This window comes from Engystomops pustulosus, chromosome 5, assembly GCF_040894005.1.
Source record: "Engystomops pustulosus chromosome 5, aEngPut4.maternal, whole genome shotgun sequence".
Classification (NCBI taxonomy): Eukaryota; Metazoa; Chordata; class Amphibia; order Anura; family Leptodactylidae; genus Engystomops; species Engystomops pustulosus.
The window spans coordinates 179,323,582-179,395,670 of NC_092415.1; the positions used below are offsets into that span (position 1 = coordinate 179,323,582).

Sequence of the window (72,089 nt, forward strand, 5' to 3'; positions counted from 1 at the left end):
AGCGACGATGCAGAAACATATCTTGTGTAATTCTCAGTGGTTTTGCTCAAAAAACATTTATAAAATTCAGGACCATGGGAAAGGAGGCTGTCTGTACTGTCCAGACATGACTAATCATCTTGAGGTGGATGACTCATATACAGCAACTTGGGGATAGTGCCGCGATTGATTACATCTGCCTGCCAGGGACAACACAGTGGTTATGCTGGGCAGGACAAGGCTGGTGCAGTGCATAATTAGGGTGAGGAGAGCACCCGGGCAGCACTCCGGGTGCTGCAGATGTCCCGAGCTGCAGTCTGTCTGTCCCTGTAAGTTTACAGGGGCGCATAGCCGACACCATCTCATCATCTCCCAGTGCCCTACAATGCTGAGAGATAGGGACGTTTGACAGTGGCCAGCCACACGGATCAGACGGACCCCGGCACGGGACATCAGCAGCTGGAGGATGTGCCCCTGCACTGCCCCGAGTTATTTATTGTTCCCGGATAACCCCTTTAAACTAATCTTAACAAAATGTATTAAAATTGTGTTGATGTTTGCATTTTGTTAGCGTGATGTTAACACACGCAATGATGCTGTGTTCACAATTGCGGATTGTAAACATAAAAATATTAACAGCCATGTAATTAGGCAAATCTCCTCTCTGCAAAATGCTATGTAAATGCCACGTGTGAACGGAGCCTGAGATCTAACGCCCTCCCCAGCACAATACAAAAAAGATAAGACAATACAAACAGAGAGGGATAGTCACCTAATAAGAGTCAGAAACAGGAGGGAAATGCAATACAAAAATGGCCAGGCAAATGGACAGTCATAGATACAGGCGAAGGGGTGAAAGATATCTGCCGCATTAGGGGCTGTGAAAATTGCAGCCACTTCACCGTCCCCATAGAAGTCTATGACACCCAGTCATGATGTGATGAGCACAGTTTCTCACCACAGCGTGACAGACCCAGGCAGCAAAACATAAGGCAGATTGTATCTTTGGATGGATCTGTTCTGTGGCCCCTATGCTTCCATAGTAGAGGGGAGGAGTGCAACTCTCTTCTCCACCCATGTGCTTAGCCCAGGTTAGGGCACTGTGACGCACACGGTCATTTGCATGGAGCCTAAAGTAGGAAAATAATAATAATAATTCTTTAGTTATATAGCGCACACAGATTATGTAGCGCTGCACATAGCTTGCCAAATTGGTCCCTGTACCCAATAGGGCTAACAATCTAAACAACCTACCAGTATGTTTTGGAGTTTGGGAGGAAACCGGAGGACACGGAGGAAGCCCACGCAAACACGGAGAGAACATACAAACTCTTTGCAGATGTTGACCTGGGATTGACCTGGGTGCTCAGACACCATGCTGAGTGGGTAGCACTTCTGCCATGCAGCCACAAAACCTAATATGAGAAGCATGGCCCCAGTCCGGAAGGCAACCAGCACCCAATGTATTGCATTTAAACAATGTAAGCCACAAGGTGCTGATTACCGATTGCATGTATTTCCATGGAAACGAATACAAGGGGAAAGATCTTTTGCACAGTGTAATAGTCTGTAAAGCTACAGCATGGGGGGGGGCTCTGGTAACAACCCCCAGAGCCATTCTGGCTCATTAGCATCATTTTAAAAGATGCTTCTAGAAGGAAGATGCCATGGATACGGTGCCTGGATCAATGAGTAAGTGTCCCTGGTTTATTCATGCTTGATTTTAATGGCAATTTCCTCAGCATCTGAGGCTTATGGGCTTCTGTGGTTGATGCTTTGTACAAATTAGTGATGGCTCATTTGCGTGAATGTCGTGAGCCGATGGCTCACTAAACCCCGCCCCCCAAACGGCTCACCACGCCCCCTTTAACCCAAAAATATTGGTTAAAAGTATTATATATTTAATAGAGAGCCGTTCAGGAGCCAGAAGAGCCGGCTCTTCTTAGTGACCAGAGCCTAATGAGCCAGCTCACTAAGAAGAGCCGGAATTCCCATCAATAGTACAAATGACTAGTACCCCCATAGATAATATTGGAAGAAGGGTTTCTTCTACTATTATTAATAACTGAAAAAGGGAAACTAACATCTGCTATAAAAAAAATATCTGTTGGGATTTGTAAAGTTCCAGGAATAAGCTCCAAAGTAGAAATGAAACTAACTAGATCACGTAACTCTTGAAAACTACACCCAGTTGAGTTGTTGACCAGCTTTCATGAAACATAAGGACAAATTATCTACAAAGTAGCAAACATCAGAATTATCAGTACTGCCTCCTTTCCTGGAGACATCCTGTACTTGGCGCAGGACGTGTGGGGTGATCATGTCAGGCATCACCTGGATTTGCCCCTACAAGTAGCTGATGTTGTAATGTATATCCTCCGCCAATTCCACATCACCTGAGCAGACACACCTTCACTTCTTGTGTTATCTCCAATCCCGATGACCTGGTGTAACCTCGTTGGTATTTGCTAAACGCTCGCAGCAGAACAGGATCTAGAAACGCTCCATGCATTGCAGGACTCACGTGTTCTCAACCTGTTAGCATGTGCAAGACCAAAACACATGTCTGTTGTTTGCCTAGAGGCGAGGGATATGGAGGGCGGCGAGGAATTCCGGAGTTGCAGGCAGAGGCGTTATTTTTTTGGGGCATAGCACCATGTTTTATATGGCTACACCATGTGCACCATGTTTATTATAGGACGGTACCACAATATAGCTTCTTTTCCGACACTCACAGCTTTTATTTTTTTGCCACTCATTTTGGGCACAATTACTCAATCCCTACACTTTTCCGGCATTTCAGTTTTTAGCACATTTTCTGCCAGAAAATTAGACCAACAAAAAGCAAACTATAAACCCCTTTGTGAATGTGGATTGACATTTCTGGAGATCAATTTCTCATCTTATGGTGCGCCAAATACATTAAGACCGTGCACCACAATATATAATCACAGTGCAAACACTGGTAAAATCGGAAACCAGGGAAAAAAACGCCAAGACTGATAAATGGCCCCCCCACCCATTGTTACAGTACTATCCCCTACCCACACTACAGAAGACACATCTGGCCGCAAATGAGGAAGCATGTTTAAGGTAAGTGTGCTGCCACATGTCGCGTTCTTGGACCGTTTTAAAGCATGCCTTTTCAGTCCGTTTAAAAACAATCCAAGAACGTGACATGTGGCAGCAGCCTAAGATAAATCAGACAAGCCCAAAACCTTACAAAAGGTCCCAAAAAACAAGACACACGTTTCCAGATTTAAGTGTACGGTCACACATACGGCAAGCGCAGGGGGCCATACCTCGGCCCGATGTCATTAGTGTTTCCAGTGAAATGCATGCGATCGTTTACCAATCGCATGCATTTCACTGCAAACACAAATTCCCTTGAAGGTCCTCCAAAGGTCTTGAAACCGTAGATTGAAACCAGGCAGAAGGGACACATCCTCCATTCCCCAAGAAACTTGATTCTAGTATCTAGTTCCAGACTTGTAGGGTATATAATATTCATACAGCCCAGGGCACATGGCAGTCTAAGGCCGCGCTCACACGTTCCGCTCGCGTTGCGTTCATAGCGCGATGCTAGCTCATAGGGGGTGGACATCGGCCCGATCGCATATGCGTTTCCAGGAAACCGCATGCGATCAATAACCAGGCCCCGGTGTCTTGCATTTAAACAAGGCATTGTAATGAAATTGCACATTAATCTGTCATGAACAATTGGATTAAGTTGACAAATCTGAAGTGAGTTAGGTGAAGTCAAAAGTTGCAAAAAAAAACCTAAATATAAGACAAATCTGCAAAATGTGTTGTAACTACAATGATAGACACTGCTCAAAAAAATAAAGGGAACACTCAAATAACACATCCTAGATCTGAATGAATGAAATATTCTCATTGATACTTCAGTATAAAGTTGAAGATGTTGACAACAAAATCACAAAGAAAATCATCAATGGAAATCGAATTTATTAACCAATGGAGGCCTGGATTTTGAATCACCCAAAATTAAAGTGGAAAAACACACTATAGGCTGATCCAACTTTGATGTAGGGTGCGTCCACACGGTCAGTTTTTCAGATACAGTTTTTGCTGCCCAAACAATGAGTGGAGTAAAAATAGAGGAGGAGTAGCACTTCTTATCGATAAGTCCTCACCCATTATGATCCACACCTGCTTTTGGCTTCAAAAAATGCATCTGAAAAACTGAACGTGTGGCTGCACTCATAATGTCGGTAAAACAAGACAAAATGAGGCTCAGTATTGTGTGTGACCTCCCTATAGTGCCTTGCCATGCTCCTGATGAAACTCAGTATTGTGTGTGGCCTCCGTGTGCCTGTATGACCTCCGAACAACTCTTCGGCATATTCCTGATGAGGTTGTGGTTGGTCTCCTGAGGGATCTCCTCCCAGACTTAGAATAAAGCATCCACAAACTCCTGGACAGTCTACCGAGCAACGTGATATTGGTGGATGGAGCGAGATATGATGTCCAAGATGTGCTCAATCGGATTCAGGTCTGGGGAACGAGCGGCCAGTCCATGGCTTCAATGTCTTCATCTTGCAGGAACTGCTGACACACTCCAGCCACATAAGGTCTAGCATTGTCCTGCATTAGAAGGAACCCAGGGCCAACCGCACCAGCACCAGCATATGGTCTCACACGGGGTTTGAGGATCTCATCTTGGTACCGAATGGCAGTCAGGTTACCTCTGCCGAGTACATGGAGGGCTGTGAGGCCTACAAAGAAATGCCACACCACACCATTACTGATGCTCTCCATGCGTCTCCAGACTCTGTCATGTCTGTCACATGTGCTCAGTGTGAACCTGCTTTCATCTGTAAAAAGCACAGGGCGCCAGAAGCGATTTTGCCAATCCTGCCAAAGGTCCTACACGGCGTCCTGTCCTATGTTCATTTGGCGGAATGAAAAGTCGCAAAACGGCATTTGTACCACAACTGCGCCAGCACAAAGCCAAACAGAGGGGAAAAAACCTGATGTTGTCGTCCCCCCATCCTACTGCAGGTGCTGCTGTCTGAGGCAAAAGGCTCAACTTGCCTCAAGACTGGCGCACCGCTGCACTCAGCTAGTGCCACAGACTCATACTGGACCTACCACTCCATTTATTTAGAGGTACAACAGATCCCCACCGATCCTCAAAAACCACCAGAAGTCTCTGGCAAGGGGGTAAGGCTAAGTTCACACCCAGAGACTCCATAGACATCTGTGTTACAGATTTCATTAAAATCATTTTTCCCCCATTTGTTAATGACCCCATGATAGTCAGTGACACCTCATGCTCTCATGTTACAAAGCAGAACAATGGAGTGTGAACTAAGCCTTAATCCTTCTCCTGACTGAGAACACATGCACGCTCAGCCATGAGTCAGGGTGCAGGAAGGACTCTTCATTGTCAAAGGTGTCAGCCATTTCCGAATGGTGCTGTGTGCAGGTTTATTTACACTGAATTCAGGGGAAATGTTTCTCCTATGGGACAAGGCTTTAGGAAGGGTTATTTATTCATTCATGACTATTTTGGGAGGCAGCCCGGTCAGTGGCCACCGGGTCATTGCCCCCTGGGCGGGAAGGGCTGTCAGGACTTGGCGGGAACAGACATGCACCCCGCGCGCTCCCGCCCGGGCGCGCCCCCGCCGCCGCTTGTTTTGGTTTCTTCCCCAGCGCCGGGAAGGTGTGTGTGGTGTGTCGGTGACGTCATATGGGCAGCCCGCCGCTGATTGGCTGCCGGCGCCTCACCAGACACGCATGTTGTTTTGGGTGAGGACAGCTGCAGCCTCCTCCCCCTCCCGGTGCTTGTCCTCTGTGTGGGCGGAGGGAGCGGGGCAGAGGAGGACAGCGGCCAGAGCTGCAGGGGCGGGAGCAGGACGCGCACGTATCCCGGGGCCGCCGTATTTATAGCCGACACACGGACACACAACACAAGGGCGAAAGTGTATCCCAGAGACTGGTGAATCCCGGCTCCTGCCTGACCACCGGAGTGTTACCCTGATAATAGGTGAGAGGGGCACGTGATGTGGATGCGGGCACCGACCCCAATGCTGGTAGCAGCTGGTGAGGATGGCAGTAGTCATGGCAGTGACTGCCAGTAGGAGAAGTGGATGCAAGTTATTGGTGCCAGTACTGATGGTGCTATGTGATAGTGGTGCCAGTACTGATGGTGCTATGTGATAGTGGTGCCAGTACTGATGGTGCTATGTGATAGTGGTGCCAGTACTGATGGTGATAGTGGTGCCAGTACTGATGGTGATAGTGGTGCCAGTACTGATGGTGCTATGTGATAGTGGTGCCGGTACTGATGGTGCTATGTGATAGTGGTGCCGGTACTGATGGTGCTATGTGATAGTGGTGCCGGTACTGATGGTGCTATGTGATAGTGGTGCCGGTACTGATGGTGCTATGTGATAGTGGTGCCGGTACTGATGGTGCTATGTGATAGTGGTGCCAGTACTGATGGTGCTATGTGAAAGTGGTGCCAGTAGTGGTGGGCACTGACCCCAGTAGTGCTGGTATGTGATAGTGGTGGCAGCATTGATGCCAGTAGTGGTGGGCACTGGCCTCAGTAACGGTAACAGCTGGTGATGATGCCGGTACTGATGGGCACTGACCCCTGTGGTATGTGATAGTGGTGGCAGCATTGATGGCAGTAGTGGTAGCAGCTGGTAAGCAATCCAGTACTGATGGGTACAGACCTATGCCAGTAGTAGTAGGCACTTGCCTAGATAGTGGAGGTGGCTGATGCGGGCACTGATCTTAGTAGTGGTAGCAGCTGGTAAGGATGTAGTAATTATGTCTACTGATCATTAGTAATGCCAATAGTAATGGGCATTAGGGCAAATTTACTTCCCCTGGTGGAAGTTACTGCAGTTTAGTGTTTACACAAGCCCCCAGGAGCAGTGGTGGCATGTCACAATGCCAATCCTTGTGTTTTCTGCACATACTGCTAGCAGTATAGACTGGCACCCTGAGTTGGTGGAAGAAGTAGTAGTCTGGCACCCCAGTAGCCGGGAAATAGCCCTAAACACAAGGATTATACTTTGCTGTTTTATAATACAACTTGTTAGCTATAACCCGGGCTAAGTGGCTGCAAACTAGTGATGGGCACCATATGGCAGTGGCATAACGGGCCATGTCCTAATAATTGGCTTATAGATGAATAGTAGCAGAATGTCTGGCATGTATAAACCCTCTAAGATTGGCACAGGGCAGGCTAATACGGTCTATATGAGTGATCACCAGCTGGCAGTGCCAGGGGGCATTAGGATGCCTACTCTCAGGGCTGAAGGGTGTGTAGGTGTAGAGTGATCTGATGGGGGTCACTGACCAGTTGATTATACAGTATGACACGTCCTCCTCCACGTCAGGCCTGTAGTGACCAGCAATGAGCCATCAGTCATCTCTGGGGCTGACGTCACATGACTCACACAGTGTTTATAGTTTTAATCACCTGTAATTATTAATTTGGAGGTCATAGGAGTTAATATTTTTTTTTTTTCCCCCTCAATCTTCCGCAGATAACTATCCGTAAACAAATGCCAAGACTCGAGGAGCACTGCTGGAGTTGCTCTTGCGCCAGAAGCATAGACAAGGAAAGCAAAAAGTTAAGCACTTGGCTAACCCGAAGAGCAGGCGCAGCCATGTCCTCCCTCAACTCTCTCCTGGGTCTGGCCTACGGCACCTTAGCCAGCAACCAAGGCCGCAGCCTGATCCGGAGGAGCTTGGTCCTCTTCACTGTTGGTGCTTTTCTTGCCTTGGTGCTAAATCTTCTCCAGATCCAGAGGAATGTGACCTTATTTCCTGATGAAGTCATCGCTACCATCTTCTCCTCGGCTTGGTGGGTCCCACCATGTTGTGGTACAGCAGCTGGTAAGTACCAGGCCCAGATTAGGATCTTAATTATGGTCAACTTCTGCAAGCTATACTTTGTTGTATCACATAGTGTAGCCTCTGTGAGGATCCCCCCCCCCCCATGTACAGTCCAGTTTTCCTGTGACTGGTTCCCTCCATATATTAGGTATGTAGACCGTCTTCTATAAGAGGACCCCTTCTTCATACCCTGCGGTCTTCTCAAAGAGAATCGGATTAATTGGGGGCACCAATCAGCCCAATAATGTTCCCAAATGATTACATTCTCTATAATGTGGTCTTTTGATTTTTGACAATTTTTTTCTCTATGGGAACTTGTAACCAATATAATTTTGTGTACTATTATAGATTAAAGGGGTTGTCTGGAGACTGAAAATGATGGCTGTTTTCTTCCATAAACAGCGCCACCTCTGACCATGGCTGGTGGTGGAATTGCAGCTCAGCTGTATAGAGATGAATGGAGCTTAGTTTCAATACCACAAGCTGCCCAATGTCAGGAGAGGAACTGGTTTTGGAATAAAGCAGGAATATTTTGCCACCATAGAATAATCCCTATATATGACATATCCGCAGGGTATGGCTTTCCCATGCTGCTGAATGGAGAGTGGCCGCACTTATTTGGCACAATCTCCATAAGGCCCCTTTAACATGGACGTTGTGGGGACATATAGGATATACGTGTCACTGGGGAAAACGATGGAGCATGATCTATCTTTTCCCTGTTTACTGCCGGGCCTTGCTATGGAAAGGGGACGGATGAGCAGCGCTAATTCCTCCACCTCTCCAGCGCTCGCCTGGGCGTGCATACATCCATGTGAAAGAGGCCTCTAGCCCAGCTGCAGGTAGGAGGTCCGCAAACCTCTGTTCCCAAGATAGGTGCGGGTCCAACCTGTGGTATATGTAATAAATAGTTTAAATGGGAATCCCCTTTATAGATTTGTGTGAAAAGATTCAGTAGAAGTTGTAATTTATTGCTGTACATCTCTGCTCATTCTGGGCACAGGAGTCCAGTGGGCGGTGCTATTCTGTATTTCACTGCCAACTGGACGCCTACATTCAGAATGAGCAGATATCTGCATTAATTAAGTTCAATTAAATCTTTACCCACAAATCTGTTACTATACCATATCCCCCCCACCCCCGAAATCTTTGTTACCTGCTGATCAGACACAATGTATAATATGACAGCTAAACCTTTCCGATCAGAAATTACGAACTGGGAAACTTTGTATATCTGGGCTGAGGGTGAGAAGGTCACTTGGATCAGAAGGTTTCTCGCAAGAAGATTATCCAGTAAGTCAGTGATCTTCCAGCTAATCTTCCACCTTGATGCCTCTAAAAATCCTTATGTTACAGCTTGGGTTTGACTTGCTGTCACTGTAATAGATGGATGTAGGTAGGGTTCTCATGGCAGGTGATGGCTGATAACATGCACACTCGGCCATTTCTTATATGTGTAGCCTTAGTGCTTTAGCTACTCTAGCAGAATCTCTACTTGTGGGCTGTAGAAGTGTTTTGCTTCCTCTATATGGATGTGCTTGTGATCTCCATGTCTTGCCTATCCAAATGTCCTGTGCCTTTAAATTTCTGTCCTATTCCTAGTCACGTGACTGCTGTATTGTGAATGCAGTGTTGTTACATTGTCTCGCCGCCGCTTCCATCTGTTTCAGCGATGTAACTTGGTGGAATGGGCTGAGAATGAACATCTTGTCCTAAATGTGGATTAGCATAGCGCGTTCCCTCCCCGCACACGTCGTCTTGGCATAGTCCGGATAGCACAGGAAATGTTGTAAGCTCCTGCGGCTGTGATTGGCCGCCTACTAAACTGGTGAGCAGCCTGCCCGGGCCCTCATTGGCGCTCACTGCTAACATGCCACTGCTCCAGACGAAAATAAGGAAGTGATCAGCGCGCGGCAAGGAGTCTGCCAAGAAGCATCATAAATCATCATCACTCAGGTGGCAGATCTCCAGACTTGTACAGCCCTGGCAGCAGCAGTATATGACCTGCTATACAATCCTCTAAAGCAGTGATGGCTAACCTATGGCACTGGTGCCAGAGGTGGCACTCGGAGCCCTTTCTGTGGGCACTCAGGCCATCACCAGAGATGACTCTATGTATCTTCCTACAGTCCCAGACAGCTCAGGACTTGCTGTGCAAAGGGGTATTTTAAAGTGACAGCTGTACCTTAAATTTCTGTGTTGGCACTTTGCGATGAATAAGCGGGTCTTTGTTGTAGTTTGGGCACTCGGGCTCTAAAACGTTTGCCATCACTGATCTAAAGCATCTTATGTGTCTGACTGCTCTCAGCTACTTTCACTCTTATGATTTTTATTATTCTTTATATAGCACCTTCACATTCTGTTGTGCTGTACAAAGCGATGTATAAAACATTGCTGTGTCTCCATAAGATGACGAGCCTGACTATAGTGTAGCAGTATGGAAAATGAGAGGACTGGAAGGGGGAGCGAGAACTTCATTAGCAAGAATGCAACCCCATCCACTCTTATATGTGCAGGTCATGTGGAGGGTGTGTCCATACAGGTTATAGGCCCATGCATGTAGGTAATGGGGGTGCATAGATTATGGGGATGCGTGCATACAGGTTATAGGGTCATACATGCAGGGAATGGAGGCGCATAGGTTATGGGGAATGTGTGCATATGGGTTATAGGGTCATGCGTGTAGGTAACGGGGGTGCATTAGATCAGGGCGTACGTTTGTGCATGCAGGTTATGTGAGGGGCTGCATGAGAAGAGACTTACAAATACTGCTCATCTCTGCTATTTTCAGTCTAATAAATGCAGTATTTTACACGTTAATCATACATATTTCAAGACCTGAAACTGATATTGCACATGAATAACTTTGCTACTTTTCTTGTGCATTTATAACACTTTTAAAGCCAATGAGATTCCATCCAATTGCTTCTCTTTAAAAAAAAAAAAAAAAAGCTCATAATGGCGACAAATATTCTGTGCATCTTCTAGATTTCTCCACCAATTTTGGCAGTTTTGGCCTCTCCTTTATGGTTTTTCTCATGACATGAGCCCTGGGCCAGTCAGTGACTAAAGTGGCCACCACTGTGCCTATGGATGGGCTCAGTGATCATGTCCTTTATGACAGGCCAGGGGATTGGGGATGGAAGGATGATGAATATATAATATATTTGCTGTGGTGAACCTCCAGTACAGACACTAATGGCCTTTGACTCTCACATGGCGATGGCAGCATGTATACCCTTACATATTGCACCCAAGCGAGTTTTCGTTTTCTGGGACAATGATAATGTCTAATATACATTGTTGTGTTACATCTGATGTCTTACACATGTGCTTGTCTTTTCCAGCTGTGGTCGGCCTTCTCTATCCCTGCATTGACAGCCATCTTGGAGAACCACACAAGTTCAAGAGGGAATGGGCCAGCGTCATGAGATGCATCGCAGTGTTTGTGGGCATCAACCATGCCAGTGCTGTATCCTTACATCAATGTATTACTACAAGTACATCTAAACTCTTCAAAACCTGTAAATGTAATCTTTAGTCTTTACGGTGTTCTTTATGTTCCTTAACCCAAACTTTTAATCAGAAATTAGACTTTGCTAATAACGTTCAGCTGTCCCTGACGCTCGCAGCCTTGTCATTGGGCCTGTGGTGGACCTTTGACCGATCCCGCAGCGGCCTGGGACTTGGAATAACAATCGCATTTCTTGCAACACTCATCACGCAATTCCTTGTCTACAATGGTGTCTACCAGTAAGTCACATTTATTTCTGTAAATACTTGGAATCTTCATGAAAAATTAAGTATATACGTTTTTTTTCTCCCTTGAAATCTATGAATAAATTCACAACTGGGTGGAGCGAGGGGCCCTTCACACACTGACCCTGTGCAGTGTAGCTTCTCCCCTGTGACAAGGTTATTGGCAGCACACATTTGTGCACACAATGTTAGTGGAAAAGATGCTCCAAGGAAAATCTACCACCAATTTCAAGAATTGTAAACCAAGCATACTGATATGTGCCCCCTCTGGCAGGATCTGTTCTTCTTTTAGCTAATTTCTTAGTTTTTAAAGCCTTTTTATGAAAAAAAAAACAATGCTAATGAACCGGAGGGGCACTTCGGTTCAATTAAAAGCTATGTAGTTCAAAGCCCCTCAAGCTCATTTGCATAATTGTTAAAGCCTTTTTTGATTAAGTATAAGGAGCTAAAAGAACAGCTGATCTTTCCAGAGGGGATGGGGGGGTGGGGCACACCAGCATGCAAGCGTGCTTGGTTTACAATCCTTCATCCTGGTGGTAGATGTCCTTTAAGAAATCTTTGTGCACCTTACTTAAAGTGAAATACAGGTTTGGCTTTCATTTACATAACTTTTCTCGTTGTTTAGGTACACTTCTCCAGACTTCCTGTACATTCGCTCCTGGCTGCCTTGCATATTCTTTTCCGGCGGGGTGACTGTTGGAAATATCGGGAGGCAGCTTGCTATGGTAAGTTATTTTGTGTAGTTGACATAAAAAAATTACATGATGGAATAAAGGAGCATTTCCATCTGGTACAGGGATATTATCACTTGCCAATCCAAGAGTGAAGGGGCTGTAAAGCATATTTAGTATTTGTAGTTCATTCAGGCTTAAAAGGGGTTGTCAAAGTGTTTAAAAACATGGCTGCTTTATTCCTAAAACAGTGCCACTCTTGATCATGGGTTGTGCTGTATGGAGATGAATGGAGCTTGGCTGTAATACTGGGGACTGACCATGTTCAGGTGTGGCATTGTTTTTGGAAGACTGCAATGTAAACGTCAATCCCTGTACCCTGCACACAATCACCCTGACCCCTCTGCTGTGCAACAGAACTTCAGCACTGCTTCAGTCAAGTGAATGGTACTGGGTGTGGCTTCTGAATGCTGAGACGTTAAGATCACATATGGTAGTGATATACCATCCCTGTCTCACATGGGAATACCCCAATTTAAATTTATACATTTCTTATCATTTAACACTGTGTAAGAATAGTACAAGTGCTTACTTCCCTGAAAATAAGAACTAGTGCAATTTTATTTCAAGCTTGGAAATAGAAGGCCCCCATTAATACATAAGTTAGATACTGCAAGAGGGTTTAGTTGCAAATGCTCTACCAGCAGCTGCCCAAACAAGAAGGAAAGTGCTAAGCATTGGGGGCAATGATTCTAATATTATATATAGCATGAAATTCAGAGTTTGGAGAGTTATACGGATGTTAGAGAAGTATATCTGTAGTTCAGCCACTCACAAATGGGGAAATTAAAAAAAAAAAGAGAGATGGTGTCAGAACTTTATATGGATTTTTTTTTTTTTTTTTGACATGTCAGATGTACACATTGTGATACTAGAACAGGAGGGGACGTCTGTTTTCTAAATTTCCCTCATATGAAGAGAGTAGAAATCTCTCACCTGGCAGCTAAGGTCTTGTGACAGACATGTAGCCGACTTGTACAAGTCTTGTTCCTATAGATCCAGACACTGTGACTGTGGTAATCTTCTTATATTTGTTATCCATGGTCTCCTTCCTTCTAAAATCAATTTTTAATTTCTACTAATGAGTCAGAAGGCTCTAGGGGATGTTACCAGAACCACTTCATTCTGTAGCTCCACAGGCTGTTACACCATTTCACACCTCCACCCTCCGCACACAGTGGTAGGTAGTGATAGGTTGTTCGCGAACGAGCCGGCTCATTCGTGTGAACGACCTGAGCAGAATCGCTAAACCCTGCCTCTAAAATAGCTCACCACGCCCCCTTTACCTGATAAAATCGGGTTAAAAGGGGTGTGGTGTCGGGTGACTGACTGACCTGCGGCTCCCTATTGTGTATTTAATAGGGAGGCGTTCAGGAGCCGGCTCTTCTTGGTGAGTGGAGCCTAATGAGCCAGCTCACCAAGAAGAGCCGTGATTCCGATAACTAGGGGGAGGAGGGAAGTGCTTAAATACAGTGTAAGAGCCTGTGCCCTGGGGACCTCCGTTGGCACCCCCACGGGCCCTGCAGTCACATTACTATAATTAATTAATAAAAGGTTGATTTTTAGAAGGAGGCCATGGATGACAACTATAAGTAGATTACCACAGTCACGATGCCTGGATCTAAGTGAGTAAGTGTCCCCGGTCTATCATGATGGATTTTGTTGGTTGATTTTCTTTAAACCTTCTTAGTTCATTCTCATTCAGTCAACAGCTACTCTCTCTGACTCCCTCATACACATGCATACTTGGTGCTGCATATCATATATGTGATCTCAATAAGTTAATGTGAAAATTATAAGAAAAGTTTAAAGATTTTTCTTTCTTGTATTTCAGGGTCCTACAGAAAAAGTGCACGCGGACTAGATGCCTGGACATGCCCTACCTACATGTACCGAGAGAAGGACGACACTAGTTTCAGGAAAAGCTTGCACTCTGTTACCGAGTAACAACACGCAAACTTTTTCATCTGCCAATGCATAAATGTGAAGGTTGTCACTTCATTCTTTGGTTAGTACGTTCTACCATGTGCAGGATCTTGTCCTATCCCAATGGCTTATTACCACATCGGACTCTTCTATAATTTTTACTTTTATGTTGTGGGTGGAACTGAGAAGAGAACTGATCACCCGGTGACCCGTCTGTTCTTCCATGGTCGCTGCAGGTTTTGTGTCATCTTGTCTCTCCGTAGTGGTAGGACTTGGGATGACCGCCGCACGGTGTAATAGGCTGGAGGCCAGCCACAAGTTACCAGTATTACAATTTCATGCTAAGAAGATGAAGAGGACATGACTGGTGTGGAGTTCTGCCGTGACTTCTGGGAGTCATGTTGAGTGCGAGGGGAGTAAGGAAAAAGAAGAAGAAAAGTGGTGAAGTGAATAGGAGTGTAATATTTATCTACAATGGAAAATAAGGCTGCGGGCACAGAAAAAAGTGCATGTATAAGGAAGGGCGAGTGTGGGTGGCTTTCACATTTTGGTGGTTCTGCATCACATAGACCCTAATATGGCAATAAGTAGGGGGTGCACCATATCGGATCACTAGGGGACACCCTCAATGCTAAGTTTCTTGTAGTAGCTCTTCATGATTTAGCAGACGCCCCACAGTACTCAGTCTCCTACACTAGAATCTGACTGAGCTGCATTACCGCACACAGCCACTACAAAATGTATGGTGCTATTTCTTATTAAGGAATAAAACTTATTAAGAGGACTGATGTCCCTGCATTCACAGCCACGTGTGGCACCCGCGATGCCTAAGGACAGGGTAGAGGAGATGACCGTAGATTTACAGATGGCGTAGTTTGTTATGGCTTTTTTGTGTCTCGCAGCCTTATTGATATCTGCAGTCTGTGATTGCCTTGTAAAGAGAAAAGTGCATTTGTCACTTCATTAAAACGTGTTGTTTTTAGTATTTTGTGAGCGGAGTATTCGTGATTCACACTCATCCTGATGACAGTCAATGACGAGTGCAATGTCTTAAAGGGAATCCATCTCCTCCTTAGCGGACGCGTATCTCGGGGTCGGTCGTGTTACAGTTTAATATTTGCACAATGTTTTTTATAATAGAATTGTAGGTTTCCTTTTTTAAGGTTGCATTAAAGGGGCGGTGGTATTACTACTACATATCTGCCGTGGAGGTGAAGGGTACAACGCAGTGGGTTCGCTTTAGTGGAGCGATAAACCTGGAGAAAGTGAAGGAGAAAATGAACATGTTCTCCAGCGAGTGTTACTGTACCTTGTAATAAGGGGTTTCACTTGAAAGCACAACTAGACGCCGCGTGCAATAGCTCAACTACTAGACCATCGGGTGCTGTCACCATAACATTTCAGATGGAAGTGAAACCTCCTCACATCTGGTGTGTGGTTTTTTTTTTTGTTTTTTTTTTTCCAGTTTTTGTTTTTAAAGGAAATCTACCATCAAAATCCATCCTGATAAATCATAGACACTTACTCATAGATCCGGGCACCGGTAATCTTGTATTTGTTATACATGGTCCTCTTTTACAATTGTGCTAATGAGCCTAAACATTTCTGTGAAGTGTTACCAGAGCCCCTCCGTACTGTTACACTGCAACCTTTGCACTCCCTGTGTCTGCTGTAATCTCACACAGTGGGAGGGTGTAGTGCTCCTGCACTGTGTAAAAGGTTTTGAAGCTACAGCGTGGAGGGGCTCTGGTAACACCTCCCCAGAGCCATTCTGACTTGCATAATTTTAAAAGCTTGATATAGGAAAGATGCCATGGATAACAAATATGAAGATTACCACAGTCACGGTGCCTGGAGCTATGAGTAAGTGTCCCTGGTTTATCAGGATGGATTTTAATGGTAGATTTCCTTTTAAACTTTGGTTTCCTGCAGGTTAAAAAAAAACATCTTGGCAATGTTTTACGATTGTTTGAGAAATAAAAGAAGCAAAAAACACTTTGGGCAAAGTTCACAACTGCTTAATAACAGAAGGTCCATAAAACACTATGGGAAATGGGAGATCTCCCGTTTTTTGTTTTCCTTTTGTTTCTGTGTTCTTAGGCCCAGTTCACACTTGCGTTTAACAGATTACTTCTGGGTTCCAATTCTGCGCCTCCCCTGATCTTCTTTCCACATCCTGGTAAAGCTTGTTTGACAAGCAGGACCGAGAAGTAGGGACTGGTGGGACACTGATGCAGCGCTGTGTGAACTGCGGGATTATGGGAATATCCCATGTCTCCACCATCAAGGTTAAATAGTGTTTTTTCCAATACGTCCCCCATGACGGCCCACTTGGAGGATGCCCCTTGACCTCTGTAGGGACAGGAAGCAGAGAGGTTAAAAGCCTCCCACCCGCATCCTCCCGCCAGTGTCTTCCTGTCCCTACAGGGGATAGGTCAGAGAGGCTCCTCTCCTCCTAAGGGGGGGGGGGACGCATGTTCTTTTTTAGAAAAAAAAAAAAAAACTTACCGGGGTTACGCCGGCCTATTGCAGGTCGTAGTTCCCCTCCGGATCGGGTCCGCGGCCGGGTCTTCCCTCCCTGGTCCCTCGATGATCCGGACAGCGGCCTCTCCAGCAGCCGAATGGGGCCTACGCGAGGCCGCGCGGAAAGCTCCGTTCCCAAGAGTTCTTTGCGGCCGATGACGACTTCCGGCCGCGACCGGAAGTGACGTCAGACGCGCCTCGGAGCGAACGAGCGCAGCAGCGCCACCAGCTAGGGGGATGGGCTCCCCGTTAAGGTATAAAAATTGAGCTCTATCAGAGAAATGGTGTCTGTTGGAGCATATATCGTTTGGTGGCCTGGCCGTCCCAGACATCTTTTTGACATGGCTGATGAGGCAGACTTGGGCCTACTCCACCCTCCTGGTTACGTAAGTGGTGCTGTATGGCATGTTCTAGTAGTGTATCATATTAGAACTCCAAGTTAGTTATTCCTTACCTTTCTCCCTTAGGATAAGGATCAAGGGACTAAGGGGAAAGGAAAAGAGGACAGATCTGAAAAATCTGAAAAAGCTAGCAAACCTGCTAAGAGCAGAAGTACTGCTAAGAAATGCAATATGTGTTTTCGCACTATGCCCGAGGCTTACCAGAAGCCCATTTGTAAAACCTGTATAGAAGAGTTTATGCGCGAGGAAAAAACTTCATTTATGGATGAACTAAAATCCTTTATTGAGGAGAAAGTAGTGGCTTCAGTGGCTTCGGCAACACAGAAGGAACCCCCTCCAAAAAGACCAAGATTAGCGGACATCTCCTCCTCTGAGGAGGAAAATTATGATTCTGAAGTCCCTTCCTACTCCTTGGTGGACACAGAAGAAATCGATTCCCAGGATGTAGGTCAAAAGACTGACCCACGTCACCTCTTTCAGTTGGATGAGTTAGATAATCTACTGAAGGCCATTCGCGAAACTCTAGACATCGAAGAGGAAGTCCCCTGCACATCTAGAGAGGACGAATTGTTTGGAGGACTGAGAGCCAAAAAACAACGCGTTTTCCCAGTTAACGATACACTTTTGGGGTTAATTACAGAAGAATGGAAGGACCCAGAGAAGAAGATCACAACTTCCAAGGGGTTTAGACGACGTCTACTCTTTGATCAGGAAGTCTCCAAAGTTTGGGACTCTGTTCCTAAAATGGATGTGCAGGTGACAAAGGTTGTCAAGAAAACAGACTTGCCGTTTGAAGACTCGGCGCAACTCAAAGACCCTATGGACCGAAAGGCAGATGCCCTTCTTAAAAAGGCCTGGGAAACATCCATGACAAGCCTAAAGTCAAATCTATCGGCTACCTCAGTTGCCAGAACCCTCTTCTTCTGGTTAAACCAATTGGAATCCCACATCAGAGAAGGCACCCCTAGAGCTTCTCTGTTAGGAAGTATTCCTCTTCTTAAATCTGCCACTGCCTTTCTAGCTGATGCTTCAGCTGAAGGCGTCCGTTTTGCGGCCAAAGAAGGGGCTCTAACAAATGCCACAAGGAGAGCCTTGTGGTTAAAACAATGGGGCGGTGACATTCGTTCTAAAACGAAGCTATGCAGCATCCCGTTTACTGGAGATTTCGTCTTCGGTCCAGAGTTGGACGCCATATTAGAAAGAGCCTCTGATAAGAAGAAGGGGTTTCCGGAGAACAAAGCACCTTCCAAGAAACCTTCATTTCGTCCCTTCAGGAACACCAAGGAGACCTTTCGGGGCAAAGGTAAACAGGGTCGCTGGAGTTACCCTAAAGGCGGCAGAGGTCGGGGGTTTCTATTCTCAAATTCCCCTGACAACTCCGGAGGGAAGAGACAGTGACGCCAGAGTGGGGGGGCGTCTTCTAGGGTTTGTCAACCAATGGTCTTGTATTACCTCAAACCCTTGGGTCCTGAATATTATCAACTCGGGATACAGGATAGAATTCAGTACCCCCCCACCATCAAGATTTATGCCTCCCTTATTATCTACCTCTTCCTCTACCCATTCTCTCATCTGGCAGGAAGTCTCATCTCTCATTCTCGCAGGAGTGATCTCCCGGGTCCCTCAAGATCAAGAAAAGACGGGCTTCTATTCTTCCCTCTTCCTGGTCAAAAAACCAAACGGGTCAAACCGGATGATAATAAACTTAAAGGCCTTGAACAAGTTCATCACTTACAGACGTTTCCACATGGAATCGGTAAGATCTGCGACCCAAATCATTTACACAGGTTACTGCATGTGCACAATAGATCTGCAAGACGCCTATTATCACGTCCCAATTCACCCATCATCTCAAAAATTCTTAAGATTTTCTGTCCTCTCTCCAGAGGGTTCTGTCCTACACTTTCAGTTTCGGGCTCTCCCCTTTGGGATTTCATCAGCTCCAAGAGTGTTTACAAAGATCATGGTGGAGGTGGTTGCTTTTCTGAGACTTCAAGGAGTATCTATCATTCCTTATTTAGACGACCTGCTGATTGTGGGAAAAGACAGTCCAGATCTCATTATAGCAAGAGATCTTACGATACACAAGCTTTCAGAGTTGGGATGGTTAATAAACACCCCAAAATCAGATCTTTCTCCCTCCACCCTCAAGAAATTCCTTGGGGTAATGTTAGATTCCACTCATCTGATGTCTTTTCTTCCTCAGGGGAAAGCGGAAGATCTGAGACAACACGTTCGCTCCTTCAGAATGAAGATTTCTATATCAATCCGAGGAGCCATGAAGATCTTGGGACTCCTTACAGCCTGTCTCCCATCAGTGGCCTGGAGTCAAAACCATTCTCGCATCCTACAGAATTGGATTCTGAGCAGTTGGGATCGAAGACCCTCAGGTTTGGACAAGAAGGTCATCATCCCATCCTCAGTAAAAAGAAGTTTACAGTGGTGGTTACAGAGGAAGAACCTGGAGAACGGGGTCCACTGGCACTGTCTTCCACGTCTCACAATTGCGACCGATGCAAGCAGTGTGGGCTGGGGAGCGGTCTTCCCTTCCCATTACGCCCAAGGTCTATGGACGCCTTCCCAATCCCGGAAGCCATCAAACTATCGAGAGCTACGGGCCATCTGGGAAGCCCTAAGGCTAAATACACCTCTCCTGAAAAACAACCATGTACACATTTTATCAGACAACACCACAGCGGTGTCTTACTTAAGAAGACAGGGGGGGACAAGATCGACAACTCTTTCCACCTTAACACATACGATCTTCTCCTGGGCAGAGGAGAACGTGCTCTCCCTCTCCGCAACTCACCTGAGAGGAGTTCTAAACAAGGAGGCAGACTACCTCAGCAGGGAACAAATTTCTCCCAACGAATGGAGCATCAATCCAGAGGTCTTCATCCATTTGACAAGTCTGTGGGGAATTCCTCAAATCGATCTCTTCGCCACAAAGAAGAATACGGTATGCCATCGATACTACACTCTGGAGGCAGGAGCACCGAAGGATCGACTGGATGCTTTCAGCCACCGATGGGTCGAACCTCTTTCCTATGCCTTTCCCCCTATTCCCTTAGTGGCAAGGGTCCTCAGAAAAATCCTTACGGACCAGGCAAGGGTGATACTGATCTGTCCAAATTGGCCAAAGAAGAACTGGTATCCTCTGTTGACATCCCTGACCCAGCAGCAACCAGTGATACTACCCTCACGGAGAGACCTGTTACACCAGGGACCGATTCTACATCCCGACCCTGGACGGCTTCAGCTAACAGCTTGGATCCTGAGTCCGAATTCCTGACATCGCGGGGTCTTTCAATGGCTGTAGTAACAACTCTTAAGGCAAGTAGAAAGAAGGTTACGTTCGCAATTTATCATAAAATTTGGAAAAAATTTGTAGCATTTTGTGGAGATAATCCTCCATCTCAATCTAACCCCAATATCTTACAGATTTTGGACTTTCTACAGAAAGGCCTGGAACAGGGCCTTTCTACTAGCACCTTAAAGGTCCAGGTCTCGGCTCTTGGCGCCTTCTGCGATCGTCCACTGGCGGAGCACAGGTGGGTCAAAAGGTTTATCCTAGCCTCCTCCAGAATCAGACCCCAGATTCTCAGGAGAGTTCCTACATGGGACCTAAAACTGGTTCTAGACGCACTTTCCAGACCACCATTTGAACCTCTGGATAGCGCCAACATAAAGAACTTAACGTTAAAAACTACCCTTCTTGTTGCTGTCACTACAGCTAGAAGATTGGGTGAAATTCAGGCTATTTCAATCAAAGAGCCTTATATGCGAGTTTTGTCTGATCGTATAATTCTTACTTTAGATCCAGGCTTCATTCCCAAGGTGACATCCAGATTTCACAGAGCTCAAGAAATCACATTACCATCTTTTTGCGAAAACCCCTCCACTAGTAGGGAAGCTTCGTGGCACCTTCTAGACGTAAGAAGAATTGTACTAGCTTATATAAAAGCTACGGAGTCCTGGCGTTTAGACAATAACTTGTTTATTCAATTCCAGGGAAAAAACAAAGGGAGAAAGGCCTCAAAGACATCAATAGCAAGATGGCTAAAGTTAGCTATCTCCACCTGTTATACGCAACAAGGGAAGGAGACCCCAACGGACCTAAAAGCCCATTCCACCAGGGCTATGTCCACTTCCTGGGCTGAAAAAAGAGGTGCATCATTAGAGCAGATTTGCAAGGCCGCTACCTGGGCCTCATCATCCACCTTCATAAAACACTACAGACTGGATTTGCCTTGTTCTCAAGATCTTTCCTTTGGCAGGAAAGTTCTACAAGCTGTCATCCCACCCTAAAAATTTCTACTTATCTGGTAGATCTCCAAGTGGGCCGTCATGGGGGACGTATTGGAAATATAGAATTAGACTCACCGGTAATTCACTTTCCATCTAGTCCTCCATGACGGCCTATATATATTCCCTCCCTGACTTATGCTGTATGTATGTGAATGTTTAACATACAAAATAAAATTTTGTTGTACCTTCCACCGGTGTAGTTATTTGGTAGACACTGGCGGGAGGATGCGGGTGGGAGGCTTTTAACCTCTCTGCTTCCTGTCCCTACAGAGGTCAAGGGGCATCCTCCAAGTGGGCCGTCATGGAGGACTAGATGGAAAGTGAATTACCGGTGAGTCTAATTCTATATTTCCAACCTAAATAACATAAGAATCGGTTTCTTTAGGAAGCCCCCTCCATAGGCGATGTGATCATGAGTTATCAGGGAAAACCATCTTTAGCCACAGTGCGATCATTTTGGGTAAAAGGGGTGTTGCTGACCCAGAAAACTTCTTGTAGGTAGCAGGTTTTACTCTAGAGATTTTGTGTATATAGATCATATTATATATGATGGGTTCCCTTTATATGATAAATGGTATATGGGGATTGGATACTGTTTGCTACCACTGATGATATGTGTCGCTCAGATCAGGTTTTATCTATATGGTTGTATATTCAGTGCCAAATAAAAAAAACTGCTAGCAAAGCCTATTGTGAGGCCTCCTAAAACTGGACCTCGCTCACAATAGGCACGCTAGAAAGCCGAAACTACATTCCCTGCCTAAAACAGGGTCTCAAAGGAAAGCGGGGATGTCGTGGATGTGTTGTAAACTGAAAACATGACTGATTTCTTCTTTAAACAGCGCCACTCTCATCAATGAGGCCATTCTTGGTATTACACCCCAGCTCCATTGATGTTGATTAACCACGTGGGGGTTTCTAACGATACAAATCAGCAATAATTTCTGTGATGGAGGGAAAAAAAAAATCTGTATGCAGTTATTGTATGTATTAATTCACAAATACTCCATTCACGATCTGCATTATTAAGATGGTTTTTGTTTCTTTTTATTTTGTGATGTTGCCTTTTTTATTCAATTCTTGCTGCAAGGTGGTTGTATTTCTGTGCTGTCTGCCAACAAATGCCGCAAAAATAGTTCAGTCGTTTACAAACGAGTGGGAAGTAAAGAGTCCAGGTATCTCGGGTCTCCCTCCTTGCAGAACTACTTCAAACTTGCACGAGACTGTTTTTCACAGACCAAATGTTAACCTAAACATCCCCTCCTTAAAGGGGGTTCTCCACAAGGGAAAAACATGGCTACTTTCTGCTAAAAACAGCGCCTGACCATGGTTTGTGCCAGTATTACAACACAGCTGTATAGAGATGAATGAAGCTGGCACGGCACAAACCATGGTCCAGTGTGGTGCTGCTTTTGGAAGAAAGCAGTCACATGTTTGTTTGGGGTTTTTTTTTTGTTTCTTTTAACCTCTAGACAACCCCTTTTAAGTCTCTGTTAATATTTAATGCTCATTCAGTCAACGGCTATTCTCCCCAACTCCCTCGTGCACATGCATGCTTAATTCTTTGTATCGTCTATGTTTTCTCAATAGGGAAATGGCTAAGCACAGCTACTGCCAGATATGATGAAGGGAATCTGTCAGCAGTCTGACCATATAAAGCCCTGGTATCTGTGTAGTCATACCTTTTTGTATATGTAGTGACAGGACTGTGATAAGTAAAGTTATATTCAAGCTCTTAAGTGCCGTGGATGGGTCTTTTTAGCCTGAAGAGCTTTCTGCTCTACAGCCCCTCCCCTCTGTAGGATTTTGATTGGCTACTTACAGCGAGGGAGGAGCTGTGAAACAGTTCGAAGCTCTTCAGGCTGAAAGACCCATAAAGAGAATTTTACAGGACTAAAAGTACACTTTTCACAGTCCTGATGCTACTTACTACACACACAAGGGTATGAATAAACTCACCAGGGCCAATACCTGCCACTGTCTGCTATTTATTATGGTCAAAGCTGATGACTGATCTCCTTTTAAGATCCTTCTTATGCCATTTGGAGAGTCGGGGGGGGGGGGGGGGGAGGCAATCCAAACATCCAGATCGTTGTGTGTTACTACCGAAATTGGCCGGTAGTTCTACCTGGAATATTCAAGTGTTTATGATCTGCACAAAGACCATCATAAACCTGACTGACCCATGGGACTTACACTGAGGCCCTTTGTAGGATCTGTTATTTCGAGAAGCATATTGCAGTGATTCTGCATACGCCCCAGAAAAACCTTGTTGGGTCTGTAAGACGACTTGTTGTAGCTCTATGATATGTACATTTCTTGGGATTTTTTTTTATCTAACTCTACATTGCTAATACTTGCAGCAAGTTTTTGAACCCGAGTCGGCCAAGTTGTTAAAGTTCCTACAAATAATTGCACTATGCTGGACTGTGGATATACATACACTTTGTATTATTTTCACCAGTTAATGACCATGTGTAGGATTTCTGTAAATGCTTTATTTGTGGATTGTTTTTTTTTTTTCTTTTTTATTAAAGTTGTGGATCATTTAACTTTTTTTTTTGTGTTTTTTTTGTTTGTGGAATATTGAAAACCAGTACAGATGTTTAGTGGGTTCTTAAAACTTTTCCCTATTGAGTCTCGTCCTGCTACACCTCCTGGACAACTTCTCTGGACTCTCAACCCCTTTAAACTACCAGCTCCCTTGGGTAGGGCATGAAATATCCATACTCCTTTATGTTCTAACACGCCCATAATAAATAATAATAATTTGCCTATAATAAAAAAAAAAAAATCCCCTGCAAAGTCACTCGAAAAATGACAGAAGAAGAATCACTTTTTTTTCCTGAGATTAGTCACTTTCAGAGGCTAAAGAGTGAGCGTCACTTCAGACACATCTTTCCTGGGTTCTATAGCATGGAGAACTGGTATCCTATTAAAGATGAGCATCTGGTATTTCAGACCACATCAGGACTGTGGTTCTGCAACCTATAGATCCTAATAACCCATGACTGAATAGTATGTCTTCGCAACATTTGAGATTTTGAAACACAACTGAAGGGCTCCCCTCAGGATCACACACTGATTTAATATTTTGTTTACTAAACGTGCAGGAAAGGCAATGCTAGCTCAATGCTTCGGGGTGCAGCCTTTCACAGTGCACAGTGTAACAGTCTGTGAAACTACAGCATGGAAGGGTTCTGGTAATGTCCCCCAGAGCCTTTCAGGTTCATGTGCATAATATTAATAGTTGATTTTTAGAAGGAAGGAGGCCATGGGCCACAGAAACTGTGCCTGGATCTATGAGTAAGGCTACATTCACACTAACGTATGGGGGACGTATATACGGCCCACATACGTCCCCCATACACTTCTATGGGCGCGCGGTACCCGGGAAAAAGATAGGACCTGTCCTATCTTTTCCCGTAATACGGCGCCGTGCGCCATAGGTTGCTATGGAGAGGGGCGGGGGTGAGCTGCGTTCACCTCCTCCTCCTCTCCCCGTACACTGCCGTTGCCCGGTACGGTAGGGGCGGGCAACGGCAGTGTGAATATAGCCTTAGTGTCCCTGGTGATGATGGATGTTGATGGTAGATTTTCTTTTAAACCCCTACAAGTTTAAATCAACCCCCTTTTGCCCTGTACCTCTGCTCAGCTCTTTTGCATTAGTGTTTTGTTTTTATTTTGTTTTTTTTTTTTTAAAGGGTATCTATTAAAATGAGTTTTAATAAAGTTATTTCAAGTAAGTTTAGTGGGGTGAAAAGTTGATAAAATGTGGTCAAATGTTATTTAAAAAAAAAAAAAAAAAAAAAAAAAAAAGCTTACACTGCAGTGTGGATGTGTTTGGCTTTGTCTAAAGCACAAACACAGAAGAGAAAATGTGACTTATACTATATGAGCGGACTGGAAACACACAAGTACACTACACAGAAACAGAAGGGGACTACAATACAGGCATTTTGGATGGTAGCCTGGGCCACTGAACCCACCCTTAAGTTTTAGTAATGAGAAGGGCCACCACCCACAAAATCCTTGTACATCTGTTCCTTCTCTCAATATACATGTACACAAGCCATTTAAGGACCTCTCAAGGTCCTGTAACTGCAGAATAATAGCCAACAGAAGGGACATCCTTCATTCCGATAAAACATATATAATAATCTTTATACACTCACCGGCCACTTTATTAGGTACACCATGCTAGTAACGGGTTGGACCCCTTTTGCCTTCAGAACTGCCTCAATTCTTCGTGGCATAGATACAACAAGGTGCTGGAGGCATTCCTCAGAGATTTTGGTCCATATTGACATGATGGCATCACACAGTTGCCGCAGATTTGTCGGCTGCACATCCATGATGCGAATCTCCCGTTCCACCACATCCCAAAGATGCTCTATTGGATTGAGATCTGGTGACTGTGGAGGCCATTTGTGTACAGTGACCTCATTGTCATGTTCAAGAAATCAGTCTGAGATGATTCCAGCTTTATGACATGGCGCATTATCCTGCTGAAAGTAGCCATCAGATGTTACAGGGTACATTGTGGTCATAAAGGGATGGACATGGTCAGCAACAATACTCAGGTAGGCTGTGGCATTGCAACGATGCTCAATTGGTACCAAGGAGCCCAAAGAGTGCCAAGAAAATATTCCCCACACCATGACACCACCACCACCAGCCTGAACCGTTGATACAAGGCAGGATGGATCCATGCTTTCATGTTGTTGACGCCAAATTCTGACCCTACCATCCGAATGTCGCAGCAGAAATCGAGACTCATCAGACCAGGCAATGTTTTTCCAATCTTCTACTGTCCAATTTCGATGAGCTTGTGCAAATTGTAGCCTCAGTTTCCTGTTCTTAGCTGAAAGGAAAGTTGTGGTCTTCTGCTGCTGTAGCCCATCTGCCTCAAAGTTCGGCGTACTGTGCGTTCAGAGATGCTCTTCTGCCTACCTTGGTTGTAACGGGTGGCGATTTGAGTCACTGTTGCCTTTCTATCAGCTCGAAACAGTCTGCCCATTCTCCTCTGACATCAACAAGGCATTTCCGCCCACAGAACTGCCGCTCACTGGATGTTTTTTCTTTTTCGGACCATTCTCTGTAAACCCTAGAGATGGTTGTGCGTGAAAATCCCAGTAGATCAGCAGTTTCTGAAATACTCAGACCAGCCCTTCTGGCACCAACAACCATGCCACGTTCAAAGGCCTCAAATCACCTTTCTTCCCCATACTGATGCTCGGTTTGAACTGCAGGAGATTGTCTTGACCATGTCTACATGCCTAAATGCACTGAGTTGCCGCCATGTGATTGGCTGATTAGAAATTAAGTGTTAACGAGCAGTTGGACAGGTGTAATAAAGTGGCCGGTGAGTGTATAGCGCCATCATATTCTGTAGCGCCTTACAAATAGGGGAGATATACAAATATAACATTACATTACAGCGTACAAACAGTCATATGGGACAATAAGAGTGAGGGCCCTGATCACAAGAGCTTACATACTATGGGGATGAAGGGAGTGAAACAAGAGCTTACAGTCTATAGGGGGGGTGGCACAAGAGCTTACAGTCTATGAGGATGAGGGGGTGACACAAGAGCTTACAGTCTATGAGGATGAGGGGGTGACACAGGAGCTTACAGTCTATGAGGATGAGGGGGTGACACAGGAGCTTACAGTCTATGAGGAATAGGAGGAGGTGACACAAGAGCCTACAGTCCGTGAGGATGAGGGGGTGACACAAGAGCTTACAGTCTATAAGGATGAGGGGGTGACACAAGAGCTTACAGTCTATGAGGATGAGGGAGTGACACAAGAGCTTACAGTCTATGAGGATGAGGGGGTGACACAAGAGCTTACAGTCTATGAGGATGAGGGGGTAATACAAGAGCTTACAGTCTTTGAGGATGAGGGAGTGACACAAGAGCTTACAGTCTATGAGGATGAGGGAGTGACACAAGAGCTTACAGTCTATGAGGATGAGGGAGTGACACAAGAGCTTACAGTCTATGAGGATGAGGGAGTGACACAAGAGCTTATAGTCTATGAGGATGAGGGAGTGACACAAGAGCTTACAGTCTATGAGGATGAGGGGGTGACACAAGAACTTACAGTCCATGAGGATGAGGGGGTGACACAAGAACTTACAGTCTATGGGGATGAGGAGGTGATCCTAGAGCTTACAGTCTATGAGGATGAGGGGGTGACACAAGAGCTTACAGTCTATGAGGATGAGGGGGTGACACAAGAGCTTACAGTCTTTGAGGATGAGGGGGTGACACAAGAGCTTACAGTCTTTGAGGATGAGGGGGTGACACAAGAGCTTACAGTCTATGAGGATGAGGAGTGACACAAGAGCTTACAGTCCATCAGGATGAGGAGGTGACACAAGAGCTTACAGTCTATGAGGATGAGGGGATAACACAAGAGCTTACAGTCTATGAGGATGAGGGTAACACAAGAGCTTACAGTCTATGAGGATGAGGGTGACACAAGAGCTTGCAGTCTATGAAGATGAGGGAGTGACACAAGAGCTTACAGTCTATGAGGATGAGGGGGTGACACAAGAGCTTACAGTCTATGAGGATGAGGGGGTGACACAAGAGCTTACAGTCTATGAGGATGAGGGGGTAACACAAGAGCTTACAGTCTATGAGGATGAGGGAGTGACACAAGAGCTTACAGTCTATGAGGATGAGGGAGTGACACAAGAGCTTACAGTCTATGAGGATGAGGGGGTGACACAAGAGCTTACAGTCTATGAGGATGAAGGAGTGACACAAGAGCTTACAGTCTATGAGGATGAAGGAGTGACACAAGAGCTTACAGTCTATGAGTATGAGGGGGTGACACAGGAGCTTACAATCTATGAGGCTGAGGGGTGACACAAGAGCTTACAGTTTATGAGGATGAGGGGGTGACACAAGAGCTTACAGTCTACGGGGATGAAGGAGTGACACAAGAGCTTACAGTCTATGAGGATGAAGGGGTGACACAAGAGCTTACAGTCTATAAGGATGAGGGGGTGACACAAGAGCTTACAGTCTATAAGGATGAGGGGATGACACAAGAGCTTACAGTCTATGAGGATGAGGGGGGCACAAGAGCTTACAGTCTATGAGGATGAGGCAGCGACACAAGAGCTTACAGTCTATGAGGATGAGGGGGTGACACAAGAACTTACAGTCTATGAGGATGAGGGGGTGACACAAGAACTTACAGTCTATGAGTATGAGGTGACACAAGAGCTTACAGTCTATGGGGGGGTGAAACAAGAGCTTACAGTCTATAGCGGGGATGACAAAAGAGCTTACGGTCTGAGGATGAGGAGGTGATCCAAGAGCTTACAGTCTATGAGGATGAGGGGGTGACACAAGAGCTTACAGTCTATGAGGATGAGGGGGTAACACAAGAGCTTACAATCTATGGGAATGAAGGGAGTGACACAAGAGCTTAGAGTCTATGAGAATGAGGGGGTGACACAAGAGCTTACAGTCTATGAGGATGAGGGGATGACACAAGAGCTTACAGTCTATGAGGATGAGGGGATGACACAAGAGCTTACAGTCTATGAGGATGAGGGGGTGACACAAGAGCTTACAGTCTATGAGGATGAGGGGGTGACACAAGAGCTTACAGTCTATGAGGATGAGGGGGTGACACAAGAGCTTACAGTCTATGAGGATGAAGGGGTGACACAAGAGCTTACAGTCTATAAGGATGAGGGGGTGACACAAGAGCTTACAGTCTATAAGGATGAGGGGATGACACAAGAGCTTACAGTCTATAAGGATGAGGGGGTGACACAAGAGCTTACAGTCTATGAGGATGAGGGGATGACACAAGAGCTTACAGTCTATGAGGATGAGGGGGTGACACAAGAGCTTACAGTCTATGAGGATGAGGGGATGACACAAGAGCTTACAGTCTATAAGGATGAGGGGATGACACAAGAGCTTACAGTCTATGAGGATGAGGTGGTGACACAAGAGCTTACAGTCTATAAGGATGAGGGGATGACACAAGAGCTTACAGTCTATAAGGATGAGGGGGTGACACAAGAGCCTACAGTCTATGAGGATGAGGGGATGACACAAGAGCTTACAGTCTATGAGGATGAGGGGGTGACACAAGAGCTTACAGTCTATGAGGATGAGGGGGTGACACAAGAGCTTACAGTCTATAAGGATGAGGGGATGACACAAGAGCTTACAGTCTATAAGGATGAGGGGGTGACACAAGAGCTTACAGTCTATGAGGATGAGGGGATGACACAAGAGCTTACAGTCTATGAGGATGAGGGGGTGACACAAGAGCTTACAGTCTATGAGGATGAGGGGATGACACAAGAGCTTACAGTCTATAAGGATGAGGGGATGACACAAGAGCTTACAGTCTATGAGGATGAGGGGGTAACACAAGATCTTACAGTCTATGAGGATGAGAGGGTGACACAAGAGCTTAGAGTCTATGAGAATGAGGGGGTGACACAAGAGCCTACAGTCTATGAGGATGAGGGGGTGACACAAGAGCTTACAATCTATGAGGATGAGGGGGTGACACAAGAGCTTACAGTCTATGAGGATGAGGGGGTAACACAAGAGCTTACAGTCCATGAGGATGAGGGTGTGACACAAGAGCTTACAGTCTATGAGGATGAGGTGGTGACACAAGAGCTTACAGTCTATTAGGATGAGGGGGGACACAAGAGCTTACAGTCTATGAGGATGAAGGGGGGGCACAAGAGCTTACTGTTTATGAGGATGAAGGGGGGACACAAGCTTATAAAAAGCTTATATAATGGTCCAATCATTCTTCATAAGGGAATAGTATAAAATATACTAGAGGTGCTGCTGCCTGACCCAGTAATGAGCCGTCATCTTCTATACATAGGTTCTAGTACCATATCTAGGAAGTGAATTCCAGACTTGTAGGGGCCATGATATTCACACAGCCCAGGGCCCATGGCGGTCTTAATTTGCCCCTGAACAGAAACCAATGCTGCAGGACAATACCTGGAGGATATAATTCCTCCTCCTCCCCTGCACTGTAACAAGTCATTGCTGAATCACTGGTCGCCATCTAGTGGCCAAAACTGAGACTTGCCTGAAAAAGTGGAAAAAGAAATCTACTAAGAAGTTCTGGAGCCATACATTCATGAAGTTCATCATGCTTAAATTGGATTTCGGTCTGATTTTTATAAGTTATGAATATTTTTCCAGTCAGATTCAGAATGAATCCAGCAGAAATTACATGATGCGCCTGGTCACAAGCCATAAGTATCAAACTGCCATACACAGGATAACTGCTGGGCCTCAAGGCAAGATCAGTAACAGGCCCAGACTATATAAATAATAATAATAATAATTCTTTATTTATATAGCGCACACAGATTATGCAGCGCAAAGCATGGCAAATCGGTCCTTGTCCCCAATGGGGCTCACAATCTAAACAACCTTCCAGTATGTTTTGAAGTGTGGGAGGAAACCGGAGGACCCGGAGGAAACTTACACAAACACCGAGAGAATATACAAACTCTTTATCTGGACTGTTCTCATATCAAATGACTTCCAGGAGAAGATAGATCGCTAAAAGTCAGGTCTTATGTTTATGATATGGAGGGAGTATATCGGAGCATGGACCGTGCCCTCCACGAACTGCTGCAGTAACTTTGTACATGTGGCGCTGCCATGAACCAAGGTCATCCCCGCACCCCTAAACTGATTGCAGTGTACATAATATCCGCCTTAGTATAACACCCCATTCCTGTAACAACCCATCACGCACAATGCCTCAATGCCCTACTGCCAAACTGTACAATGCCCCCTAGTGTGTCCCACCACAATATTGTGCCAGTCTCCTGTAACAAAAATTACAGATTTCCTGCGGGATCCAGGACACTTGAGAGGTATTCTGGGGGTCTATGTGCTTTCTGTTAGCAGTCTCAGCATGACATTATATGGGTTGCTAGAGCCAGAACCATTTTTGCCTGCTGGGGGGACAGTGTGATCATCCTTCTCGCATTATCCTCCTTGGAATCTAATCTTTAAGTTCCCTTTGTGGTGAACCTGTGTGTTACCATGGTGTGCGCCCCCTCTGGCAGGATCTGCTCTTCTTCAAACCTGTGTCCTTGTTTTTAAGAAAAAAAAAAATATATATATATATATATATATATATATATGCAAATGAGCCTGAAGAGCTCCAGGCTCCATTAACACCTACACAGCCAAGAGCCCCTCAGGCTCATTTGCATAATTGTAAAAGCCTTATGATTTTGTTTCTAATTTTAAAAAAGGCTTTAAACACTATGCAAATGAGCTTCAGTGGCTCCAGGATCTATAACACCTATGGAGCCCTGAGCCCCTCATGATCATTTGCATAATTTTAAAAGCCTTTTTTTTTTTAGACTAAACAGCAAACGGACGGCACTCCGTGGATGTGCGGTGCTCCTGGAACGGCCTCAGCCTTTTAAAAAAAAAAAAAAAAATTCAAATCACCCCCTCTCCCTAGAACTGATATAAAAATAAATAAACAGTAGGTATTGCTGCATCATAAAATATCTGATCTATCAAAATTTTAAAACGGTTATTCCCGGCGTTGAACCCCCATAATGCAAAATAGCGCCCAAAGTGCCATTTTAAGAGATATAAACATTTTTATAAAAAGTGAACAAATGGTTGTACCATCCTGCAAATGGTAGCAATGAAAACATTAGCATATCTTGCAAAAATGTCTTAGACAGCGCCAAACACCGAAGTATGGAGAAGTTTTTTTTTTTCATACACAATGTTTTAGATTTTTAAAATGTATTAAAACACTATAAAATCTATATAAATTTGGTATCTGGTATCATCATGATCATACCAAGCCAAAGAATAAAGGAGACATATCATTTGGAGCGCACAGTGACAGCCGAGCTCACGAGGAAACGACAAACAAGCTCACGAGGAAATGGCGCAAATGCATTTTTTTGCTGATTTTACCACATTTGGAATGAAATAATAAATAATATCACTAAGAAGTACAATTACTTACGCAGAAAATAAGCCCACCCACGACTATATATAATATAATAAGTGGAGCACTGTAAATATTTATGATTTATTCCCTCCCTCCTCTGTTTAATGTTTACATCCTTTTAGAGCGGGTTGCATGCATGAATCTGATTACTTCTTTCTCATATTCCATAATGGGGCTGCGACCCAAACATTTGCCCATCCTGTGGGCATCCTGTTTTTGTGTTTCTCAATATATTGACCATAAATATGTGGGAACACAGCTTGGTCACTTCTGAGGTGTATAAAATATTTAGGAGCACAGTGGGGGTCATTTACTAAGGGCCCGATTCGCGTTTTCCCGTCGTGTTACCCGAATATTTCCGATTTGCGCCGATTTCCCCTGAATTGCCCCGGGAGTTTGGCGCACGCGATCCGATTGTGGCGTATCGGCGCTGGCATGCATGCGACAGAACTCAGGGGGCGTGGCCGAACGAAAACCCGACGAATTCGGAAAAACCACCGCATTTGAAACAAAAAATCTGTTGCAGAGTTTGCACTTACCTTCACTCAGCCCGAGCCGGTGAACTCCAGTGCGTTCCGATGCTTTTTAGCGCAGTAGCGCCACCTGGTGGACAGTGGAGGAACTACCTTAATAAATCCCGGCCGGACCCGAATCCAGCGCAGAGAACGCGCCGCTGGATCGCGAACGGACCTGGTAAGTAAATCTGCCCCAGTGCGTTGCATAGTTGTTCTCCAGGGATCACTATAATTACATTTGTGTTTTCAGGGGCGTAGTGTGGAGATGTGCTGCAAGGAGCTGATGACAAGTGAGTAGAAAATTCTGCAGAAATAAGTCATGGCCACGAGTCCACCAGGACAAGAACAAAGGTGGCCGGGCTAGCATAGAGGGAAAAGGCAGCAACTGCAGCTGATTTAAAATAAAGTGAAGTCTTGAAGTCTTTCTCAGGTTGATTGCAGTTTGGTGTTCAGCACATTTAATGCTACTATATATTGATATTGTACAATCATTCTTGATATACAGTATATATTTATGTGCGACATATTGACTTCTGGTATATATTTCTGTGTGCAGTATATTCATTTCTGGCATGCAGTTTTGTGTGAGTTTTAGATTCATTGCTGATATACATGTGTTATATACACTGTTGGTACAGGTAAATGTATGTTATATTTTAATGGGGAAGTCAGCACCATGTCATTATTTATACCAAATGTACCAGCAGTACATTTTAACCCTTTTAGTGCTCTGTACTGCTGTAATAGTGATGGGCCACAGTAGGGGTTTACATATATAGAGCCACAATCCAAAATGTCATTGGGGCTCTCCAGCTTGAAGAAAAGCCTGAGCATTTATACAGCATTTGTAGTACCTGTGTGTGTATCCAGAAGCGTAACAGCAATCAAAGCAGCCACTATGGGGTCTACAGTGTCAGGGGGTCTCATCATCTGACCTGACACTAAATAATGGAGGATGTGCACCATTGTATACATATTATGCTGTACATTGTACAGCATAATGTGTATATAACATATATGTGATGTTTATATGCTGTACATATGTGTATGGCACTGTATGTGTGTGTATATTTGATATGTATATTCTATATATGTGTGTATTTGTGTGCAAGTGTATCAATGGGGCAGATTTACTTACCCGGTCCGTTTGCGATCCAGCGGCGTGTTCTCTGCGGTGGATTCGGGTCCGGCCGGGATTCACTAAGGTAGTTCCTCCGCCGTCCACCAGGTGGCGCTGCTGCGCTGAAGTTCCCCGGAGGCGCACTGGAATGCCCTGAAATTCACAGGCCTATACCTGGTGAAGGTAAGTGTAATTTTCGCGACACATTTTTTGTCTTAAATGCGGCGGTTTTTCCGAATCCGTTGGGTTTTCGTTCCGCCGCTCCCCCCGATTTCCGTTGCGTGCATGCCAGCGCCGATGCGCCACAATCCGATCGCGTGCGCCAAAATCCCGGGGCAATTCAGGTACAATCGGCGCAAATCGGAAATATTCGGGTAACACGTCGGGAAAACGAATCGGGCCCTTAGTAAATGACCCTCAATGTGTGTATGAGTGAAAAATGTTATGCTTATGTATATAGGTATATAAATGTGTGTATATATATATATGAGTGTAATATGTATATTTTTAAGTTGGAAGGGGGCCCCATACAGAAGTCTGCTATGGGGCCCTGCCTCTCCTATTTACACCCCTTTATGTACCTGTGCCTCCTATTCTGTTCCTGGTGCCACCATAGCTCTATTCTGGCCCCTGTCAGATGTGGACCAAAATCTTTACTGGTTCATCAAGGAAACTTTCACAGACACAACCCCTACTACTCGGCACTGGACCAAGACATTGAAGAACAGGGGCGTAACTAGGAGAGTCAGGGCCCCACAGCAGTCTTCTAAATGGGGCCCCCATTCCTACATAAAAAATACACATAATTGTATGCTCACACATATAGGAGTTACAATCACACATTTATACACTCATGCACACACATACAGAGCATATAGACACATACAGTGCCATATACAGACATACAGCATACAGTACATACACACACATACAATGCCATATACAGACATAGAGCATATATACACAAATATAGTACAGACACACATCATACACCGTATACACCGTATAGATACATTATATGCTGTGCACTACACTCTTTAGTGTGTCAATGAGACTAGAAGAAATGGGGGGTAGAAGAGACAGAGGGGCGCTCCTGTGGTGTATTACCTTTGTGATAAATGGTCAAAATTTTATACTTCAGGCTACTAACCTTGTGGCGTTGTGCATCCAGGGCACAACTCCCAAATGATGCTTCCTTAGATGGACCTTTATCTCCGCTGCCGCGTTCGTGGTCCTGCTTACTCCCCCTTGACGTGGATAGGCAGTTCCAAACGGATATCTTTTTTCTCCAGGATTGGAGTGGGTTTTTTTCTCGAACGCTGAAAGAATGGCGCTGCCTGGTCCCGTAAGAAATATTTATTTCATTGCACGTAAAACAAAGTAAAATATTTAAAATAGACTAAGCGCTTCCTCTGGTTCATAAACATATGATCTTGGTGCCATTAATTTTATAGTGATCAGAGTGGATGATGGGGCCCCCTGACACTGCGGGCCCCATAGCAGCTTCTATGTCTGCTACCCTTATAGTCATGCCCCTGGAGAAAAATGAATGTTTGCGTCTGACTTAAAGCCATGGCCTCTGAAGAAGTTTGCAGACACAATACTGAAGCAAGATGAGCAGAAACAAAACAGATGGTGCTGGGCATGATGACTACATGGGCCTAATGTATGGACTATATGTGTTATGTTGCTATACATTTTTTATGTAGTAAAAGGGTTGAAAATTGATGTTTGTAATTGCAGCCAAAATGATCTCTGCTTTGCTACAATACCTAGGGGTGTCTGTACCTTCTCCTTAAAGGAGTTGATTCAAGTTTGCGTGTTATCCTCTATACCAGTGATGGCGAACCTTTTGGAGACCGAGTGCCCAAACTACAACCAAAATCCACTTATTTACTGTGAAGTGCCAACATGACATTTAAAGCAGTAACTTTTTGCTACCTGTTATTCCAAATCTTTCAATCGTTTTGGCCCCATGAGGAAACCAAAACAGTTGAAAGAAGGAGGGCAAATTCAGACTCTAGTTGTAGCTTCTCTCCAGGGTCTCTCTGTAGAGGAAGAATGGTTGGTCCAGCGGGAGGACCTCCAAAGATATTGCAGTTCTGTCAATACCTTCTCACTGAGAGCAGAATCTCTTAAGTTGCCTGGGGCTGCAGGAATATTTGTGGATTTGGTCCTATTTGATGAACTCTGTCCTGGGGTGATGGTCTGAGTGCCCACAGAAATGGCTCTGAGTGCCACCTCTGGCACCCGTGCCATAGGTTTGCCAACACTGCTCTATACATAGGATAGGGAATAACAATATGATCAGTGAGGGTACGACTACTGGGACCCCCACCAATCAGGTGAGTGGGACCTCCAGTGATCTGGTGAATTGGGTCTCAGTCTCACTGCTGGATGAGCACATCACTGGGGTATCTCTGGGACTCTCATTCAGTGTATAGTGGAGTCTTGGAGATAACTGTGGGCTGTGCTCAGCAATCCCCAACACTTTCTTTGTGAGAAATGGAGGAGCTGGACACAGGCTGGACACTAGTGAGAATGGGATTCCTTTTGTCTGGATTGCAGGGGGTCCCAATCTTGTACTGAGTAGTGGTCCACTAGTTAGACCCTCACTGATCAGCTTGTTGTCCCCTAGTCAGCGGATAAGGAATAACTTGCAAACTAACAAGCACTCCTGGTGTCCATTCCTGTTCTTTCTCTCCCTGTACATACACGCAGCGATCACCCTGAACACTTCATCCCATTAAATTTATTTGCATCACTTTACGTAAAATACAATTTCATCTGCATATGCTCATATGTTTATCGCTGCTCCCTTTACCTGGGACAAATATTGGGACTGATCCCTTCAAGGAATGACAATTGGGTCAATTGTCCCGGTCATTGGGTAAATGAACCTTTTATATAACGGGCTTTGTTTGTCAGTTGGGTGTAAGTTTCAGCGGTGAGAACCTACATGGAATTTACAACTAACTTGAAATTTTCTTCTGCATTTGTACTTTATTGATATCCATTCTCTCCGTGTTTGCGTGGGTTTCCTCCGGGTCCTCCGGTTTCCTCCCACTATCCAAAACATACTGGTAGGATGATTAGATTGTGAGCCCCATGGGGACAGGGACCAATTTGGCAAGCTCTGTGCAGTGCTGTGTAATCTGTAGGCGCTATATAAATAAAGAATTATTATTATTTATTATTATTATTTAACCAGTGTCCATTTTTATTTCGATTAATTGGTTTACAATTCCACTGGCTTTTCTGATATTTTTCATATATGGTTGATCGTATTGTCATGTATTTTTTATAACCCATATACTGGATTGTTTCAATTGTACATTGTCATGTCACACTGTCCATGCTTCTTGTATGTTTTTGTATTGTGTTTTTAATGAGTATTTTTTCTGTCATTTGGAGTCTGCATTCAATAAAAATTATGACCATGGTATTTATTGTAATTACTAGAGATTATTTATGGAAAGGTTGTAATATGTAGGTTATATATGAAATTTACAAGACTCTTTGGGATCAGTTTGGTGATCTAAGGCTCATTTCCCACTACCGTTCCTTCCCTCCATTAAAAAAACGGAGGTTTAACATATCACTTAAAAATCCCATTGGTATCAATGTAAATTTTATGTCATCCGTTATGTTCCGTTTACGAATTTTTTTGGATAGAAAATGATGGCGGATGCAGAACTTTTCTTGTGTTGGATAACGGATCAAACGGATGACATAAAATTTACATTGATGTCAATGGGATTTTTAACCGTTAAACCCCCATTCTTCACTTTTTTAACAGAGGGAAGGAACGACAGTGTGAGTTTCGCCTTATCTCTTAATATTATGCGAAATATTATAACATTACACATAGGCGCTTTTCCCCAAATATCTCTTCTAGGACAATGCGTGAGAAAGATTAGTCCTTGTATTCTAGGAGATATAATATCTATGTGATAGGTCTATGAGCGCTGCTCCTGAGATATAATACTGCATTGTGCTTTGTACTAGAAAGAAAAGATGCAAAATATGAAGAAGCTGCTAAAAGCTGAACTAAAGGCGGTATTAATGTGATGTCAGGGCGCAGGGCAGGGGACAGGCTGCAGATAATGTTCACAGCACAATGATCTCTTTGTGTGCCGCGGCTGCCAGTGACTTCCATGAATAGGCAGTCAGGCGTGCTCTCTATGGCAATCAGCCGCCAAGGTGTAGCTGGTAATTGTGCCCGCTGGAAATGGGAGAGCTCTGCCTCCTGCTGGGAAAATGAGGTATTGACCTATCTAACACTCACACCTCATGCTGAGGACACAGCACCAGCCAATACTAATCCATTTCAGTGTGGAGAAAATACCTTAAGGGCTCTTTACCTTGTCTACAGGCGCTTATCCCCTTCTAGTAGGGGCACAAATTGTGATCTATATGATAATTTGAATAGATAGATATGAAAGCGATAGATGATACAGGAGAGACATAATAAATATGAGACAAATTAGCTTCATAGATGGATTTTATTGTACATATTTTTTATGAATTCTGCAGTTATATAGATGATTTTATTATTCAGATTTGTTTTATTAATTCTGGAGGTATATAGATAGTAGATTTTGTGTATGAAAAGAAATAGGAGATGATATGAAATAAATTATCTAGTTTAAATGGATAGAATATAGATAGAAAGAAAGAAATATTAGCTGTGTGTGAGGAAGAAGTAAGACATAGAGATATTAAATAGATTCTCTGGTTTAAATGGATAGGAGATAGGCGTATAGATAGATAGATAGATAGATAGATAGATAGATAGATAGATAGATAGATAGATAGATAGATAGATAGATAGATATGAGATAGATAGATAGATATGAGATAGATAGATAGATAGGAGATAGATAGATAGATAGATAGATATGACATAGATAGATAGATAGATAGATAGATAGATAGGAGATAGATAGATAGATATGACATAGATAGACAGATAGATAGATAGATAGATAGATAGATAGATAGATAGATAGGTAGATATGAGATAGATAGATAGATAGATAGATAGATATGAGATAGATATATGGATAGATAGATATGAGATAGATAGATAGATAGATAGATAGATAGATAGATAGATAGATAGATAGTTAGATATGACATAGATATCTATGACTTAGATAGCTCGCTAGATAGATTGATGGAGAGATAACCTACATGACATAGAAATAATATATACATGTGGAATAGCTTACCTTGATCAGATTCATGGATAATTGAGATAATGTATGTGGATATATAAATAGATAAATATGAGATGGATTCTGTATATGAGTGCATTTGATAGTCTATCTATATAGATAGAATATGGATAAATAGAAAAATAATAAAAGATAGATAGAGAGATAGTTAGATAGATATATAGAGAGATAGATACATATATGAGGTGGGTTTGGTATAGGCGAGAGAAATAATCAACACATATGAGATGGTATAATACAAAGATAAGTAGATATACAGATATAAGGTGGGTTAGATAATATCAGATAATAGATAAAGTAATATGAGCTATATTCCATAGATAGATAAATACAAAGAAAAAGACAGACATACATAAAGATAGATGATAGATAGATAGATAGATAGATAGATATGAGATAGATAGATAGATAGATAGATAGATAGATAGATAGATAATAGATAGATAGATAGATAGATAGATAGATAGATAGATAGATAGATAGAAGAGTAGATAGATAAGAGATAGATAGATAGATAGATAGATAGATAGGAGATAGATAGATAGATAGATAGATAGATAGATAGATAAAAGAGAATAAAGATGAGAATTAATTTCTGTGAAGCCTCTGTTCTTGGGTGTGGTTCCATATTCAAGTTATTCCAGGACTCCTGTATCCAGAGCCTCTGATCACACTATGATAGTGACACAATGTACACACTAAAAATGGAGGGACATGAAAGAGTAAAGACTGTATATATATCCCCCAGCTCTGTAGTGTATATATATATATATATATCCCTCCTCCTTACTGCACACACAGGTAATTTACTTACCGTAGGGGAACATTTTGTTGCAGACACTTAGGTTTATTCGTTTCATAGGGAAATGTTTTATATTATCTATTTGGAGTTTGGAGCAGATTTTAATAAGACTCTTTTTTAATGAGCTCAGGGAACTGTCATTACTTTCAAAATTAGGACTTATTTTATAATAAGAAGAATTCATGCGATTGAGGATCTGTGGAATGGAAGGTGTGTGTTGTCTGGATGAAGGAATAAAACACTTCATTCAGCAAAATGGATCATCTGGACATAGAATTTCATTGTAAAAACAGTAAATCATAAGACTTGATATATGTGAGCTATTATAGAAGAATAAACACGTGAATAATATTTATTTAGGTATTTATTTAGTTATTTGAATATAATTTTACTTTTATTCGTTTAGTATTAATTAAATGTTGTTAAATGGCAAAACATTTTTATAATTATCCTTATTATTAACATGAATTATATGTATTATCAGTATTCATTATTCTATGTATGTATTAGTGCTGATAAAATTACTATTAATATTATCAATTATTATGAATATTAACTGTATTTTTATTATCATTATTATCAGTATTATCATTCTAAACAGTATTATTATCTGCATTATTCTAAACTTGTTGCTACTATTAATATTGTTAATTTTATTGTGTTAATTATATTAATAAAAAACAACCACATTCATATAATTAATTGTATTATTATTTGTAAATCGTTTATTTTTAATCTGATGATGTTCTATAGTTTTGGTTATCATACAGAACCAAGTTAACACAGTTTATTAGAAGACTTTTTGTATGCACTGGATCTTACAAGTTTTGATATTATCGCAAAAATGTAAAAGGCAATGAAATAATAACACGCACCCTGTGAGGAAAGACATCACAAAGCAATTACAGAGCTAAACAATAAGGGAATATAAAGATAATGTACATATATAAGTATCAGAAGAAGGGTGAGGACAGTGTAGGTTCTCTTGTACTGGGGGCAATGGGGGATGAGGCAGTGATGTCCCTAGATAGGAGTCCTGGATCAGCAGACAAGTACATAGGAGGGGGGAGGACAAGATGTGCATCCTCCAGGGTGTACAACATGAAGGTCAAGTGTCACATCCTGTCTCAGTCAGCTCTGTATATCCCTTGTATGTCTGCAGAGAGATGGAGTCATTATCTATGGGAGGTGGTGACACTCATTACACACAAGCCATGTCTGCCTGTATGTCTATCTATTTTTCTATTTCACCCACATTATCATTATATCTAATCCATATTCAGTACCTAATCCATCCATTGTATATTTGTGATCAACCTTCATTATCTATCTGATCTATCTATTTATCTACAGTATCTATGTATCATCTATATATCAGCTATCTATCCACAGTATCTATCTAACATCTATCTATCTATCTATCTATCAATCATATACCTATCTATCTACCTATCCGTCCATCCATCTAATTTACACCGTCTGTCCATCTAAACTCTTTATAAAACATTTACTCTACTGTGCCTGTCTATCCCACATATATCTATCTATCTATCTATCTATCTATCTATCTATCTATCTATCTATCTATCTATCATCTATCTATCATCTATCTATCTATCATCTATCTATCTATCTATCTATCTATCTATCTATCTATCATCTATCTATTATCTATCTATCTTGTTCTACTCTCCATTTTACTCTGATTTACCAGTCTATCCATCCATCCTTCTACTATATATCAATGTTTCTGAACTATTTACAATGTATTTGTTTATCTGATCAGTTAACGTTCTTTCTTTAGCTATATAGGGATCATCTATCTATCCATATATTATCTTCCAATTTATCTGATCTGTTCTAATCTCTACTCCGCTCTGAATTACCAATTTATCCATCTATCTATCTATCCATCTATCTATCTATCTATCTATCTATCTTTCTAAAATATATTTATCATTCTGAACTATTTACAGTCGGTCTCTTTACAATCTACTTATCTGATCTCTTTACAGTATATCTATGTTCCATGTATCTAGCTAGTTGTAATTTCCACTGTACTCTAATGTACCAGTCTATCTGAGGTGCAGGCACTTACAATCCTGATTATACAGTGTATGAGGATGAGGTTTTCCATCCTAGTTTCTGCATTGCCCCTGCACATTGCTCCCAGCACAGGGGGATGAGGAAAGTCTTGTGTGTTCTAGATGTGTATCATATAATTAGCTGGAACAATACAGGCAAACTAACAATTGTTTCCCAGTAATAATCACAAGTGAGAACACTGCAGAGCACAATACAGCCCATGACTCCTGCAGCCCTGGGTCCTGATATCTTATCTGCAGCAGCTGGAAACTTCTACACTAATCACTTGTGTTCAGCCTTTAGACCTAGCAGCGAGCAGGGTGTAGTGTATGTAAGGGCACAGAGCACATGTGGACTCACTGCTGCCATTACTAAGGCAATGTACATAGATATCAGCATCCACTGCCTGCATCCCCTTGTCAGATACTGGAATTCGTTTACCATTTAGAGAGAGGATTATCCATCTAATACCTGGAATAATGTGAGCAAAAGTATAATATACAAAATAAAATACAAAAGTAAAATTCTAAAATCAATGTAAAATGAATGTAATTGTCCATTAATCTAATATGTATGTAGATATAAAGACCTAGATCGATATAGGTATATAAGTAGAATTTTTACATCTTATATTTTTAAACTATTAAAATGAATGCTAATAAAATTATAATAAGTATAATAAAATAAGAATTATTATGTCTTACAATGATATAATTATATGTGGATTTATATACCTTATTGGGAACATCAAAGTTTTCAGTTTCTTTAAAAAAATATTTTTTTTTTACTTGTTCCTTTAAAAACCATAGATAGATATGGTATATATATATATATATATATATATATATATATATATATATATATATATATATATATATATATATATATAATTAGATAGTGAGACAGATGATAAAAAGATAGATGGATAGATATGAGATAGATAGACAGCTGATAAATAGATAGATGGAAAGATAGATAGATAAATAGATAGATAGAAAGATAGATAGGAATGAGATGAATAGATGGATATCTACGAAATAGATAGACATATAGATAGTTTTAGATTATTGTTTTAATATTTTAACAGATAGTTGGATACAAGATAGAAGGGTAAAACATATATTTTAAAATATTCAATTATTGAAGTATACAGTGACTACATGAGAGCAAGAGGTACACACAGACACAGCACAGGGTCTATAGAACTTTCTAGAGTATTATCTGTGACCATTAGTTGAGCTGATTCCCAGGCAGCGCTGACCATATACAATTCCCTGGTCTTCCTAGTCTTAATAATGAAGTGTAAAAATCTAATAATCCTAAACAGGAAATTATAATACTAATAATAATCTGCAGTTTCAATAGAAGGATTCTGCAGTGTTTACTTCACTAGGAAAGTCATCAGAATCCACCAGGGACAAGTGACCTAAGTCATTGAAAGGTAATTGAAAGGTAATACTGAACATCCTAGGGAAGACATTGACAGGGAGAGGACACATGGTATATATATCAGATGAAGTATATAATATAGTAATAAATATACATCAGCAAATTAAAAAATGAGGAAATATGAGGTAGATAGATAGATAGATAGATAGATAGATAGATAGATAGATAGATAGACAGATATATAATAAATAAATATATGTGGGATAGACAGGCACAGTAGAGTAAATGTTTTATAAAGGGTTTAGATGGACAGACTGTGTAAAATAGATGGGTGGACGGATAGGTAGATATATATGAATATGATTGATAGATAGATAGATAGATAGATAGATAGATAAATAGATAGATAGGCATAGAGATAGATAGATAGATAGATAGATAGGCATAGAGATAGATACAGTAGATAGATAGATAGATAGATAGATAGATAGATAGATAGATAGATATGACACGAAGTGATTGGCTACTATTGGTTCATACAGTAAACATATTATGGCTGATGATGACGATAACTGGAAATAATACACAGATGCACCAATAGTTTTACACTGCAAATGAACTTTTCAGTCACTAATTTGTTATCAAATTCTACAGAATATAAAATATAAGATAACACTAATAATGATAATCACAACAATAGTGAAATCAACCATTTTATTTCAAATCAATCTATAAATTCAATATATATGTATCCATTATCTATCCAATATCTATCTATCTATCTATCTATCTATCTATCTATCTATCTATCTATCTATCTATCTATCTATCTATCTCATATCTATCTATCCATCCCATATCTATCTATCTATCTATCCAATATCTATCTATCTATCTATCTATCTATCTATCTATCTATCTATCTATCTATCTATCTATCTATCTATTCAGAATGTATGAATCCAATATCTGTGTATGTCCAGCATCTCCCTACACCAGGCACCCCTCTCCTGTGCCCTTCCCTCACACAAGGGGGATTACATCCAGGGCGGGTGTTTGTTATTGTGCTGTCTCCCAGGCTTGTCAGGTAGTGAGGAATGTAATAACAGGTCAGGTAAGTGATAGAGACATGTGTCAATCACTGCAGTGACAGGCAGGATATGTCACCACCTGGCCTCCTCCTCAGCTATAAAGAACAGCCAAATCACTGGCAGAATTAAAATGTCACACATACTATTCAACTTAGAGCCACATCAGAGGACAGATGATAGGAGAGCTGCAGCCTGACTGCTGCTCACACACAGGTAGATCTGTCTTATCCTCTCCATATGGCTGTATTACTACATGTCTACAGCAACTATTTATTACCTGTGTTCTGGTCAACTTTCTGTACAAAACTGTGTAATTTACCAATTGACATAAACCAGAATAAGCACAAATTATGGATGGGAGTTTTAAGAATATTTATTGGTATGTGATGGATATCTATCTATCTTTCTATCTATATCTATCTATCTATCTATCTCCTATCTATCTATAATATTTATTTATTTATTTATCTATCTATCTATTATCTCTACATACTATCTATCTATATACTACCCATCATCTTTCTAGTATACACATATATAGATAGATCTGATATAATACCCCTGTGTGCAATATGTAGGAAAAAAGCATCCTCTAAATTAACCCACTACCCAAAATAATAATAATAATAATAATAATAATAATAATAATAATAATAATAATATAATAATAATAATAATAATAATAATAATAATAATAAATAATATAAGATTAGAAAAGGAACATTAAAATATTTTGTTATTATTTTATGATATTATTAATATGTATATTTAATATGTATTATTATTATTATTTATAATAATAATAATGGTGGCACTTTATAATCAATGAAGAAGATTGTTAAAAAAAAATATTACATTTATGGTTTTGTTATGTATTATTTTATTTTTATTATTATACTTTTTAAATAATGATAATAAAAATAATAATAACAATAAAAGAAAGCATGATTGCAAGTAAATTCAAGATATCAAGGATATTTTATGTACATGTACAATTATATCATAGCTCTAACACTATAATTGTCACACGTCCTTGTTACCCATAATTATGCTTTTAATAATAATTAATTTCTAATTAAAAAGCTAGAATAAAAAACAATAACAAGTGATTAATCATTTCTATTATATACACTAACATGTCCCATTAGCAAATGCCTGTTTTTTTTTTTAATTTTTATTGTTGTTTTTAGTTTTGTATTATACTGAACCATTTTGTTCATTCTTTTATAAAGTCCATAGTCGCGGCTACATACATTTCTATGAAATACCAATGATCCCATCACTGTATGGCATTCACAAGTACAGGCGGTCCCCTACTTAAGGACACCCGACTTACAGACGACCCTTAGTTAAAGACGGATCCCTCTGCCCACTGTGACCTCTGGTGAAGCTCTCTGGATGTTACTATAGACCCAGACTGCAATAATCAGCTGTAAGGTGTCTGTAATGAAGCTTCATTAATAATCCTTGGTCCCATTACAGCAAAAAAATTTGAAACTCCAATTGTCTATAACTACAATCATAAAATATACAGTTTCGACTTACATACAAATTCAACTTAAGAACAAACCTATGGACCCTATCTTGTACGTAACCCGGGAACTGCCTGTAATGTAAGAAATAGCAAACACTAGAAATTGTCCATGCAATTAGTAAATGAGCCAGCAGGTGGCGCTGTGCAGTTGGAGCAGCAGAGCCGGTGGCTTCCAGTGATCCCTGGGAGGACCAGTTCTGAAATCATTAGGGTGTTAAAAACAAATTAAAACAATTATAGAAAGTTATATTTATATTGCCGATATTGGTAGAGCAAACAAAACAAGGCGGGAATTTGCAGCATAAAAGACAAGACATATGCCCTGTCCTGATAGAATTCCACAATTTATTTCACGTAGCCATTAATCCTACTTACCTTGCTGATATTTTCAGCTAATCCTATTTCTTCATGTATTACAATGACTGTGAAATGACATATTTTGTTCCTCTGGCGGAGGTTTTTACATGACAAATGCATTGTTTGGGTGTCCCAGTCGCCATAGGTAGAGCAGCTATCTGGGAGCTGGGTCATGCTAGGAAGCCGAAGGCCCCAGGACTTCACATGCTGCAAGGCTAGACAGCAACAAAATGGGACCACTCAAGGGAAACTTCACCAGAGGAAAAAAAAACACATTCAATTTCCTGATTTTTTTCTTCCCTTTCAGGGTTATTTATTTTTGCGGCCTTAGAAGTACAAATTGAATGTTCTTTGCAGTGGGCTCCGGCTACATTCCTCCCAAATCCTGCTCCTGTGCAAATAAACGCTGGACTCCTTCTCTGTCTAACAAACTATCTTTTACTGTGTGAAGAAAATACTGAAATTGCCACCTGGAATTAAAGCTGCCATTTATAACCCTGTTTTCCTTCTCCTCCCTGTAGCCAATCTTCCATCTTATCTTCCTCCTATGGGGAGATCATGTAGCGATGGAACCAGATTCTCCTAATTATGTCATAATCTTATAAATGGATCATTTATAACTTCTGCATCTACTATCTGTCTAGAATAAATCTAATATTATCCATCAGAAATCTCCTATCTATCATCTATCTATATATCTATCCATCCATCCATCTATCTATCTATCTATCTATCTATCTATCTATCTATCTATCTATCTATCTGTCTATCTACTTTAAAGCTAATATTTATCTATCAGTAATCTCATATCTATCCATCCATCCATTTACTATAAATCCAATATCTATCTATCTATCTATCTATCTATCTATCTATCTATCTATCTATCTATCTATCTATCTATCTATCTATCTATCTATCCATCCATCCATCCATCCATCCATCCATCCATCCATCTATCTATCTATCTATCTATCTATCTATCTATCTATCTATCTATCTATCTATCTACCTGTCCTACTTTAAAGCTAATATTTATCTATCAGCAATTTCATATTTATCTATCCATCCATCCATCCATCCATCCATCCATCCATTCATTTACTTATAGTAAAGATCTATCTATCTATCTATCTATCTATCTATCTATCTATCTATCTATCTATCTATCTATCCAATATCTATCTATCTATCTATTTTCTATCTATCTATCCATCCATCCATCCATCCATCCATCCATCCATCCATCCATCCATCTTTCTATCTATCTATCTATCTATCTATCTATCTATCTATCTATCTATCTATCTATCTATCTATCTATCTATCTAGATGTATCTATAATGTATTATTTAGCTATCTACACATATCTATATCTATCTACTATCAACCTAAATCCAATATTTATCTGTTGATCTATCTAGATATATATCTATAATGTATTATTTATCTATCTTCTGTCTACATATATCTATATCATCTATTTATCATCTATCAATCTACTATAAATCCAATATTTATCTATCTTCTATCTTTATATATCTATGCTGTATTATCCATGTAGGGGCAGATTTATCTTAGGCTACATTCACACTGCTGTATGGGGGACGTATACACGGACGACATGTATACACCGTATATACATCCCCCATAGAAGGCAATGTGCGCATGGCATCATAAGAGAGCAGTACGGTGCTGCACACGAGCGGCACCATACCAATCCGTAGTCGTGAGAAAGATAGGACATGTCCTATTTCTCCCCGGAATACGGTGCCGTGCACCATATATCACTATGGAGAGAGGCGCCAACATGTGCCTGCCGTACTACGGTACGGTGCGCACACGTTACTGTGAATATAGCCTTAGTCCGAGGTGGGTTTTTACTTGTATTTTAGTTAATTTAATGAGAAATTGTTTTCAACTTTTTCAAGCAGTGCGCTGTAATTCTTTGTGCAGTAGTAAACCTTTTAGATGATTGCGCCTGATTCAACATTGATATGCGCCTAAAAAAAAAAGAACAGATAATTGCACAAAAACACACCAGTCCTGAGAACGCATAGGACACACAAAACTTTGCGCCTATCATTTCCCCCCTTGCCTGTGCTCTTTTAGCGCCTCTAGTTAGTCTTTATAGTCTGGGCTCTTTGTCAAATGCAGGTGTTTTTGAGACTTTTTAGGCGCAAATTTTTGGGCAACTCATATCATTGTCTTGCCTAAGCATGGTCAGGATTGAAGTTTTTTTGCACTTATTTTCCAGACTAATGCAAACATTTAGGGCCGTCTGTCTAGAGCTATAGTCAGGCTGTACTAGAAAGGCAGCACTCCAAATTCCAATGGGAAAAAGTGGGTGAATTTATTGAAGGTGCGGCAACGTTTTGGTGTTACCACCTTTGTCAATCTATCTATCTATCTATCTATCTATGTATCTATCTATGTATCTATCTATCTATCTATCTATCTATCTATCTATCTATCTATCTATCATCTATCTATCTATCTATCTATCTATCTATCTATCTATCTATCTATCCATTCCATCCATTCTTTATATCCATCTAACTTTTCTTTTTTTTTGAAACTAGGCTTTTTTTCACCCTGCCTTGTATCTAAATATTCTGGCAACAAAATATACGTTGCTCCCCCGGCATCCATGACATATGTTCTACAAGCCCTGCCCCTTCATCTTTTATATCTCATCTATCTAAAATACAAAAAGAAGCAGCAGAGTCCTTAGAAAAAGTGATAATCCTAATCCTCTCTCCAACAAGAGTCCAATGGTAGTTTTCTCAAAAAGGCAGCAGTGTCAGATATTGAAACAATAGAGGTCATTTAGTTTTAGTCAGAACATTTGTTTGTGTATTTTCTAGTTTTTTTGGGGTGGGCTTTGGACTTGTTTGATTTAATCAAAAGTCTAACATAGATTTAGTCAGGCACATGCCCTTTAAGGTCCTGACACACCAGGCAAAATATTTCAAAAAATTATATTCGAGTATAACCTCATTTTTTGGAATATCTATCTATCTATCTATCTATCTATCTATCTATCTATCTATCTATCTATCTATCTATCTATATTTCTTTCTTTCTTTCTTTCTTTCTTTCTATTATCTATCTATCTATCTATCTATATTTATTTCTTTCTATCTATTATCTATCTATCTATCTATCTATCTATCTATCTATCTATCTATCTATCTACCTACCTATCTATCTCACCTATCAACCCTCTTTCTGTTAATCCATCCATTTCACCTATTTTCTTTCTTCCTGTCTTCATCAACATGTTTTTCTTTCTTGTGCTAGATTTATCTTCATTGAGACAAAAACTAAGGGGTACATTTATCAGGGTTTGTGTGCCAATTGCCTGACATTCAAGCCCTTAAATTTCCCTGCATTCCTAGTGGCCATGGAGAGGTGCAATGCCTGGCGGATCAGTAGGCCAGTGTGGGTTGTTCTTGCCTCAAGCTTGCTCCGTGTCTATATCAGACCATGGGGCAATTCTACCCCAGTTAAGACCTGGCATAGGAGTTCTCTGCAAGCGCAGTTTAGGCAGGGAAATCCATAAATGTGCTTCTAAGTTTACTGCCCTAACCTTGTATAATAACAATAATAATAATTCCTTTATTTACATAACGCCTACAGATTCCCCAGCCCTGCACAGAGCTTGCCATAGCAGTCCCTGTCCCCAATGGGGCTCACAATCTAATCAACCTACCAGTATGTTTTGGAGTGTGGGACGAAACCGGAGGACCCAGAGGAAACCCACGCAAACACGAAGAGAACATACAAACTCTTTGCAGATGTTGACCAGGATGGGACTTCAATCCAGGATCTTAATACCCTAGTACAGAAAAAATGGAGCGCTGCTCTAGCATCCATCACATATGATCTATCTATTATCTATCTCTCTAGCTGTCATCTATCTATCCCTCTCATCTATCAATCAATCCTCTTTCTATTCACCTACCCATCTATCTATCTAGCCTTCATCTACCTCCATGTTTTTTCTTTGTTGAGATATGCTTATCTTACCTTGGAGTAATGACTCAGTTTACTGCCCTCGTCTTATATCTAAATATACTAGCAAAGTAAAAGTGGATAGCACCCATGACACATGTTCTACCAGCCAGACCCTCTATCTATCTATCTATCTATCTATCTATCTATCTATCTATCTATCTATCTATCTATCATTATCTATCTATCTATCTATCTATCTATCTATCTATCTATCTATCTATCTATCTATCAATCCATCACATAATACTTTCTCTTTCCCCCCTCAGACTTGATCTCACATTCTCCCCTCTTTCTCCTTTTTGTCTCTCAGGTTTTTTATTATAAAGGTCCCTTTTCGGGTAGTGAACTTGGTATTTTCTGCCAATGCTGGCTCTGTTCAATTTCAAAACAATGGTGATTGTCAAAGGCCTTGAGCTCTCCAGTAGAGTCTTTCTGTGTGCTCACACAGCGTTAAAGCCTTCTGCAGCAGAGTGCCTAGGTCTGACCTATGTCACACAAAGGCAACTTCCACCTTCTGAAACACTAAAGACAGAAAAAAAAGGAGAGGAGGGGGCCCTGGAAGCGAAACGCAGCCTGGTTTAAATACCCTTGTCTGTTTTAATTAAAGGTCAGATGTTTGCCAATGATGGGATGGGGTTTGGCTTGGCTCTGGTCATGGGGAGCCTGGCTGTCACTGCCATCTCCTGTCTGTGCCACCCTTTACTCTTGCTCTTGAACCGGTGAAAAGTTGCCTTTAAGCTACAAACCTATTAGTTACGGAGTCTTTAACTTCATCTATTTTACTCATGTAATTGGTCTAATTAAGACTAGAGTATATGGCACCAAAGAGCCTTGAAGTTGAGTGATTGACACTAAAAGTTGGATGCCAGTAGCTTAGTCATTGTGTTCTTGTTGCTAGTGGGTCATTGAATCCCAAGTGACAGCAGATCCATAGGTATAGATATAGATTTACCTTAACTTGTCTATTTTTGCAACTTCCAACAATAAATTTACCATTTTTGCTATCCGTATTGTATTTGTGAATAGGTGAAATGTTGTCACAACTGTAAGATCATTTGTTGCCATTAGAGATCATCAAATATTCGAATATTTCTTCAAAATTTTTGTAAGATTTGATTTGGGTCCTGATCTATTCGAGCTTTTGCATTACTTGCCCCAAAAATTGGTATATAACCTAACATAGTCGACAAAACACAAGTTTTTGCCAGTTCTTGTTATTTGGTTGTTTTATTTTGTTGAACTGTAAGTTGCTCTCATTGACCTTTGTTTTATAATAATGAAAATTTGAGCCATAAAATCAAACATTTGTACATAATGCTTTAAATGTGAACTACTGAGATCATTGGATGTTTCTTGGCTCTAATAAAGTTTTGTTTAAAAAAATTTTTACGAAAATTTTATATTTCAGTTTTCGCTAATGGACGTGGTGGAAACGAACAATTACGGAAACCTCCAAATCTCCATTATAATCAATGAATATTTTAACGCAGTTCAGTTATTATTATATGTACAAGATTCGCCCCGAAGTGAATCAGAAAATATTTGGTTTAGATCCGATGCCTGTAAATAGCCAGATTTGTACCAAATTTACAAAGTTGCCATAAATAGTCAAAAATAATCCTAGAAATACGAGACGCCTATAAACGTGGCAATATCCCTTTCCCTTAATGAACCAGACACATTGTGCCCCTATGATTGCCTTTGGATTCCCAGGGCACCATCCTCGGACGTGCCAATCATGAAGCCTGAACCGGTTAGAGTATTTTCTTAGGTTTTTTGAGTGTTATTAGAACTTGCCAATGTGTCAGTCTGCAAGTTGTAGTGAAATCCTGGCTGCAAATCCTTGAAGTGAGGGTGTTATAATGGAGTGTGTTGTGATTCCCAGCTTTTCCTGAGCTTACCCAGTGCAGCCCAGCTCCCGGTTACTGACCCGTGCAGGCCTGATAAGTATGAGAGGTCTTTCTGCGACCTTTACACTTCAGCAGCAGAAAGTCAGTAGCGTGAAAGCAAGCTTCTAATGAGGAGAGGGCTTGGGAGGGAAAAGGGGACCAAGCCGGGCCACCAAGGGACCTCTTCCAAGGGTCCATGAGAAAGACATGATTCAGGTCTATGTGGCAAGGACTCTGAGCCTATAAGTAAGTGCAGAGCAACCTCTACCTGTTGCATAAGGGCAGCTAATCCATTACCTTACACATATTGGATGGGACATTGTATTGCTTTGTCTAATTTCTGATAGTCTACTGAACACACGGCGGGATCTCTCATGACTATTTATACTGTCTTTTACAATCTTCCATCTCGAGCACCTACATTACATTAACATTAGCCACTAATTGAAATCTATCGCCTTTAGTCTGCTTGCAGCCATGTCATCTGTATTCCCTGTACCTGGAAGTGTCTAGTCATTCTCAAGCAGATTCCCTCTAACAAGGAGAAGACTAGTTTGTGGGTCAGCAAAATCACTGACTCATCAAAACATTTACATGAGATCATTATGGTGTACAGTCAGCCGGTCCTGCCAGTCGCCAAGTGTCCCTAATAACTCTCGGCTTAATCCTATAGGATGGCCAGAAATAGGACAGGACTGCGCCATGGGATTCATTGCGCTGGAAATATGCACAGTTTACAGAGATGGGCTTTACTGATAAACAAACATCCAAAAACATCAATTAACCCCGTGGTGTCACGTATAGCTGGAAAACAACCCATTTTACACATAGCATCTGTTCAATTAAATTATTGGAGTTATTATCTATTACTATTTCATTAAATGAATTAATACATGATATATATTTTTTTATTATTTTTTATTTTTTGAAATGACTATTATGCAGGTGTATGTCTAATAGCTGTTCTTGTTGACCTAGATTTAGGCAGAAAGAACATGCAAAATAACTCCAATAAAACCACCGATAAATGTTTAATGTCTGGATTATTGCAAATAAAATCTGAGCGTTGAGGGGGCTGGTGGCATAAATATTTTGTTTAAAAAAATTCTATTTTGGGATAATGATTTTAGGATTTATGGATTGTTTATGAATTTCTTACATTCGAAGAGAATTATGTGGGAACAATTACAATATATAAGTTGTCTGTCTTGATCATACGTAAAGGTCATCTAAGGATATTTCCACATTGGCCAATGATATTTACTCCCTTGTTTAAGGCAATGATCCGGGATCGTATTGATCGTCAATAGAAGATAAGACACTGTATTTTTTTATGCTTTGGTATTACAAAGGTCTTGTTTTTAGGGGGGGAAATTTATTTTTTTCTATTGTGAGACATGTTGTAAAATTATTCTTTTTTTATGAAAGAAAAAACAAAAAAAATATAAGAATAATATAGAATAACAATATATAGCAGAATAATATAGAAGAATGGAAGAAAACATATGATGGCATAAAACAAAAAAGGTCAAAGTGTATATAATAAAATAATCTCTAACCTATAAAAAATATCATCTATTACATTCAACCTATGAAAAAATTATATAGAGTCTTATTATTTCTAATAAATAAATAATAATTATTCAAATTTTATAAAATAAAAAGGTCAAAAATTATTTAAAAGCCAATTTTTTTAAATATATTCTTTATATTTTATTTTATATTTTACCTATATATATATATTCTATGATTTTTACAGAATTCATAGATGTTAATCATTACATCTCTCTTAAAATATCTTGATTTTTTTGTTTATTCATATTTATTTTCAGAGAAAAATATAGCTTTTTTTTTTCTTTATTAAACACATTTTAGAAGAATAACTGACTTTGTTCATTCAATACTGTAATAAAAATTGCTTTCCCTGAGAATGACAATAAAGCAGCCATTTTTCTTGCATTATCTGCTCCATGTTACTGATAGAGGGGGCTGCAGCACAATTCTGACTGCTGTTATAGCCCACAAAGTAATTTAGATGCCCCTTATCCACAAATATGATCTCATCAATCGTGAATCTGATTATACGATCAATATGTTTTCAGTTTGGCTAAAAAGTCTTGTGTGCAGGGGGGAAAAAAACCGAGACTCGTATTAACCTATTCTTCTGCCTAGAGAATAAAGCAGTTCAAAGGATATTTCGGGTAAATAAAAACTTGATATATTTCCAATTTAGAATTCTATGAACACATTTCAACAATGACTATTAATGACAATTTGCATTAAAATATGTGATGAAATAGATTTGATTAAAAGGCCTATCTGGAGTAGAACTATATTGAACTAATAAAAGTGGCTTGGATATTGCCATGTAATGTAAATGGCTGGGGGATTGAAATTAAAATCAGATAAGTACAGATATATTTTAACCTGTTATTGCCTGGGTTTGAAAATCTAGATTTGGATTTTTTTTTTTTACATTTTCAATGTTTCAGGTGGCTTTGTTCAATATTTTCTTTTAAATATCCATGCACTTTAATTTGAACAATCTTTTTAAGAATATTTTTTAAATTAAATTTTTGGCAAAAAATGTATACTATTTAATTTATATTCCACAATTTTAATAAATATATATAAGCTACTTATATTAATCAAACAGAACACAGTCAAGTCTTTTGTACATATGTGGATTTAAGTATAATGAAACATTTTGTTTTAATTTTTTTTTACAAACAGGAGTCAGTTGATATGTTTGAAAATATACCGTAAGCATAGAAAAAATAGTGTTTTACAGTGTTCTATTTTATATATTTTTTCTATGTATAAGAATGGAAACATCTTAAATGAAAAAAAAATACTTGTAATCTAACTGGGGCATCACAAAGAATCATCAACGTGAATAATATCTCAAAATGTACAAAAAATGTACAAAAACACTGATAGAACTGAACATATAAAGGGTTTTGATGATACAATTTTGGCAGTATGTATATGTAATAAAAAGTATGTAACGCTGCCCGTTCACCTTGTATGGTGATCCCATAGATTGAAGTGTTCTATAGATTGATTTATCTTCCCTGGTATTCTGTGTGTCAGAGGCCTGGTGGGAGGGTCTTAGCTATATGGGTGGCGTGATTATGCTCTTAAATGGATTTTGTAAGTAGGTCCCTCTACATAAATTTGATTTATACAATTAATGTCAGGATCAGACTGACAACCAAGCAAAAAGTGTGTTCTTATTTAATAAGAGGAAGCGGTTTAGACAAATATATTTGCATGTTTAACATTATTGGTAAGCAATGAAAAATCATCAGCTTAAAGTGTAGCAACGTGAGCTGACGATATAGAAGATAAACAGAATTTACAAAAAATCCAGTGCAAGTTCTGGTTGTAGATATAGCTGGTGTAAGGATCTTATTTAATTTTTTTTAATAAAGATTCCATGTTTTTTGCACAAATTAGTACTTTCATATTTCTGATTGACAGGTTGTACCATTTGATTGAGCCAATGTAAAAAAAAACACAAAAAATTACAATAAAACCCCCTAAAATTGCATTTTGTAAGTGGGTGGTCTCTTAAAAACGATGGGCACTATACATTATATGTAACAGAACAGAAATTCAGGTCTCCATGAGCAGCACCCCCCCCCCCCCCAGGTACGGTAGGGTATCTTGCACATTATACATTACATCATGTCTTATAAATCGGGGAGCCTACATTTGACGTATATTACTTCACACTGCTCAATACACATCAGAACAAACTATCAATATTAACAAGACTAGTTGATAGAATTTTAATAAAGGGTGAAAGAAAATATGTATAGAAAGTTACCCGAATATGTGCGATTATGCGGGTTCATTATGAATATTGGGTGACTGTACAAAAACATCCATGCTTCTTTATTTTTTTCTCTAGTGTTACACAAGAGAGTCATTGCTGTTATGTTTAGTCTGTTATCCAGTGGATTCCAGCTTCATCCTTTGGACCATAGGTCCTAATGGGGGTTGTCCTGGGTCCCCATATTTTCACATATTTTTAACAACAAAAAGAGTTCAGCAGAGTTCCCTATCAATGTAAAGGAAACTCGATCTGACTAATAGATTATTATTGACCTAAAATGTGAGCAGGCCATGTATTTATCCTGTTGTTGTACTGTGGCCACCATAGAACACCCCATTGCTTGGGTAGAGGTCGGTGGTTTATTCCCAACCTATATATTTAAAGATAATTAGATTTTTTGGGCACTATATCTATGTGAGAAACCCTTATCTAGCCAAAAACATGAATGTTTATTGCAAAATCAACCTAAATCTCAACATTCCCTACCCTGTGTTTATCTGGAAGATAGGAAAGGGGATTTATCACAATGTGACCCATCTTGCGCCAGAGATTGATGTTGACTTCGCACCTTTGTTTCCGTCAAGAGACTCAGGCCTCTTGATATGTCCAGCAGCCAGGCTATCGTACACCAGGTGGTGTCTGGCATAGAATTGTACAATAACCTCCGCCAGTTCCTCCACAAGCTGTAGTTTAGTCCATAGGACGACAGGAACACCCTGCATGGACCCACTTCACAACTCAGCATGGTCCCTTTCCCACCTCTCCAGACCCACTTGGCGCGAAGGTGGCGTAATTTGGTAAATAGTCATAATTCCTGGCCGTGTAGCAGGAATTGGGACTTTATCAAGGCTTGTATGCCAGTATGTAAGAACATCTCATTTCCATCTTCCTATTGAGAAAGCAAGCGTTTTTAGTCGTCATATGCATTAGGCATTTGATGTTCTCTACAGTGATATAGGGAAAAACAGCTGTACCAAAGACTTCTTTGAGAAGAACATGTCATAGAAGACTCTTCTGAATACATTTTTGAGTGGTTGCTTCACTAATATTTACTAGATCCTACAAAAAGAATATTCAACAAGAGCTATTTTTATTTATAACATTCAATATAATTTTAAGACCTTTGCTTTCATTTTATTGGTGTTTATAATTTTCTATATTTCATTGCACCCATTTCTGGTTGCCTTCACGTTCACGCATTTTATTTAGGTAACATATTTTGTTCTGTAATATAGTGCCTTAAATATTTTCCAATAATTTCTTATATAAACTAAATATAAACTGCTAAACCTGTTATGTGAGTAGCTTTATACAATACCTTTACATGGGTTCAAAATGGAGGTAAAATATTCAACTAGAACTTTTTGTACCTGAAATGTTTCCATGATGACCATAGTGACTAAATGATTTGGGTGGTTAAATGATGTAAAATTATGTAAAAGGTGGACACCAAAGATATTATGAATTAGGAAAGAATCAATGTAACTAAAGGGAGTACAAATTATGCGGTGACACCAGGATTGTAAGGGCTTCAACTTAATGATGAGACAGTGGTGTTATCTATATTGGGGAGATTGTACAGGAAGAGGAGGAGACAAGCTGTGACATCATCTATTGTCAGTAGTAATGTAATGATGGGTCAGTGTTATCTATATAGAGGTCATTGTACAAAGAGGGGGAGAAGATACACTGTGACATCATCTATTGTCAGTAGTGATGTAATGCTGGGTCAGTGTTATCTATATAAAGGTCATTGCGCAGGGAGGGGGAGGAGATACACTGTGACATCACCTATTGTCAGTAGTGATGTAATGATGGGTCAGTGTTATCTATATACAGGTCATTGTACGGGGGGGGAGATAAGCTGTGACATCATCTATTGTCAGTAGTGATGTAATGATGGGTCAGTGTTATCTATATAGAGCTCTTTGTACAGGGAGGGGGAGGAGATAAGCTGTGACATCATCTATTGTCAGTAGTGATGTAATGATGGGTCAGTGTTATCTATATGGAGGTCATTGTACAGGGAGGGGGAGGAGATAAGCTGTGACATCATCTATTGTCAGCAGTGGTGTAATGATGGGTCAGTGTTATCTATATACAGGTCATTGCACAGGGGGGAGGAGATAAGCTGTGACATTATCTATAGTCAGTAGTGATGTAATGATGGGTCAGTGTTGTCTATATACAGGTCATTGTACAGGGAGGGGGAGGAGATAAGCTGTGACATCATCTATCGTCAGTAGTGATGTAATGATGGGTCAGTGTTATCTCTATAGAGATCTTTGTACAGGGAAGGGGAGGAGATAAGCTGTGACATCATGTATTGTGAGTAGTGATGTAATGATGGGTCAGTGTTATCTATTGAGGTCATTGTACAGGGAGGAGATAAGCTGTGACATCATGTATTGTGAGTAGTGATGTAATGATGGGTCAGTGTTGTCTATATACAGGTCATTGTACAGGGAGGGGGAGGAGATAAGTTGTGACATCATCTATTGTCAGTAGTGATGTAATGATGGGTCAGTGTTATCTATATAGAGGTCATTGTACAGGGAGGGGGAGGAGATAAGCTGTGACATCATCTATTGTCAGCAGTGGTGTAATGATGGGTCAGTGTTATCTATATACAGGTCACTGTACGGGGGGGAGGAGATAAGCTGTGACATCATCTATTGTCAGTAGTGATGTAATGATGGGTCAGTGTTATCTATATACAGGTCATTGTACAGGGGGGGAGGAGATAAGCTGTGACATTATCTATAGTCAGTAGTGATGTAATGATGGGTCAGTGTTGTCTATATACAGGTCATTGTACAGGGAGGGGGAGGAGATAAGCTGTGACATCATCTATCGTCAGTAGTGATGTAATGATGGGTCAGTGTTATCTCTATAGAGATCTTTGTACAGGGAGGGGGAGGAGATAAGCTGTGACATCATGTATTGTGAGTAGTGATGTAATGATGGGTCAGTGTTATCTATATACAGGTCACTGTACAGGGGGGAGGAGATAAGCTGTGACATCATTTATTATCAGTAGTGATGCAATGATGGGTCAGTGTTATCTATATAGAGGTCACTGTACAGGGAGGGGGAGGAGATAAGCTGTGACATCATCTATTGTCAGTAGTGATGTAATGATGGGTCAGTGTTATCTATATAGAGGTCATTGTACAGGGAGGGGGAGGAGATAAGCTGTGACATCATCTGTTGTCAGTAGTGATGTAATGATGGGTCAGTGTTATCTATATAGAGGTCATTGTACAGGGAGGGGGAGGAGATAAGCTGTGACATCATCTATTGTCAGTAGTGATGTAATCATGGGTCAGTGTTGTCTATATAGAGGTCATTGTACAGGGAGGGGGAGGAGATAAGCTGTGACATCATCTGTTGTCAGTAGTGATGTAATGATGGGTCAGTGTTGTCTATATAGAGGTCATTGTACAGGGAGGGGGAGGAGATAAGCTGTGACATCATCTATTGTCAGTAGTGATGTAATGATGGGTCAGTGTTGTCTATATAGAGGTCATTGTACAGGGAGGGGGAGGAGATAAACTGTGACATCATCTGTTGTCAGTAGTCATGTAATGATGGGTCAGTGTTGTCTATATACAGGTCATTGTACAGGGAGGGGGAGGAGATAAGCTGTGACATCATCTATAGTCAGTAGTGATGTAATGATGGGTCAGTGTTATCTATATAGAGATCATTGTACAGGGAGGGGGAGGAGATAAGCTATGACATCATCTATTGTCAGTAGTGATGTAATGATGGGTCAGTGTTATCTATATAGAGGTCATTGTACAGAGAGGGGGAGGAGATAAGCTATGACATCATCTATTGTCAGTAGTGATGTAATGATGGGTCAGTGTTATCTATATAGAGGACATTGTACAGGGAGGGGGAGGAGATAAGCTGTGACATCATCTATTGTCAGTAGTGATGTAATGATGGGTCAGTGTTATCTATATAGAGGTCACTGTACAGGGAGGGGGAGGAGATAAGCTGTGACATCATCTATAGTCAGTAGTGATGTAATGATGGGTCAGTGTTGTCTATATAGAGGTCATTGTACAGTTGTGCAGGGAGGGGGAGGGTATAAGCTGTCAGTCATAATGTAATGATGGTGTTTTCTTCTATTATAATCCCAACCTTCTGTGATGTAAATGAGGTAACTGTTGCAAGGGTCAGTGGTCAGGGTAAAAATTGCAGGATATGTAAGTTTTTAATAAATATAGATTGTGAACTGGAAAACTGTAAAAATATCATGCTAAGAATAATGCTTTAATAATTCCTTAAAAATATGTTCAACAGAAAAATTTGGTTTAAAAGTACTTTAACATTTGACACATTTTATTGTTAAGAAATTACATTTGCATTAGACCTTTACTTTTTAGATGTCACGTTACCTTTATTTTTTGTGAGTAAGAAGAGCTGCACTGGTTTTGGGCAATTTATTTTAGTTATAATCATAATAACATAATACTTTGCTGCGTTTATTTCCTTATACTCATCCTTTTATGTATTTGTTTATTTTCTGTCTTTTCTCAGATGCTTATACTGAAAACGTATTTGTCCATGTTTTGTCGAAAATAAATGAAGCCGATGGATTGTTTTAAGGTGTATATGTCAGGATTTCGAGTAATAAATCTGTTTGTTGTGTTTAAATCAGATTTGCTTATCAGAGAGGATTATAGTATCTAATATTTGCAGAGCTTAGTTCGGTCTATCACTCTTTAATATGTCAAACCAACCAATACATCCGATTGGTTTATGTAAAGAACCATTAAAGCTTGAATACAGTTTTCTGATAGAGCCTCCAGCAGCATTTAGAAGTAGAGTATACATGTAAGCATGCTAGGGCCTTGTAAAGGGGGATATGATAAGCAAGACAAGATAATGGCTCTAATACATTGAATCAATATTGTCATTTATTCTATGTTTATATCAAAACATGGAATGGAATTGGGGGGAAAAATGACTATATTTTTTAAATAGGCTCTTACAATGGCTTTAATTTTCATAACCCACTCTAAATAAAACTATTTAAGCACGGTTTTACCAATGTAAATAATGTATATAGATTCCAAAGCTTAGTTGGATGTATAGTAGTACCAGATCTGAAATGAGTTGGCTCTAGGGGAAAGAAGTAGAACAAGGTCCTAATCCGGGTAACTTCTCTATTGCCCCCAATTCTATTGCCCGCATTTCTTGTGCTACATTTTCACCAGATTAATCAGGAGGCTACCTAGCTTGTATCTAGAGTAAAGCTCTAATGCTATTTCCTTATCAAAGACAGTAGCTAACAGTTCCTAAGTGACGTTGATCAGAACGGAGCCTTGATGGTAGGCTCCGGTTGCTGTGTGAGAAGGCTACACTCAGGACAGCTCTATATATTAGTTGTCTGGGCTGAGAACCAAACCAAGGTGAATGCTCTGTGGAAAGCGGAGTGATTGACAGTCAGTAACCACTCTCTGGCTGGGGGTGTGACTGTTGGCAGTTGGAGTGTTGGACGGCCAAGTGATGTCACTCTGAGCCTTTAAATAACTATGTCTTTATGGCTTGAGTGATTCTGATTCTGCCAGGACCAGACCATTTTTCTGCTTTAGGATTCTGTACCTTGCCACCATCCTGGTTTTTCTCACTTCACCTTGTTATCAGTCTTGTCTCTTTATTTGTCTGCCCTACTGTACCCAGAGTAGGGAATGTAATCCAGTTGTCGAATGCGATTTAGTGCAGGCATGCAAACGGACACTTACTGAGGTTGGGGGAAGTAAAGGGTTTGGATGTCTTGACACCTACCATCATTGTTTTAATGTATCTAAAGACTTAACATCTGCATGTGTCTTACCGATGGGGGAGCAGAGGGGGAGACGGGAGTCAAACACCAGACCAAAACCTCTGTCTGAATATTGGACATTGAGCTTTGGATATTCTCATCGCTAGTAATGAGACCATACTGAAATCCAAAATTAATTATTGTAATTATGTATTAGGACAGAATTGGCAATTGGCTTACCAAATTGGCAAAATGATCGCCATTTATAATATATAATCATATGTTTTGTCAGCTTTACAATGACGTGTATGCCAGAAAAAGAAGTATCCAGTTAACATAATGCAGTAACCCAAACTGTGCACTCACTGTCCGATCATGCTATCTTATGAGGTCAACATTGACTTAAATAGGAGCTGAGCTACAGTTCGCTTGGTAGCAACTGGTATTATCTCATCAGGAAGGGCCCCAATAATCTGATATAGATAATTATATGGATAATTTATCAATATGTTTAAAATGGAAAACCTCTTTAAGAAACAGTGCAAGCCTGAAAATATTTTTTTAGAAGATGAAAGATTTTACCTCCAAAGAAATTAATATCAATATCATCTACAAACCATTACCTCCAGCAGAACCTCCTCTTGCCCAAAATAGGCGGGTACAAAAATAATTTCAGAGTAAAATGACTGGGGGGAGGGGGTACAGCCGGTGGGGAGCGGGCCTGCGCAGGGTGTTCCTGTCCCCACACTGGCTGCAGGCGCAAATTTTCATATGTGAAGATTCACCGGCTGCGTTTATTTCTAAACCAGGTTTGATCCAGGCATAGAAATAAACACTGTCCTGGGCCCGCCGGTCACCTCCATCCAGTGATAATTAAATTTGCCCCAGGGTTGCCCCTGTGAGCTAGATTCCCATTGACAAAGTTTAAAAACATGTTTTCGGAAGAGTCGATTCCGTCCCAAATTGAAATTGGTCCAAACTGATCTTCTCCAATTGTCCTGGAAATTGGTACATAACCCACTCTAGAGCACTAAAACACAGATTTTTACAGTAGCCTACATGAATTTCGGGTTTGTTTTTATAAAATATGTCCACCTGTTCGAAGAATGTGTCATAGTTTATGTGTAGCAAGTACTAACCAAGGCGGCAATAACCTTTTATTTTCATAAAACACAGAGGGACACACCCCTAGAAGAAATCAGAGGTAACCACCCCCTTGGCCAATTTGAGCTAATTCACAAACAAAACTACTAAAGACCATATTTTATGAACCAAGTAGACAGATTGAAAAAAAACACAAAAAATTAGTCAGGGACACAGATGAATTTAAAAATTAATTTTGCTTTTTTTACTTGGTGTTTGGTCCTTTTTAATATCATCATTGGTCAATGGGAGAATCTTTACTTCCCCTCCACCGAAGGCCTTGGGGTCACAGAATCCATTTGTGCAGAGAGTGGGAGGGAGATGAACACGGCCAGACACCAGTCTGTATTTTTCCGATTTATTTATTTGGTTAATACTCTAGGTTTTTGTAATGTCTTGGAGACTGTGCTGCTGGTAATTCCATTTTCCTCCCATGGTATTTATTATTTATTGATTTTAATAACTATGCAGATCCTATCATATACAAGAGTGAGATTTTTGGTATTTGTATAACAGATCACATCAGATTTTCCTGATTATATTTTGAGTTGAACACATTTTATGACATATAATTGTTGATATTGAAGTTATCTACATGTCTATCAATCAATCAATCCAATATCTAAATACCTGTGATGAATGTGTAATGTAAATTAGATATCTATATATCAAATGTACCTTTCATTTTTAAGCTCCGTTCTTCAACAAACCATTAATAATGGAATAATGGAATACTCCAAGCCAAATGTGTCAGAATTATGTTGTAGGTTGCACCAAAAACTGCCTTATGCCACCTTTATCAACTACACTTTTTGCAACTGGTACAAAAAGGGACATGAATTCATGGAAAGTAGCATAAATAAGGCACTGTGATAAATCCATGAATATATGTAAAAACTATTTAAATATATAAAAACATTTTTAAAGTTAAAGAGATGATGTATTAGCAGGACACATAAATCAAGACACATAAATATCCCCCTCCCCGGCCTTGGGCGAGACGTGGGGGAGGAGACGTGAACACCCACACCCGCAAGATTTGCTGGCTTGAAAAACTGGAAGAGACTATAGAAAAACTCCACCAGTTCAGACCTTTTTTAAGGTCCAAACTGACGGAGTTTGCACCCAATCTACTAAGAGTTCTGGCCGTCTTAATAGATACGGGCACCTGGCATTTAAAACACCATTTGAAAAAATTCAGTTGTGGGCAGGTTCCCATAGAGTATATGCCTACAATGAACCACTTGTAGAGTTGCTAATTATGTGCCTATTCAATATAGCATGTAACCATAACTAGGTGTTAACTCTAATAGCATATGAAAAACCAAAAGCTTATGCTGCAAGTAATAACTATCAACATATTTTGTCCACAAAAGAGGGGACGGGCCCAAAGCATAAACCACACTAATCTATATGGTGTAATGCATCTTTATTAAATTGACATACAAAAGAATTGACATACAAAAAATTGTAGTACTAATTAAAAATGTGCAACCACAGATGGTTATGCGCAGACAAGGGTGTCACTCCACATGGACACTAAGGGAACCTTGCAACATATATAATATAAAACTCGGGCAAACATATAACCAATTACAAATGTGTCGTCAGACAATATTGCTGAGCATGTAAAATTGTATTGCATGTGCCCCAAGTAAAGAATGAACAACTTTCTTACCCTTAACAATTGTGCCGGTTCCCGTGTCCTGGGTGACTCCAGGTTCCCATAGAGCCCTTATAGCATAACGGCAAGCTTCCTTCAGCTAATAACATCGCTGCTCCGAAAGGGAGAGAGTCTAGCAAGTCGAGGTGGGCAGATACATACATGCGAGTCCCGTGGCTTGCTCACACCTCCTTGCCCTACGTCATCCGGCTGAATTATAACACAAATGCCTACAGCGCATGCGCTTTACTGCTTAGCTTCCTGCTTCTGCGCATGCGCCGTAGGTATTTATGTTAAAATTCATCCGACAGCCGGATGGCGTAGGGCAAGGAGGTGTGAGCAAGCCACGGGACTCGCATGTATGTATCTGCCCACCTCGACTCGCTAGACTCTCTCCCTGGTTACCAGGCAGAGAATAAATATATAAGTATTTTTTCTTTTCGGAGCTGAAGAAAGCTTGCCCTTATGCTATAAGGGCTCTATAGGAACCTGCCCGCATCTGAATTTTTTCAAACAGTGATGACAGGTTCCCTTTAAATTGTCTCTGAAAATTTAAGGCAATCTTAGCAAATTCCAGTCTGTTGGCAATGGTGCAAGTTTGAAATGCTGGAACATCATTGGACAAACTACAAGTTCATTTTTAAGTAATTATAAAATACTTACAGAAGAAATTTTAGAATTGAAATAGTGGAACTCTTCCGTCTTAAGAAATGGTATGACCCCGAAAACCTAAAAGGTTCCCTGGAGGCACTTACATTGTAATTTGCAGAAGACATCATTCAACGTTGGCCCCCTTAGAGCATAGCACCTCCCTCCTTTATAAGATCTCTGGTACTGGCAATCAGGAACATAGACAGGGCCCCAATAGCAGACTTCTAAATGGGGACCCCCTTCCAACTTATATACATATTTGTAATAATCATACATATAAATTAAACATTTATACAATCATGTTCACACATATAGAGCATATACCCGCACAAACAGTGCCATATACAAATGTGCAACATATATACATACACCATATACACATCACATATACATCACATATACTGTATGTTATATACATATTATTCTGTACAATATGCAGCATATTAGGTATATAACGGTGCACCTCCTTCACTCTTTTGTCAGATGGGATGCCGGAGCCCCCTGACACTGTGGGCCCCATAGCAGAAACTATTGCTGCTACCTCTGTAGTTACGCCCCTGTTGGCAATGGTTCATTCTGCTGGCAATGTATCTATGTATTGTAAACACAAGAGTATTGAAATGGATGACCGTGGTTGTTACCTTCTCTTTGTGCGCCTCATTTGGTGTCTATTGTTTTATGTGATGTATTATATTTGGAAAATACAAAAAGGGGTCTTACGGGAAAAAAAACTAAACTAATTTCCCACCGTTTTTAGAATTCTGGTTCTATCCTGTTATTTTATATTGATCATAATATAAATGATTGAACACCTTTGTTTCAGCAATGACCTTAAGTAGTTCTAAATCATGGGACATGGCCACGGTAAGACAGGAATAGCTCTAAAAATAGCTTTATGTGGAAATAGGCCTCATTATTCCGTTAGTTCTGCTGCGTCCCTTTATGTTGGCCGGCCATGTAAAGGTCGTTATTTCTGTTCCACTGATTACAATTAAGAGTAAAGAGCTAGTCAGCTTTATTAACTAGAGAATACCGTAACTTTTAGAAACGTCGAAGACTCTTCACATATGTTCATGCAGATAATCGATTAGCGCTGCTTATATTTAGCCAATTCTTTACACGTAGCTGTAATCACATCTAAAAAAAAAAAAAAATTTAGGCAATTGTTTACCTTTCCACATGCGTTGCCACGTATCGTTTTGAGGTTTACAAGCTCCTTCTCCGTTGCAGCTGAGTCTTCATTTGAAGAAATGAAAGGAAAAATTTACTCTCGATCGCTTTCGGTAAAATCTAAATCCTTGAAGTGTTGGAGAACAAACGCGTCCAGATGTACGGTTAAATAATAACATATTAGGATTTACATTGACCTCAGGTTATTATTTCAATAAGTGGTGCATAGGGCTGCTGACAGGAAGCCAATATACTTTGTAAGTGTCAGTGTTTGCATGAGAGGGGGGGAAGCTCAGAGCTTTTGACTATGAGGTTCATAGGAAAATGTTCTACTAGGCCTCAGGGATGAAGAGGAATGTAAATCTCGTGAGGGCTTCTGGTTGCCCCTTTGTCTTGTTCACCTTATTTGCCAGGAATGTTTTAACCTGCTATGGATGTTAGCAGGGAACCTATGGGAAGATCTTGCCTTGTCTAATGCACCTCACCAGTCTTGAACAAGTTAAACTTTCAGTTCTTCTGAGGGATTACGAAACCTTTCATGCATGTGCGAGGAAAACAGTCCAAGTGCTCTCGTTCAGATCGATAAAATGTTATTTTTACATAGACAGGAGTGCTGATTTATCAAAGTTTTCCCGCACTTTTGCACTCAGGCGATGAACCAGGCAACCGATATTCTCAGTGGAAACTAAGGCAGTGCTAAGTCAATGCTTGCTGCACTTCAATACACGAATTTGACTCCATAAAATACAAATGGCCATGTATTGTATCACCAAAAATATATTGCTTTTAAAAATTATAGTTCAATTACAATTAAGAATAATTTAAAAAAGCACCACTAAATTATGAAATATTTATAACTGTGTACATGTATAAGAATATTTTTTCTTACATATGTTATTTTTGCTTAGGTTTTGTTCATTAAAAATTTTAAGGATTTGAATAAATGCCTAGAAAATGTTCACTGGTTATATAACCCGGGTAAAAAATTATAAAGTCACTGGGGGTCATTTATATTATCTCCTTTTGTTTTGGCTGGTTTTTGCTTTTTTCCGTCTGTTTCACTCTCACTTTTTCCTTGTATGGTTTCTTTTTCAGATCTGTTTTTGAGACATTTGTTACAAATGGCTCAAAAATGTTGCCCAAATGTCTCAAGTCATTTCTTTGCGTTTTCTAAGCTTTCCTTCAGTATGGTTTGGTCTGGAGTTTTTTTTTGCGCCAAAAATGTCTCAAATTTTAGACAATTTGATATGATAAATGTCATTTGCGACATTTAGCACATCTGGAATAGAAGATAAATGTGTCTTGCTGAAGATAAACTAATGTCCAACGGACATTTCAATGTGTCGCGAAAAAGGCACAAAAATTGCACAGTGCCGAAAAAAGTTTTAAAAAAGACAGAAAAAAGGAAGAAAAATAAAGATAAATGACCCCCACTGTATAACAGTGAAGACCTTCCTTAGGGTTTATGAAAACTTTATTAAAGCACAGCTTGGTTTTTTTAAACTTTTTGCGGTGCATTGCCTCCCATCAGCTGCCCTGCTGCGGTACAGGAATCATTGCGCTATGTGTCGATCTTATGAGTTTCATATACTTGGTCTTTTTGCAAATTAAGAAACGTTTCTCTTGAGCTCTACCCATAGAAAATCTCCAGGTTTGGCAGCAGCAGTGATGGGCAGTTGTATCTAAACCAAGCTGAGTTTTTTACAATTTTTTTCTTTCCTGGTAAAATAGTGACTCCAGTTTAATTTGAGATAAAATTCAATACTAACAAAAAAAAACTGTATAACAATAATAATAACAAAATTTAAAAAAAAAACTTAATAAAAAGCAGTCTAAAACTTGTATATCCTATTCCCTGTTTTTTTGCAAATTCCTAAACCCAGATACAACAAGGAAGTCCATTCCATTCTTTCTATGGAATAATGAATACGTTGGGGTCTTTAAGCAAAATGAAAATTACATTTTCTGAAAGTTTGTGCTTCAATTTGATTTTTTTTTAAAACTTATAATTAAACTAAGAAACGGGGTCATGACTTCCATGCATGTGGAATTTTAAAAACAGCAATAAAAACAGTGATATCACAGATTTCCTCATGAAATATTCTGTTTTCGTGGAGTCGTTGCGTATTGTGTCTCAGTGCTAAATTTAAATAACAAATATTGTCTGCAACTAAAAAATGTACATTAATATATAGTAGTATAAAAATTGGAGAAAAAATATGTTTGTATTAACTTCTCCAGCCATTCCATTATTATGTCTCATTTGCCTCAGGATGTATGTGGTATTCTCCAAATCATCTTCTCTTCTCACTGCTGTAAGTAATTTATGATCTTTTTGCCATTGTATTGCTAGAAATCTGTGTTTCATGTACTTGATGTGGGATATTTATCATATGATGGTGCTCCATGCACTTGGGCATGATGAAACTCCACCCCTCTGTAACTACCAGATACATCAGGAGGCTCTGGTCTCCGGTCAGGAGACTGATGTACTCGGAGTGTGCCCCCCGTCTGTTGTAGATTTCCACTATTAGCCTGAAACGGATCAGCTTGAGGGTAGGATCCGCTGTCCGATCCACCCCAATTTCCATCCCGCTTTTAGCCCCTCCCCGCCCATCTGACTTTGAGGTGACATATAGGGGAAAATAGCCACAATTACCAGGGGTTTGTTTGTAATTGTGATTGTTTCTGGGCTTGTAGACCACAAAACTGTCACACAAGTCCTGATAAATCTCCCCCTGTGACTGTACATGATTCCTATTCATACACAGAAGATGCAAATCTACATGAAGGAGGGGCCACTGCTGCCTGAACCAATTATGAAACAGCAGATGTATTTTTGAGTACCTCACACCCCCTGTAGGCAGAGTAGTTGTGGTCACATGTCACAGCTCTGTGTAATGGAATTGTGATAAAAAGCTGCCGAATAGTAAAATCTGTGAATAATAAATCACAGGTAAAGATTATTCCAAGATATAGACTTCTAATGATGTATGAATTTATGAATTCATCATCCACTTTAATAATGTGGATACTTTTGTGGAAACCTAGTTGTATCCTTAGCAACAGAATGACAGATGCAATTGTTGCCATCTGCCAAAATCAGATTATTCTATAAAAATTTTTTTTTGCAATGACCCTGTTTTAAAAAGAACCCTCCGTCTTAACATTGGTTGATGGTTGAATTCTGTATGTATTTTCTGTTTGTATTTTTGTTTCTATTACACCAAAAGGGAATGTACATATTCTTTTTTTACAATATCTATCCAGTTGATCTCCCTGGTGACTTTCGTTAGTACAGTGAGGGCTAACCTATGACACACATGTCAGACGTGACATGCCGAGTAGAGATTAGTGGACCAGATGGTGGTGTTCCGGTTCCGCATTTGGGTTTGGCCGCCTGACCCCGACACATTGCCAGATTGATAGACGAACAGCCAATCTGCCATATTGATGCCCCTGGCAACTAACCATGGCTATCGTGGTCAAAGGGAAGTCCCTCACTCCGTTTCAGGTGGCTGAACCAGAACGCCGAACCAGACCATCAGGTTCACTTGTCTTTAATGATACGACGTCTTTGGTGACACAGCATCTGGAGGCGGAGCAACTCTTCTGCTGAAAGTGTAGAGTGAATGGCGTTCATCTTACCTCTGTTAGTGAAGGCAGTTAGTTAGGCAATGGAGCCAGAGCTGCCACTCACAATAAACTTATTCCAGACTAGCATCCAGACAGCTGGGAACACTAGAACTGTGTCCTACAATTGCCCTGTCAGCAGCAGATGGGTGGACCAAGGTCCATTCCAGTGACTACACTATAGTAACTAATGCTGCCAGTGTACCCATCATAGTTACTGCTCAGAAATACTGGGGGAAGAGAACATCACATCAGACACAGTTAACCCTGTCAAGACCTCACTGTGCTGCCTCTATACCCTAACACGTTAACTGCTCAGCAATTTTGGGGTCGAGAACACCTGATCCAAGATTATAGTTAACACCATATTGCCTGCAGTTCTAACAAACTCCCTGATGGAGAACCCAAAAATTAAAAAAATAAGATTAAATAAAGGAAGTGTTAGTAGCATTAGCCAACCCCTTCAAGACATTGACCAAGATGGACAGCCTTATAGAGAGAAACAGTAGATGATTTTTGGGGATTTTCTGAAAAGTGACACACTACCCAAGTTATGTTCTGTTTATTATGAATTTTGACACAACAAGCTCAAAACATTGGCAATCACTGCATTAGTAAGATGAGTACGATATGACCATTCTCACTCCTGTGATGCGTAAGGCCCCGGATTGGTCAAAGTAATCATGTGATTGCCAGCACATCTAAACCCGCTGAGCATGTACACAAAGAAAACGCATGATAGAACAGGATGTGTAAATTTAATTTTTTTCTTCCTGACATTTATAGGGCCTTACATGAAAAGGGGTGTATACAATTGTTAGTGGGGTTTGTCCAGAGATAACTAGGGGATTTTATACCCAGATTTCTGGAACTAGTGAAGTCTACATTAATGTGTCCTAAAACTGTAGTAGGTTTGGCATCCGCTAACAACTAGGCATGGCCGTGATTGGCCAGGTGTGCCCAATTGGCATCCACATGGGCAATTACAGCCTGAAATTGCATGAAGTTACCTCTTTGGCTATTCTACATCCCATCGACATGTGCAGGTTGGGTGGAGTTGCCAAACAGTGGATGCCAAACCTAAATTTTTGGTCTGCTCATCTTTAATCAACATCAATTTTTAATACAACTCAAGGAGTGACAAGGTTTCCAAAAGGAGTACATCTGACACCCCGTCTCGTGATCTGTGGCCGTCTCATCTCTATCCTGTGGATAGGGCCTAACTTGTTTCACGGGAAAAGCCCTTTAATTTTATGAGGTCTATAACTTGCTATTTATGTTCAAACCAAGTTCCATTATTAACACCAAAAATCATATTCATGCACTTCACTTTTATTATAATGGTGTTGACTTCTAGTTTTCTTTGAATGTTGTACTTTGCTCCTTCCCAACACGAGCAGCGCTAAAGGACCTTATCCTTATAAATCTAAATTGCGTTAGAAAAATAATCAGTAGAAAAGTTTAGACTTATATTGATGCAGACACATTACTCCCATGGGGCACAATAGTATATTTGTGGTAAAACAGAATTTTTTCTTGGTTGCGAGCAGAAAAAGGAACACACTGATCATTGGCATAGATGTCTCTTACTCTGCAGTAAATTAGACAATTTACCAAGACTAACTATATAAAAACAGACAGTA

The 72,089-nt window shown here is 40.6% G+C and overlaps 2 protein-coding genes across 8 annotated transcripts; both read left to right on the plus strand.

The window, feature by feature from the left end:
• Positions 1 to 5,735: 5,735 nt before the first annotated feature.
• On the plus strand, positions 5,736 to 14,712 carry INSIG1 (insulin induced gene 1). 3 transcript variants are annotated; one of them, XM_072153942.1, is made up of 6 exons: positions 5,736 to 5,992; positions 7,509 to 7,860; positions 11,208 to 11,332; positions 11,447 to 11,613; positions 12,245 to 12,344; positions 14,185 to 14,712. In XM_072153942.1, exons 2-6 carry the CDS (start codon positions 7,527 to 7,529, stop codon positions 14,212 to 14,214), a joined length of 756 nt encoding a protein of 251 aa, XP_072010043.1. In that variant the 5' UTR covers positions 5,736 to 5,992; positions 7,509 to 7,526; the 3' UTR covers positions 14,215 to 14,712. The 3 variants fall into 3 exon arrangements, with proteins under 3 accessions (XP_072010043.1, XP_072010045.1, XP_072010044.1); XM_072153944.1 differs by lacking the exon at positions 5,736 to 5,992 and adding an exon at positions 6,408 to 6,503; XM_072153943.1 differs by lacking the exon at positions 5,736 to 5,992 and adding an exon at positions 6,562 to 6,656.
• Positions 14,713 to 18,637: 3,925 nt separating this feature from the next.
• Positions 18,638 to 23,558, plus strand: LOC140133585 (uncharacterized). 5 transcript variants are annotated; one of them, XM_072153939.1, is made up of 3 exons: positions 18,638 to 20,751; positions 21,018 to 21,133; positions 21,212 to 21,352. In XM_072153939.1, the coding sequence occupies exons 1-2, from the start codon at positions 18,638 to 18,640 to the stop codon at positions 21,103 to 21,105; spliced, it is 2,202 nt and encodes a 733-aa protein (XP_072010040.1). In that variant the 3' UTR covers positions 21,106 to 21,133; positions 21,212 to 21,352. The 5 variants fall into 5 exon arrangements, with proteins under 5 accessions (XP_072010040.1, XP_072010042.1, XP_072010037.1 ...); XM_072153941.1 differs by having other exon boundaries at positions 18,638 to 20,533; positions 20,642 to 20,751; positions 21,018 to 21,246; XM_072153936.1 differs by having other exon boundaries at positions 18,638 to 21,133; positions 21,212 to 23,558.
• Positions 23,559 to 72,089: the final 48,531 nt, after the last annotated feature.

Bases quoted from the DNA above. Each gene is read 5' to 3' on its own strand.
- INSIG1 (XM_072153942.1), top strand. From the start codon at position 7,527: ATGCCAAGACTCGAGGAGCACTGCTGGAGTTGCTCTTGCGCCAGAAGC. The intron at 7,861-11,207 runs GTAAGTACCAGG...TGTCTTTTCCAG, and splicing joins ATGTTGTGGTACAGCAGCTG to CTGTGGTCGGCCTTCTCTAT. The intron at 11,614-12,244 runs GTAAGTCACATT...CTCGTTGTTTAG, and splicing joins GTCTACAATGGTGTCTACCA to GTACACTTCTCCAGACTTCC.
- LOC140133585 (XM_072153936.1), top strand. From the start codon at position 18,638: ATGGTCTTGTATTACCTCAAACCCTTGGGTCCTGAATATTATCAACTC. The intron at 21,134-21,211 runs GTAAGAAGAATT...ATTCAATTCCAG, and splicing joins CTTCGTGGCACCTTCTAGAC to GGAAAAAACAAAGGGAGAAA.